Source organism: Hemicordylus capensis, chromosome 2 (assembly GCF_027244095.1).
Source record: "Hemicordylus capensis ecotype Gifberg chromosome 2, rHemCap1.1.pri, whole genome shotgun sequence".
Lineage (NCBI taxonomy): Eukaryota > Metazoa > Chordata > Lepidosauria > Squamata > Cordylidae > Hemicordylus > Hemicordylus capensis.
Genome location: NC_069658.1, coordinates 262387001 through 262440921, shown reverse-complemented (window position 1 = coordinate 262440921; position 53921 = coordinate 262387001). Strand labels below are relative to the sequence as shown.

The following is a 53921-nucleotide window of genomic DNA, read 5'->3' as shown; positions in this document are numbered from 1 at the left end:
AGCATACTGAAATTTGTAGTTTCCCAGCATTTTTTGGTCTGGCTATGTCCACTGCTAAATAGTTTTTGAAATATTAAAAGATTAACAAGCTTGACTTGTATTTTTCAGCTGATATTATGGTAAAGTTATCTGAAAGATGGGTGTCAGATGTTTAGACAGGGGGCGCAATTTCAGTGCTTGCCCTAGGTGCTATTTTCCCTAGATACGCCTCTTCAGATAGACCTGTCCTCCGAGGCAGGCTGGTGTACTAATTCCAGAGTGGAGGGCTGGTTTACCTCCCAGTCTCAATTGGTAGACCAGCTTTCCCTGGGTGAAAAGCACCATTTTGAGGTCCAGTTTCCAAGAAAAATGGGTCTCAAAATGGCACATGAATCAACCGAATCGATTCGGGTCGTATCAGGGTTATTCTCCTCGACCTCGAATCAGGCCCTCTAGTTTGAGGGCAATTTGAGTTCAGGGTTGAATTTGTGAATCACCCCCAATTCAAATCAAATTGATTCGATGACTAATCAGATAGCGCATCCCTAACCATTACATCATTTTACTTTATCTTTCTCTCTCATCATCTTTCTCTTTCTCTCTCATCTCTGTTATTTATTTATTTATTTGTTTATTTATTTATTAAACCATTTTTATACCACCCAAAACTTACATCTCTGGGCAGTTTACAACAACATAAAAACAAAATAAAACATTCATTAAGACAAAAATGGGGCGGGGGGACACACACACATTACAACAATTTAAATATTTTAAAATAAAATTTTAAAACAGCATTAAAACCAATTAAAACAACATTAATTAAAAGCCTGGCTGAAGCCTAGTCAATTACATGTCTTTTTATTTTATTTTATTTTATGCCTAGACCATTGCCTAGAATTTAATGAGTTGTTTTTAGTTTGTTTTCTTGATGAAACTGATCTCATATCCTTTATATGCCAAATAAAGCTACTTGATTTATTAAAATTAGCAACTCATGCACCCCCTCAGACTAAGTTAACTATTTGTCAAAAGGTCCCTGCGTGTGCAGGAAAATGTGCTCTGTAACAATACACAGTATATTATGATAGCAAAAAATCCAAAACATTTCATAAGAGCATAAGAAATGTCCTGCTGGATTGGACAAAGGGTCCAGCTAGTCCAGCATCCAGCCTCACACAGGTACACATCTCAGAGTATCCAGCCCAGAATATGAGAAAACACATCTTGAATTATATTTGTATACTATTTCCATACTTTCTCATCTTTGTCCGTGTGTGTGTGTGTGTGTGATTTTTAAATTTGAGTCTAGCATTTAATAAATAATCTCCATTGCTGCAGCATTTTAGATGGCTTATTTGACCTAGACTTTGAGGATAATAGTTCTAATTACATTTTCTCCCTCCATATCCATGAGGACAGGATAACCTCAGTCCACAACTATTCTACTTTGGAAGAGTGTCCAGCTTCTGCATTATCAAACCATGGGCCAAATGTAATTAAGATCATAACACTGCAATCATTATTCATATTAGGCACAGCAAGACTTCCTTCCCCTATTGTATGCATTCACCCTTAACACAAGGTATCACCCTTAACACAAGGTTAATGAACTTATGTAAACATAGTTGAATTGTACTGATCTTTTATTTTATTTTGTAAGATGCATAATGTAAAGTCAAGAATAAAAAATAAATTTGGGAAGTATTTTCCCTGTAACTTGTTTATCCATTAAAATGTGTAACCATTAAAAGTGGTGTGGGCAGAGGGGAATGGAGGATGACCCAGTGTCAACCTTCAAAGTGACCATGTGGCATCCCCCAAAGATGTTTGGTAAGTGTATTGATTTATTTACTCCCCAAAGCACTTAAAACAGTTTGGAAAGCTAATGTGGTGTAGTGGTCAACCACTACACCACAGCAGCTTTCCAAACAACTGTTTGGATTTGGAAAGACCTGGGTTTAGCTCCCTTCCTCGGCCATAAGTTTGATGTTTGGCCAGTTGCCAACAGGACTGTTGCAGCATTATGGAGCTACAACACTGTGCCCTGGGGCAGCTGCAGACCCAGAAGGCAGCCCTGGCATGGCGAAGAACTGTTGGGTGGGAGAGCAGCACTACTGCCGGTTTCCCCCTCTGGACTGCTCTGCACAACTGCTGCTTTTTAGCAGTGTCAGGGCTGCTTTCTGAATCCTCAGAAACGGCTTCCCCAGGGCACAACAGTTGTGGCTGTGTAACACTATGCGTCGTGTAGGCCAGTGGCTTCCTCCGTCAGTGGGGTGTGTAGGGCGTGGCAGCAGGCTCCATCCCTGACTTGGACATGTTCATCAATTCTTATGTGCAACTCTTCTATGCAATTTATTTTATGTAAGAGTTAGATTTCTATCCCACCCTTCTGAGATGCTCAGAGTGGCACAAGGCCCCTGTCCTATTTTATCCTAAAACAACTCTGTTCTATGCACATAGACATGCCTGCATGCCAGGATTTCTGCGCAGTCCCATCTGGAAGACTACAACTATGAATGTTTATAGTTGTCTTCTCAACAGAAGTTACCACAGTGGCTTACACAGTAAAACAAACAATGAATAAAGTGGCTTCTCTGCCCCCCAAGGGGATCACAATCGGAAATACAAAGGGGAAGAGATTATTGGTGCTGGCTTCTGGGGCTTCCCAGAACATAGCATAAGTTTAGAAGATGGGGTTCCCTGCCTCTCAGTTATTCCTGTTTCCTCTTCCATAGAGCCCATTCCTTCTCTTTTAGTGGCTGGCCACAGGCTCCTGAAGTCAAGCATTCCATTACTAATGTGGGAGCCAAAATTAACATCACTTGATCTCCAGCCCTTCTGTGAAGGTCCAGGTATCTCTGGCCAAAAAGGAAGCAATAACCAGCCATGGAATGAATCCCAGCTACTTGGCAACAAGCCTAACTCAATGGATTATTGTGATGATGATGTAAAAGGAATGGCAGTATTAAAACACACTCTACCCTAAAAACTGTCATCGAAGTGCTTAATTCTGAGTTGCTAATTCTGTGAGTGAATTTGGAAGTCATTGGACTAAGCTGTTGAGTTCCTGTTGATCAGTCTTCTTAGAGCTCTGTGTACTTCTTTGTTCCTTAGGGTATAGATGAGGGGATTAAGCATGGTAGTGACAGACGTATAGAACAGGGACATCATCTTGCCTCGATCACGGGTGCTGGAATTGGATGGGGGCTGAATATAACTGCAGATGGCTGGACCATAGAAGAGCAATACTACAACCAAGTGAGAGGCACAGGTGTTGAAGGCCTTGCGCCTGCCCTCCGCTGACCGAATCCTCAGCACAGCAGCCACAATGTAGCCGTAAGAGATTATGATGAGGCCCAGAGGTACTAGAAGGAACAACACAGTGGCAACAAAGAGCCCAGCCTCGTTAAGTGTGGTATCAACACAGGCCAATTTGATTAAGATGGGCACCTCACAAAAAAAATGATCCACTCGGTTACGTCCACACCGTGGCAGCCTAAGAGTCATAATGGTCTGGGCTACTGAATTGCCGAAGCCACTCACCCAGGAGATGGCAGCCATTTTGAAACATAAAGAGGGACTCATAATAGAAGTGTAGCGTAATGGGTGACAGACTGCAGCATAGCGGTCACAGGCCATGGCAGCCAATAGAATACACTCTACAGAACCCAGAGCAAGTGATATGAACAGTTCGGCAGCACAGCCAGCATAGGAGATGGCCTTGCTTTTGCTCCAGAAGTTCACCAGCATCTGAGGATCAAGACTGGTGGTGTAACAGAGGTCCAGGAAAGAGAGATTGCTGAGGAAAAAATACATGGGGGTGTGGAGGTGGGGGTCCAGCCGTGAGACCACAATGATGGTTGTGTTTCCTAGTAAAGTCATTGTGTAGCAGATCAGGATGATGGAAAAGAGCAACATCTCCAAATTTGGACGGTCAGCCACACCCAATAAGATGAATTCTCCTTGGTAGCTTTGGTTGCCTCCTTCCCATGATGCTTCACTGTACATAATCTATAAAAAACAGGAAGAAAATGAATAGATGACAAGCAATATGAAGTGGAAACCGGTGTGAACAGCTTCCACAAAAGAAATATGGCTATGATTTGTCCAAGACTACCTCATGAATCCCATTCCTGAGTCCTGGTCTCCAAAATCTAGGTCTAAGCTCTATAGTGAGCAGTGCTCTCTATTAATAGGGAACCAGGAACGCTTTGTATGAGAGGAGAATATGTTGCCTGGTATAGAACCCTACATCTTGCAACAAAAACTGTGGGGCAGAACACCCCACAATCTTATTTTTATTTATTTAATTCATTTATATACAGACATGACATCACAATGATGGTTGTGTTTCCGGGTAGAATAATGTGTTTTTATCTATAATGATTTAATCTTTTTATGAATTTTAAATGCATTATGTTTTATGTTGTAATTCTGTACACCATCTAGAGATTTTTATACTAGGCAGTATATAAGTTCAATAAATAAATACACAAACATAAATAGCAGATCAGGATGATGGCAAAGAGCAACATCTTCCAATTTGTATGGTCAGCCACACCCAGAAAAATGAATTCTCCTTGGTAGCTTTGGTTGCCTTCCTCCCATGATGCTTCACTGTACGTAATTTATAAAAACCAGGAGAGAAAACAAATAGCAGACAAGCAATAGGAAATAGAATCTGATGTGAACAGCTGACATAGAAGAAGTACTGGCTTGTCTGAGAGCCTGTGATTTGTCAAAGTCTACTTAATTCCTCAGGTCTAAAAAAAATATAGGTCTAAGCCCTAGTTAGTGGGTCGTGCTTGCTATCAAAAGTGCTGGTGGATCTGTGTAACTGTGAACCAGGAATATTCTGTATGAGAGTATGCTGTCTAGGGTTGCGCATTTTGTATTTTTTCTGTTTTAATTTGTACCAATCTGAATCAACCCCATTTTGTATTTTGTCCAAAATTAAGCCTGCCGAATCACCCCAGTTTTGTTTTGTATATGAATTAATTCAGATTTAAAAATGGGTCACATGGTCAAAAGAGTGGGTGTGGGTTATAGTGCCCAATGAGTGGAAGCTACCACAAGAGGTTCAAAGGAATTGGGCAAACTGCTGATTTTTGGTGAATTTTTGAAGCTTGCTTATCTTTCAAATTTTCCCCATAGGGTATGATGGAGGTTTCAGGAAAAGTATAGCTTCATGCGGGGGGGGGGGGGGCATGGCCCAGAGTGGAGTGTGGTTGGTGGTAGTGCCCAGTTGGTACAAGGAAGCTACTACTATTTTCTCAGAGGAATTTGGCAAAGGGCTGATTTTTTAAGAATTAATGAAGTTATGCGACTTTCAGATTTTCCTCGTAGGGTATAATGGAGGTTCCTGCAGTCCCATAACTCCACTTGAGGGGCACTGGGGTGGCCCAGAACAAGTGGCGGTGTAATGCACATAGGGTGCCAACCACCCACATGGGTTGCCAACCCATGAAGTATGGGGTGTTGTTGTTCTAGAGGTGTTCTGAGAGTAGATTCTCTAGTAGCATATGAGAGTGGATTCATGGTTTTTCATTAAAAATCTCATTTGCTACCAGAGAATCTAAACAACACCTCAGAAACAACAAAGCCCAGTACCCCAATAGGTTAGCAATCTAGGGGGGTGGTTGGAACCCTCTGTGCACTACACCACCACTCACTTTGGGCCATCCCAGTGCCCCCAAAGTGGAGTTATGGGGCTGCTGAAACCTCCATTATTCCCTATGGGGGAAAATCTTAAAGATGCATAAACCTCAAAAATTTCTAAGAAATCAGCCCTTTGCCCTATTTGGAATCTGGGTGCACCACCCTTGGGGCACTGCCACCCAACCCACTGTTTTGTCCCTGAAGCCCCACATAAACAAGTTGAAAGAGTGAAGAGAATGATGAACAACAACGACACTTAATTTGTTGGCACAATTATTTGAGAATTTTGCAGTGGGTGTGAGCCTGCCCCTGTAGCACTAGCACAGCAGCACAACCCATTTGGAGATTCAAGCAATCTTTCAATAAAAACACTCCCTCCCCATGGAACAGTGACCAAATGTCATTTGAAAGAGTAAGATAGACCAATGAACTGCCTTGGTACTTTGGAGCAGCTTCAAATGTTCATTTAACAGAAGTGGAGTGAGCCGTAGCCCAAACAAATCAGCCTACTGTTCAGAATTATTGAGATTTATCATCACTGCATTTAAGGAAGTGCAAAACCATGGATCATTGTTACAGGAAAGAGACACGCAATTAAGATTCCTGGGGATGTCAATAGATTGACAGGAGTATTCCTCACCCCCCTCCTTTTGTCTCCTGTAGTCCCATGTGGATGACCTGTCCCTGCAATGGCAAAAGTTGTGAAACACTGGTTTAGACATCATGTCTCACCAAATAACATTGTGGCCTAAATTACATTAGACTGCTCAACTTGGGCAACAAAACTTATCTACAACTATAACTCATAAAAATCAGAAGAAAAACAAAATAACTCTTCAAAAGACCCCTGAACAAGTCAAGAGATTCTTTCTTAACCTTTGTAAAGAAAAACCTGTGTAATTTCATAACTTTCCTAACCATGGCTTTTAGCAAGAGCTTTGGAATTGCATTGAGCTCCCAAAGATATTTGGGTATTTCTGTCTCAAAATGCTGTCTTCCAAATCCCTTTGCAAGGCCAGTTTGCATTTCAATCACACTGAATGCAACACATACTTAACTAAATCATTCAATCTCAAAAGCTTTTTGCATGTCTTATCTTCTGCTAATCACTCAGTGCCTCAGCTGGAGTGGAGAGAGTCAGAGAAGTCAATTTCAATTTCAATGATTTTCCGAAGCATTCTGTCCGAAACACAGTCATTTCGATTTGGAAACAAATATCTCTGTTTTTTAATTCTTGATTTTATTTTGGTTACAAAACCTCCAAAATTGCCATTTCCGGGCACAAAATGTTTTGTACCTGAATCAAAATGCACAAGCCTAATGCTGTCTGGCATAAAACCCTACAAGGACTGTGAATGGAAAAATCCTATGGGTCATGGCTGACGTGTATGCACAGTCCTGAGGAGATTCTTATTCTTTTCTGACAGGGTGTTTACTCCATCTGTAACTAGGGGGTTAAGCGGAGTTAAGGCAGCGATAATTCTCATTTATTGGTGGTCAAGTTGTTCCACAAGAATAGCACAAGTCAAGTCCATAGTATTTGATATTGCACACTTTAACTCATATGACAGAATTACTACTAGTCTGTTACACCATTAGAAAATTGAAAATTAGAAAATAAAGAAGCCCGGTTTCTCCCTATTGTGAGAACCTGCGGGCGAGCTCAGTGGTTCTCTGGTGGCTAGCCCGCCAAAGTAGCCCTCCCCTTAGCCTAGGTTAGTGGAGTGAGTGCTCCGCTAACCCGGGTTTTCCAATCATGTGCTGCCACGGTGTGGCTCCATGCCATGAAGACACATGAGGAGACCCCTGCCGGGAGGCTGCATGCAACCATTCGGGGGTCTCTCCAGGATCCCATGCATGCTTGCGTGGGGCATCCTGGATCTTCCGGGGGCCACACAGCCCCTGATCCCCGCAGCCCCCGCTGGCTCCATGATGGAGCTGGCAGTCGTTTGGGCAACTTAGGACCCAGGGCTGCCTGTTGATCATCTGCGGAGAGAGCGGGCTAAGTCCACTCTCTCCACCTAACCCCACCTGGTGCTTCACACCAATTGTGTGAAGCGCCTCACTGAAAACTAACAGTGCATAGGATGATACCTTTCTCAGGACCAACCAAACCATCATTTAAAAGGCAAGACATTTTCAGGTTCATCAATACTCTTCACCGGGTTGGATATTAAGTCTCCCTGTCTGGAAAAAGCATTTGATAAACCCCCAAACTTCCTAATTTATCTAAGACCATTTTGTTGGTCCTAGTTATTACCATACGGTTATGTTTCCCTTGTGGAACAACATAACTCCTAAAATGTTTGACTATGTACTATAGTTGACCCTTATAAAGGGCCCACATATATTGTCCAAGTCCTTCTGTTTCTTTTAATATACTTTTAATTCTTTTAATATACTCTTCTCCTCTCTAGCATAGGGAAACCTTGATTCTGTGTGAATTTCCATCTAACATCTCCCCACTCCATGTGCTTGTATTGGAAGGCAGGAGGGATGGAGCTGAACACCTTCTCTTCATCTCCTCTTCCACCATCTGTGCCTCTCCCTTCCCTTCCTATCTCCATGCAAAGAGGAAGGCAAGGTGGTTGCTCTGGTAGCTGGCTCTTCTTGTGCTTGGGGCACTCGGCTTCATGCCCAGCAGCACTGCCCACCTCAGTGAAGGGGGTGGGTGGGCTATAAGTGGCCCAAATGCTCAACAGCAAACCAGCTGGCAGGCTGAGTGGAGGGGGCAATGGGTGATCCTCAAGACCGGTAGCAATCCAGCTGACAGGCTCACTGGAGAGGACAGTGGTAACAACCCAGGAGAACGAGATGGCTAACATTCGCCCACCACAAAAAAGGGTTAGCGCCCCCCCCCAGGGCGTAACAAGATTGGAGTGGGCCTAGAGACAAGGTTTTAAAATGGGCCCCTCCCTCACTGAAACTCTGCTCATGAAGTAAAGAAATCTTAAATGAGGCTGAATAGTGGCAACAAAAAGCATAGTTATATGCACACACACACACACACACACACACACACACACACACACACACACCCCTATGTGCCACAATAGAATATCATCCTAAATTAAAGGTTTTGTAAATTGTGGACAATGCAAGTCATTTAATGGTACTAGAGAAAGACATGCTGTTCTGGTAGCTCCAGGTCTTAACACTCACATCAATTTTGGAGGATGAATGCAACTGAAGGAAGCCCGAGAGGGTGCACGGCTGGGGGAGTCAGTCATGTGACTTGCCTCTGGGAGGCCCCTAAGGCAGTGGGCCCCCAGTCAACTGTCTCCCCTTGCCCTATTATAGTTATGCTCCTGCCCCCCCTCAAAGGAGGCAGGTTAACCTCCCCCACACAACTTTAAAAAAAAATGCATGGCAGCAAACAACAACAACAAATATTTATAGACCACTTTTCCACAAAAGTTTCCAAAGCGGTTTACACAGAAAATTATAAATAAATAAGATGGCTCCCTGTCCCCAAAGCGCTCACAATCTAAAAAGAAATGTAAGACAGACACCAGCAACAGTCACTAGAAGTACTGTGCTGGGGGTGGATAGAACCAGTTACTCTCCCCCTGCTGAATAAAGAGAGAATCACCACATTAAAAAGGTGCCTCTTTGCCCAGTTAGCAGGGGTCAGTTGATGCAAAGAAAAGAAAAGTTGAGAGGTGAAGTACTAATGCACAGTTAAACCCCACCTTCCAAATTTCACAGGGTGGCAAAGATGCCACAAGAAGTAATTACAAAGTGAAGGAATTTTGAAAATAAAGCAAGTGATGTGGGCCAAAGATCCAGTCCTAACTGGAAGTGGAACCTAGCAACGACCTGGGCAAAGCACACCAGATATAATAAAGGTGTACTTTTGATTAATATGCCACCTAATGGCACAGTGGGGAAGCAATTTGCCTAGGGAGCAAGAGGCTGTCAGTTCGAATCCCCACTGATATGTTTCCCAGACTATGGGAAACACCTATAGCGGACAGCAGCGATATAGGAAGGTACTGAAAGGCATCATCTCATAATGCGCGGGAGGAGGCAATGGTAAACTCCTCCTGTATTCTACTAAGAAAACCACATGGCTTTGTGGTTGCTAGGAGGCTTTACAGACAGGGCTTCTACTCTAAATCTCCTTCAGAAGAGAGTGTGTAAAAATTTTTTAAGTATGTTAATTAGTTTTAAATGGCTTTTAATTGTCTTTGAATTGTTTTTCTATTGTTTTTAGCACTGTGTTTAAAATAATGTGTGTTTTAAGTCTTTTAAAATTTGTTGTACACCACCCCAGAGCCTTTGGATGGGTCGGTTCATAAGTGTAATAAATAAATAAATAATATAAAAATAATAAAATGTGTCAATAACTCCCAGGAGTCAACACTGACTCAACGGTACAATCTTTCCTTTTTCCTTTTATGATTAATGACTTCCAAAATGGGAAGAGAGTGTTGGATTCCTTTAGACAGCATGAAAAGATTTAATTATTAAAATGAGGGAAGGTTATGGGTGTGAGTCAGGACCTGTAAGCTTGTGCCCCAGATCTTTTAAGTACCTAGTAATGCCTCTGGCCACAGTCTGTAGCTATTTTAAAGTCCACAGTGCCCCAGACCAACACAACGTCCAGGGCCTGTAAGGGGCGAAATAGCTGTCCCTGGATCTGGCTGATAAAAGGAGGTCTGCCACTGTTTTTTAACTTTAAAAATGGTAAATGTTATAAAAGATTTAAAAAGCCACCACTATACAATGCTGCAAGGAAAGCCTCCCCCATCTCCAGTTCTAAAAATATGAGACCCCTGTATGCACTTGATTAAGTATGTACTGGTTTGGATAATATTTTTCCAGATCATGTAATCAGAAGGTAGATGCACCCTAAACACGCTAGGTGTGGCATCTTTTGTGGACATCCTGATGCCCTCCTGGCATATCCTTTTATTGCCAGGGGTCAGGATGGGGGCTATTCGTCCAAAGAAGCAGCTCTATACATGACCTTGAGAGCTTTTCTACACAGTGGTTTATCCCATATATTTTCAAGCTCCCACCTTACTTAACTACAGGCATTCTCACAGGCTGTGTAAAGCCTGGGCTGGACTCTGAATAAACTCATTGTCCCTCCTTACGAATCTCCTTATTTCGTATGTCTTGGTTGTGCAGTTTGTAGCCCCTAGACCTTCTCAAGACACTCACTTCTCAAACTTACCTCTGGCTTGGTAAAAGGTAGGCAGCTCCACTTCCTCCAGATCTGTCACATGTGCTGGCTAAGAGCATCTCTGAAGCATCTATCCCAGGGAGAGGTCCATCTTTACATTTCATTTGCTATGTAAACCTCTTTGAGAATTCTTGTTTTTAAAGCAATATATAAATAGTCATTGTCATTGCTGTACCTCTTGTTGGATTAGGTCTGGAGAGACCTCTCTCATCCCGAAAATCTGGTGTGTGGGATACTGGCTTGGGTTGAAGAGTGGCTGGAGTGACAGAAGGTGGCCAGCAGAGAGAGGAAAAGTGAGAGACCCAGAGACACACAAAGAGTAACAGCCAAGGAAAGGAAAACAGAAGAGACAGATAGAAATAGAAAGAATGGAAGGAGACAGGCAGGTAGAGGGATAAAGAGGAATGTAACAGGGATAAAGGGAAGGCTGTCCAGATTACACCATGATGGGAGAGAAAATCATCAGATTGATGATTCTTGCTGAACTTCACAAAGGATGTGAATGAAGAAAAACCTTGGCTCTACATATATAGACTGTATTTTAAAAAAGAAAGATAAAGCAGACACACAAAGAAACCGAATGCAGCCTTTGCAAGTTTGACAAAGAACATGAATGAATGAAACATTTTGCCTCTGCATTTATATATGGTAAAACAAGAAAACGATAGAGGTATACACAAAGAAGTCTAATGCAGCCTTATGGTTAGAAGAAGGGTTAAGAAAGGAGAGCAACTGGAATGTGTGATTGGGAGAGAGTAATAATAAGTGAAAAAGGGATGGCAGAGAATGGCAGAACTGGAGAGAGCCACATAGTGGTCAACATTAAAGATGAAGGAAAAGGACTAGGCACTCCTCACCCCCTGACTTCTACCCTATCTACTTCAGTCTAGTATCTTGGCTATTTCAGTTCAGCAGTGTGTCCCATAGTAGTTGCAAGCTTCTACTGAGATCTTTCCACAGCATAGCCAATGCCAAATGGCTTTGTCAGGTGCGGATGGGAGCTGTTTTTATTATCAATATACTGGAAAAGAAGAGCCTTAACCCCTTAGTGTCTCCAGCAGCTGTTGAAAGTTGCAAAGAAGTTGCCTGGAGAACTGTCACACAGCCCCAGGGAATCAGATCCTAAACTTTGTAATTAGGGATAAACTGCACATCACATTGCAGCCAGTGTAATGAAGACGCAAAGGCCCCTTTGCTTTTGCAAAGAATCCTTGGGAGGGAGCAGAGAAAGATGGGACAAGAGGGGAGGGAATACTCAATCCTTCAAGAACAAAAAGTGGAAGGCAGCATCCATTTTCATCTTAACAAATAACTTTAAAAAGTAATAGGGAAAATTGGTTATGTTATGTTATGTTATGTTATGTTATGTTATGTTATTTGCAGAAGTGCTAACAGACAGCACTTGTGGATCAGGTCCAAGGCCTATATCTAATCCAGCATCCTGTTCCCCACAGTGGTGCTACTGAAAAGTCCACAGGAAGAGGTGAGGGCATGTCCTCTCTCCTGCTGTTGCTTCTGGGCAACTGGTATGCAGAGGTCCCTGTGGCTGGAAGTCGTGTATAGCCACCAGACTAGTAGCCATTGATAGACCTGTCCTCCATGAATTTGTCTAAGCCCCTTTTAAAGCCATCCAAGCTAGTGGCCATCACCACATCCCATGGCAGAGAATTCCATAGCTTCATTATATGCTATATGAAAAAGTACTTCTTGTGTTGGTCCTAAATTTCCTGGCAATCAGTTTCATGGGATGACCCTTGGTTCTAGTGATGTGAGAGAGGGAGAAAAATTTCTCTCTGTCCACTCTCTCTACTCCATGCATAACTTTATAAAACCCTACCATGTCTCCCCATAGTTGCTGCTTTTCCAAACTAAGAAGTCCCAGATGCTACAACTTTAATGAAGAATTTGCCTTTTCCACAGCTGCCACATACTGAATCAACACTTTCAATGAGCTGTGCACCATGACCAGATCTCGCTCCAGGTCTCAAATGGAAATTTCCTTGAGCGATAGTGTTATGCAGTGCTGAAAAAACTGGAATTAGATCCAATCTGAATTGATTGCATGAATGGGCAGATGCACTGTGGGATGCCCACTTTTAACTGGGACTTTTCTGGATGGTGACTGATTTATAGCAGCTTGGCAGTTGCAGGGTGTTCCGATAGGAAACTGCCCTTCCCAGATTTTGCTCATGATGAGTAGCCACCAGGCGAGCCAATGGCAGTAGACAAACCTCTCCAGATTATCTTAATGGGCAAGGGGAATCATAGTGAAGAAGACATTCTCTTAAACACGCAGGGCCTAAGTCATTTAGGGCTTTATAGGTTACTAGTGGTTTTGTAGCCCATTGGTTAACGGGCGCTAGTGGAGCTCTGCGCTCCAGACGTTCGCCGCCATTCCCTCTCCCGCCACCCCCCGGCGCCCGGGGCTCCGGCCGGGCCCGCCACTCACCGCTGCCCGCGGCTCCGGCTGGGCCCGCCACCTACCGCCGCCCGCGGCTCCGGCTGGGCCCGCCACCCACAGCGGCTCCGGCCTGGCCCACCGCTACCCGGGCCCACCGCCGCATTGTTTTGTTTGCCGCCTCGTCCGGCGGCCATCCTGGGCGGCCAGAAGCGGCCGCCTCAAAGAAGCCTGGTAAGCGGCGGCACGGCCAGGCCTCGGCCATGGCTCTGCCGCCTCCTCGGCTGCGCCGCCGCCTCGGCCAGTGTCCCCCGCCGCCGCTTACCCGGCTTCTTCGGGGCGGCCGCTTCTGGCCGCCCAAGATGGCCGCCGGGTGCTGGCGGTCCTGCCTCCCTGGCTCCTTCTGGCCATGCGCTTCACGCATGCCCAGAAGAGGCCAGGGAGGCACGGACACACGCTTGGTGTCCGTCCACGGACGGACACCAAGCCTTTTATTAGATAGGATAACAAGCACCTTGTGTTTTCCCTGGAAACCTTTTGGTAGCCAGTGTAGTTCTTTCAGTACAGGGGTAATATGGTCTCTCCGAAATGATCCAGAGACCAACCTGGCTGCTGCATTCTGTACCAACTGCAGTTTCTGGACTATGTACAAAGGCAGCCCCACACAGAGTGCATTGCAGTAGTCAAGTCTGGAGGCTACCAGCATATTTACCACTGTTTTGAGGTAATTTATCTCAAGAAATGGATGCAGCCGGCATATCCGCTAAAGCTGATAGAAGGCACCTCTGGCTGCCACCTCAACCTTGGGCACCAGAGAGAGGCTGGGATCCAGAAGCACCCCCAGACTGTGTACTTGTTCCTTCTGGGGAAGTCTGACCCCATCTAGAACAGGCAGATCAAAGTCGCCTCTGGAGTTCTGACCCCGCACAATAAGTAAAGGTAAAGTGTGCTGTCAAGTCGGTGTCAACTCCTGGCGACCACAAAGCCCTGTAGTTGTCTTTGGTAGAATTCAGGAGTGTCATGCCCCCACTCGAGGACACTGGAGAGGAGTGGGGGGCAGGCGACTTACTAGAAAGTGGGGAGGCACCTGAGGAGGAGCAGGCTGGTGATGTGAATGGGGAGGTAACTGAGACAGGCCAGGGCGAGTGTTTGGCGCAGGAGGGGCCAGCAGGGCCGGGTGACCCTTGGAGAGGAGGGTCAGGATCTGAGCCAGAGTTTGAACGGCCACTATCTCCTAGAGGACGCAGACGGGGGAAACGTCAGCAACTGATGAAAAGAAAGCTGAAAGGGAAAACCAGGAGAGTCACTTCGCTCCAGAGTGCATGGAGTTTACTCAAAACCACAATACTAGAAGCCCAGTTAGATTGTATACCCAAAAGGAGGAAAGATACCACTAAGTCCAGGAGGGAAGAAGACTTCCTTCCGAAATTGGAAGGCCTGTCCAAATGAAGAGAACAGAAAGGAACACAAACTCTGGCAAAAGAAATGCAAGGTGACAATAAGGGAGGAAAAAGAGAGTTTGAGGAACATTTAGCCAAAAGTATCAAGGGGAATAACAAAAACTTTTTTAAGTACATCAGAAGCAGGAAACCTGCCAGGGAGGCAGTTGGACCATTAGACAATGAGGGAGTGAAAGGGATTATTAGGGAGGATATGGAGGTTGCAGAGAAGCTGAATGAGTTCTTTGCATCTGTCTTCACAGCAGAGGATACTGAGCATATACCTGTTCCTGAACCAGGCTTTTTAGGGATGGAGGCTAGAGAGCTGAGTCAGATAGAAGTGACAAGAGATGATGTACTAAACTGTCTGGAAAAACTGAAAGGTAACAAATCACCAGGGCCAGATGGCATCCATCCAAGAGTCCTCAAAGAACTCAAACGTGAAACTGCTGACCTCCTTGCTAAATTATTTAACTTATCCCTGAAATCGGGCTTTGTACGAGGACTGGAGAGTAGCAAATGTAACACCAATTTTCAAGTAGGGATCCAGGGGCGATCTGGGAAATCACAGGCCGGTTAGCCTAATGTCCGTTCCAGGCAAATTGATGGAAAGCATCTTCAAGGATAAAATTGTAAAGTACCTAGAAGAACAGGCCCTGCTGGGAGTGAGCCAGCATGGCTTACGCAAAGGTAAATGTTGCCTCACCAACCTTTTGGACTTCTTTGAGGGTGTCAACGAGTATATGGATCAAGGTGATCCAGTTGACATAAGTCAACTGGACTTCCAAAAGCTTTTGACAAAGTTCCTCATCAAAGACTCCTGAGGAAACTTAGCAGTCATGGGATAAGGGGACAAGTACATGTGTGAATTGCTAACGTTGAATGACAGGAAACAGAGGGTAGGTATAAATTGAGAGTTTTCACAATGGAGGGAAGTAAGAAGTGGGGTCCCCCAGGGATCTGTACTGGGACCGGTGCTTTTTAATTTATTCATCAATGATCTAGAATCAGGGGTAAGTAGCGAGGTGGCCAAGTTTGCAGATGATACCAAACTCTTCCGGGTAGTGAAATCCAAAATGGATTGTGAGCAGTTCCAAAAGGATCTCTCTAAACTGGGGGAGTGGGTGACAAAATGGCAAATGCCGTTCAATGTTAGCAAGTGTAAAGTGATGCCTGTTGGGACAAAAAACCCCAACTTCAAGTATAGACTGATGGGATCTGAGCTGTCGGTGACTGACCAGGAATTGGATCTTCGGGTCGTGGTGGACAGCTCGTTGAAAGTTTCGACTCAATGTGCGGCAGCTGTGAAAAAGGCAAATTCAATGCTAGAGATCATTAGGGATTGAAAATATAACGGCTAATATTATAATGCCCTTATACAAAACTATGGTGCGACCACACTTGGAGTACTGCATACAATTCTGGTCACCACATCTTAAAAAGGACATTGTTGAACTGGAAAAGGTGCAGAAGAGGGCAACTAAGATGATCAGGGGCCTAGAGCACCTTTCTTATGAGGCAAGACTACAACACCTGGGGCTTTTTAGTTTAGAAAAAAGACGACCGCGGGGAGACATGATAGAGGTCTATAAAATAATGCATGGTTTGGAGAAAGTGGAGAGAGAGAAAATCTTTTCCCTCTCACACAACACTAGAACCAGTGGTCACTCCATGAAATTGATTGCCAGGAGGTCTAGGACCAACAAACGGAAGTACTTTTTTACACAACGCGTGATCCACTTGTGGAACTCTCTGCCACAGGACGTGGTGACAGCCAACAACCTGGATGGCTTTAAGAGGGGTTTGGATAACTTCATGGAGGAGAGTAATGGCAGGAGAGAGGGCATGCCCTCAACTCCTGCCTGTGGCTTCCAGCAGCATCTGGTGTGCCACTGTGGGAAACAGGATGCTGGACCTGATGGCCAGCATCCTTGGGCCTGATCCAGCAGGGCTGTTCTTATGTTCTTAATTATGGAGGAGTCATCGGCTCGCGAGGAGGCAGCAGGAACCGGATTGAATCTATGGCAGCTGTCGGGAGTGGAGTGCTGATTAAGTGCACATGGTTGCTGACTATAAATCAGGCAGCCTGTGCCTTGAACAACTGCTGGAAATAACACATCAAATTGGCTTGAGCCTCTGTCAGACAGATTGGGACTTTGGAATCTGGGCTTCTCACTCCTCACTTCTGTATCCCTGGTGAGACTGTCAAACCTGCCTATTTAGCAATAAAACTGAAACCTGAGCTACTGGCTATTGTATCATATATCTCTGGCCAGCATCTTCTTCCGTCAAGTGAACTCATGACAAGGAGGGGTTTACCATTGCCATCTCCTGCACAGTATGAGATTATGCTTTTCAGCATCTTCCTTTATTGCTGCTGCCTGATATAGTCATTTCCTATATTCTAGGAATACCAGCGGGGATTCAAACCGGCAACCTCGGGCTTGCTAGTCAAGTCATTTCCTCACTGTGCCATTAGGTGGCATGCATAATAAGCACCTCTGTCTTATATGTGAGTTCTTGGGCCAGGAAGTCTGGCCCTCACTTTCCCTTGAAGTGGCTCCCCCTAAAGGGGTGAAACCCATCAGTGGTGGGCCCGCCATCACTGGCAACAACCCTAAAAATCCCAGAGCAGATGGCATTCAGGAAACTGCTGAATCAACCCCCTGGGCCCCAGTCCTGTAAAGACTCCCCACAGCTCAGCAGCCGGTCCTAGGGGCAGACAGAAAACAGTGGGGGGCAGAAGCAGACAGGCAGGCACCCAGTCTCCCGCCCTGGAGTCTGCCTGGGAAACCGGTGTTGTTCTTCCTCTCTTGCAGGCTTCGGGGGGGCTGAGCCACTGGCAGAGACCCTAAAGACACATCTCTTCAGCCAAGCTTTTTAGCTATTTGGTAGTATTTTAATTTGATATTTGTATGTTTTAATTGTTAAAATTTATTTGTTTTATTTCTGTAAACCGCCTAGAGACTTTGGTAGTGGGTAGTATACAGACATGTTAAATAAATAAATAACCTTCCAGAACCTTTTAAACCCAACTGAAGCCACTTCTAAGTATATGAAATTGATTAAGAAATAAGGGTTGCACACAGAATAAGGTATTGGGGAAAATTGGGGAAATTGGGAGTTTAAAAGGGCACACAGGAATTCAAAAGAAAACACAAATACATTAACTAACTAGCACTGAGTTTGAGTTTAGTCTAGCAGTAAGCAGGTCCTTGGCTGGGAGAGCATTAATCTCTACAGCATCTTCCTTGGAACACCCACTAGCCAGGGGTGTAGCCACCACTGGGTGACTGGGTTCAAAGACACCCGGGCTGTCACCCCCTCAAGGGCCACACCTTGTGGCCCCCACATACACCCCATGTCTGACATCAGATGCGGGGGTGTGGTTTAGCTCCTGAACAGGGCTGAATAGGACCCCGATCTAACTCCTGAATGGGGCTGCACAGCCCCGTTCAGGAGCTAGATCATGCCCCTGAGTCTGACGTCAGGGGCGGGGGGCATGGCTAACCACCTGCGTCTGATGTCAGACATAGGGGGCGGGGCGAGGGTGGCCACCACAGTGTCCGGACATGGACCACCGCTGGCCTCCCTCTGCTAGTGCCATAAGCAGTTGGAAAATGGTGGCATGATGCCTAGTTACTGGCAACTCATGACTGTCCTGGTGACAAAATGGTGGGGTTCTTGGCCCTTATTTTATGGTTATTAAAGATTGGGAAGGCTTTCATACTCTTCCAGAGACAGACAGCTCTGGGATCCAATGGAATGAGTCAGTGTATCTCTGATGCAGTGCTGGTTTTAGGCCAATCCAAGTTTGAGATTTTCCCTCCAGACTGGAGGTTCCTCCTCCTTAATGTGCATAAACTTGCACGTCTAGAAGGGTCTGGTTTGAGACTAAATCTTGATGGCTTTATCCCTTCAGTGACAAAAGGCAAGGATTGTCCTCATTCAGTCTATCTCTGTGACAGGTCTCCCTTCTTGTAGTAATACTGCTCCTACAGCAGGTTGTTGTGATGCATTCACAAGTTCTTATGAGTTCTTTGACCTCTTGGAAGGTTTTGTTATAGGATTCACTCCAAATCCATACCATGTACTTTCTGAGTAGTTCCCTCAGTTCAGTGGTGCAGTTGTGTCTGCTAATCCTGGAGATAATCTAACTAAGTATTTAAACATTAATACTTAAACAGTAAATATTAAACATTAAATGGCCCAAGGTCATTGACACGGTTGACTCCAATTTGCATCTTTTTTAAAATTTTGAATTTTCTTTCTTCACCTTTCCACAAGTGCTTTCAGATTGCTGTCATGTTCCTCTTAGGTGGAGCCATACATTAATAGATCATCAATAAATATCACCTCCACATCCTTTAACCCTTCTGATATTTCATGGGCTTTTTTCTGCCAATGCTGATTTGGAACGGTGCAGCCTTTCGTTCTTCAGACCACTGGCCTGCTTCTGGGTCTGCTAGAAATAGTTCCATGCACTCCCTCCACTGGGCCCAGTTTTCAGTAGTGTTTCCTTTGTCAAAGTCCATAGCAGGTCCTTACCAGCCGGTGCTGGAGGCCATCTCTGTCCTGCAGTGTGTTGGTTTCAGCAGTGCTGTCCTTAGAGAACCCTGGCAGGGTGTGGGGCCTGGGGCAAATCAGCCAGTGCGGGGGCCTCCTTCCGGTTAATTCTAATGGGGGCCTGGGGCAGTCGCCCAGCTTGCCATAAGGACAGCCCTGGGTTTCAGCTTTTATTTTTGCTTTCCTTCTGACACCATGTTAGGTCTCTGGTCTCTCACAAATAAGCAGATACCATCTTTCCTTGTGTAACAACAACCATCTGTTTATTCAGCCCTCCATCACACATGTAGGGTGCACTCTATTTCCCCCTCTGGTAGCCTGAGAGAATGCATTCCTGGTTTGTTCTGTCTGTAGGTTACAAAAGGCTTTAAAACTGCTGCAGTACAACAAGCTGCCATAAGGGGCAGCAATATGCAGAGCCTCAGCAGGCAGACCATGACATGTGAAAGGAACCTTATGACATTGCATTGTTTTCACAGTGAGTTGCGGGGGGGGGGGGGCTGGGGGGGGATAGACAACACTCTGTACCTACAGGGAGGCAGCCACTTCCCTTGTCCCCCATATATATGCCCAGGGAGGGATGCAACATCATGACATTGTTTTCTTCACCAGAGCATTATGGGATGACTTCTGGGTAAGAAAACAGACTGCAATATTGGACATATTCAATGCAATGCCATTCTCCTCAGTGCATAGACCAAGTGATGCACTCTATTCAGACTGGATTCGATCTGAAATTTTTCGGCACACACAGAGCTATTATCTCCTGCACAAGAAACAACTTTTCCTTTTAATAAACACCAGAGGCGTAACTAGGGAAAATGGCGCCCAGGGCAAGCACTGAAATTGCGCCCCCCCCCCCGCCGTGCGCATCCCCCCCACCGCCCCCTTAGCTAAGCAGGGTCCACCCTGGTTTGCATTTGAATGGGAGACTAGAAGTGTGAGCACTGGAAGATATTCCCCTCAGGAGATGGAGCCACTCTGGGAAGAGCATCTAGGTCCCAAGTTCCCTCCATGGCAGCATCTCCAAGATAGGGCTGCAAGAGACTCCTGCCTGCAACCTTGGAGAAGCCGCTGCCAGACTGGGTAGACAATACTGAGCTAGATAGACCAATGGTCTGACTCAGTATATGGCAGCTTCCTATGTTCCTAAATACTACTGCAGCACACACACAAGACACCTGTCCCATCCTGACACTCAGCCAACTTCCATAATCAAGATCCTACACACACACACACACACCACAACTGCCTACTCCTAGATTTACAAGGAATACAAGCCACACCTAATGGCACAGCAGGGAAGTAACTTGCCTAGGGAGCAAAAGGTTGCGGGTTCAAATGGAAACACCTATATAGGACTGCCAACTCTGACTGAAGCGATATGTGGGGGGAACCCCCCCCTCCAGTATTTCACAATATCAAGCCATTCACATCTCTAGGATAGTTTTCAATAGTATCCTGGAGATTCATGCCATTTCCTGGAGATTCATGCCAACTACATCCATGACGGTATTTGCTGCAAAAAGTGGAGTCATAATCACAGAAATGGTCACTGCATGTCCCTCATGAAACAATCTTTCTTCACAAGGGCAAACATGTGTGTTAAGAAATTGAATAGTACAAACAAACCATAATTTTATCTTTATGTATACACACACATACACACGCAAAAGTGTGGCAAATAAGGATAAACACACACAGAGAGAAACAGTGTTCTCTCTCTCTCTCTGCCAGAACCTACATTTTCAGTTATAGCTTTTGCATTCAAATACATTCAGTTAGAGAGAGAAAGAGGGAGAGATTTAAAATAAGATCATTAAAAGTAAGCAAATCTGTATGTATTATCTGTGCACAAAATCCTCAACATTTTCAAATAACATATTAATAGAAAAATACAATTATTGAGATTGTCTGGGAAAACATCTTGCCCTAGAAAATATGAAAGCACTGTGTTCAAAGGACATGGAAAATAAACCCCCTTTCTTTATAGACCTGTCCCCATGGGATTTGGCATAAGACAGACTAGAGAATTTCTAAGAAATGTCAGGTTTTCTTTACTTTGTTCTGAACAGAAACAACTTTGGCTCAAAAGGTAAATTTGATTGACTGTAGATTTTACTAAATGCGAATTTAGTTGTGCAAGCAAAGGGAAACCGAGAGTGTACTAAATATGACTACGTTTTACAACCCCTTTCTTCCCCCTTCATTTTTTTGATAAGCACTTAAGAGAAGCCTATTCACTGGAAGCTGCCAATTCTTTTATTTACAATGAGAACATCACCGGAGGCTCCACCCCAACAGCCCAACAGCGCGGGCTCCAAGCCAGCCCCTGCCTGGGAGACTCTTCTTCCGTCCAGCAAGAAAGGGCCACCGGGACCAAGTCTCAGTTAAGAGAGTTCCTCCCCGCTGCCCCATTACTCTTAAATGATTCACAGGCTAATTTAATTCCCACTTTCTACCCAGTTTACCTTGAAGTCTTTTGAGAGAGACCGATATCTACTTTTCTTTCAATTGATGGCTCTCAGACTCTCTCTCGGTATCAGGTGGTGTTCTTCCTGTTCGAGGGAGGGAGCGGCCGGCAATGCGGCGGTGCGGCTTGCAATGCAACCATTTACTGAAACTAATAGCAAGGGAGTTAGGGGATCCGGCAGCGCCGCGGCTTGCATACATTACCAGCAAGCCACCATTATTGGGGAGGAAAGGACAGGCACGGACGCCGATGGCAGCTACACACAGCAGGGAGGGGTTCAACACCATCCTCTGCTTTACAGTTCAGTCTTGCACAGGGGTGGGGAAGCAGCTTTTGGTAACACTTTGGTTTTGGCTTGGAGGAAATCCAGCTTTTTGGTTGTGGCATGCGCGACTGGGGGGGCGGTGCCGCGGGGCGGGGAGTGAGCGTCCATCAGCGGAGTGATATGAATGATGAAGAAAGGTCCGTTGACGAAGCAGCAAGCAGGCAGGTACTGCAACTTTAGGCGCCCGCGCCTGCGCCCGCACCGTGGCACCCAGGAGCAATGGGGGGGCGCCGGGACCCGGGGAGGGGGAGGGGGACTGCTCAATGCGTCCCACACTGCTGTGCACAAAAATTTTTTTTTGAAAAAAAAAAATTTTCGCAAAAGGCAGGGGCAAGGTGGGGGCACTTTTTGGCACCCCCCCACGTGATCCAATAAGGTGGCGCCTGGGGCATGTGCCCCCCCTGCCCCCCCATCGTTACGCCTATGATAAACACATACCGTAATGAGAATCTGATGTGCTTGAAGTGTATTAGGCATACTAATAATTTGGAGTGCATCCTCAAATACATTAAAAAAACATTTTTTCTTATCACTTTTTGAAGTTGGTTGTTGAGATGAAGATGGATGCTGCCTTCTTCCCCCTCTGAATTGTTGAGTATTACCTTCCCTCTTGTCCCTTCTTTTTTTTAATATACTTTTTATTCAATTTTCACAACACAGAAGGACAAACACAAATGATACAGACACTCACAAACATACAGAATAAAGACTTCCATCTCATCATTGGAACAAGTGTTGTTAACAATAACCGGATCTTGCCTATAGATTAAACATTCTCTCCCCAGTAGTTCATATAGAAAACAACTTTGGGGTGTTTTTGAAACATTTGTTGTTAGCCCTCAAAGGCCTGACAAAAATCCATTTTGTGATGTATTTTTAAATAGACAAGAAGAGGATCCCATTCTTTTTTAAATTCTTCAAATTTATTTCTTAGTAGTGATGTTAATTTCGCCATTTCTGCCAATTCTAGTACTTTAAGAATCCAATCCTCTTTAGACGGGCATTGACTGTCTTTCCATTTGCACGCAAATGTCAGTCTTGCTGCCACTGTTAAGTACATTAAGAGGGTCCAATATTTCCTCGGGAGAGCATTGTTATCAATACCTAATAGTATTGATTATGGACTCTTGGGAAAAGTCATTTTGAATATTTTTTTAAGCTCGTTATATATTGAGTCTCAATAACCTCTCGATTTATTGCATGTCCACCATAAATTTATACCTCTTGTCCCTTCTTTGATGAAAGTTGCTTCCTCCTGAGGATATTTTGAAAGAGAAAAAGTCGAGGCTTTGTTACACCTGGATGCAATGTAATGTGTAGTATGCCCCTAATTACTCCATCTAGGGGCTGGTTGGTTCCCTGGGGCATTCTGACAGTTTTTCAGGCAACTTCTTTACAACTCTCATATATATATTTCATTCATTCATGTTCTTTGTGAAACTTACCAAGGCTGTATTAGGTTTCTTTGTGTCCATTTTATCTTTCTTTTTGTTATACAGTCTATATATGTAGAGCCAGGGTGTTTCTTCATTCATATCCTTTGTGAAACTCAGCTAGACTCATGCATTTCTTTTCTCTGTCTACACATCAACCTGATCATTTCCTCTCCATAGGGTAATCTATCTAGCCAGCCTCCCCTTTCCCTCCTCATTTACCCCTTTACCTGCCTGTCTCCTTCGGTGAATGATATCTCTGGTATCATTTCAGATCTTTCTGCTTCTCTTTGCTTGGCGGTTGCTCTCTGTATGTCTCCCACTCCTCCTCTTTCTAGAGACTGCCTGCCTTCCTGTCTCTCTCGCCTCATCACGCCTCAGCCCAAGCCTTTTGCTTTCGGTATTTCCTCACCAGATTCTCAGGAGCAGAGTTCCATCCAGGGCAAATCCACAAAACAACCACCTCAACCATAAGCCACCTGCTCCTTGAACAAAGACTTTAGTCTCCTGCAAGCAGCAGAATAAGAGGTAGAGAGCTACTGTATGATGATTTAGAATGTTTATATATTGTGTTACAAACAAAAGTTCTCAGAGAGGTTTACAAAGCAAAAGTAATGTAAAGATGGGATGAGATAAATGCCTCAAAGATACTCTGAAGCAGAACATCTGGAGGCAACAAAGAGATCTGGAGCCTGCTTCTCATCAAGTCAGTCATGTGAAATGAGGATGATAATATATACTTTAGAATCTATGAGAAGTAGCACCTTTCCTTCATAAAGAGGTGAGTCATTTGCTTTCTTTCTTTCTGAAGTTTCAAGTCCTCATCTTTTTGAAACATTGGAGCATTTGTGAAATGCAGCATGGAATATAGAAGAAGCAGAGAGAGTTTATGCCCCCTTAAGGATTTAGTGCTCCTTCTACACTGCATATAGCCCCCTCCTGATGCTGCTTGCCCTTTACCCAGCTGTTGGTGCTCAGTCCTATATTAGTTTGTATATAACATATAGATAAGCTCCACAGACATTTTCCTAATGTCTAAACACACACACACACACACACACACACACACACACACACTCACACTCTTTCAGTCATTTTATTTTAGCTTTTTTTTTTTTTGCTTCCAGCTCTCTATATTATATTATTATTATTTCTTGTTTACACAGTCAGACAGGTGTAATTGACTGGTTTGTTTTATCCAGACATCAAGTCCTTCATTATTTATTTATTTATTTATTTATTTTTCAGTTTGGCAACCAGAATGGAACACAGCATTCAAAATGTGTCGGGGTTTCCTACTCTCCTCCATGAGACAGGGCTGTTTACCCAGTCAAAAGGCAGGATGCCAGGAGAAACTGAGGGTTCCAGATGTCAGGATAACCCCAGTAATAACCTTTCAGGAGTCAGGAAGGGCTCAGAGGGATGTGCAACAGCTGCTGGGAGATGGGCGGGTGCAACCCAAGAGGCAGCAGAATGGTGAAGAGGGAATAGCAAGGCTATCAGCTCCACAGCTGAAAACGGGTACAGAAAGGCTCATGAAGCGGGTGGAGTTGGAGAACAACTCCCCTTTGGAAACCTGGGATTGGGTGCCAATTCACTTGCCTGGCCATGGAAGAAGGAGCAAGCGGGGGGGGGGGGTGTCCTAAATGTAGGGCTTTATTTAAGGCAGGGGCTGCCGAAGATGAGAGGATCAGCAGGGATGAGGTTTGTCTCCGGACTCCCGGAGAGGAGCACAGGCTTTTTGCTCCCACTGATAGAGGAAGGAGTGGACTCAGGCATGGTCTGTGAACGTCCCCCCCCCCCGGGGGGGCTTCTTTAAGTGTAAACGGAGCCGGTGCTCCATGCCGCCCAGCAGCCCCCGCGGTGGGGAATCGCCTCCGCCACTCACCTGGCTCCCACAGAGGTGAGCCCCCGCCAGCGGCCAGGTGAGTGGGAGAGGCGATTCTCCGCCGCGGGGGCTGCTGGGCGGCACGGAGCACTGGCTCCGTTTACACTTAAAGAAGCTCCCCCCCCCCGGGGCACATTCATGGACCGCACCTGAGTGGACTGAATATATGTCCCTCCTCCCCCAACTCTGAGGCAAATGCCCGTGCCTATAATTCGAGGGCGAGAGAGTGGAAAGTTAGCTAGAGAATTCTTCCTCCCTAAACACGGACAGTGAGTAACCATGGATGAATATAACAGCATATCACACACTCTCTCTTCTTTTCAGTCTCTATCCTAGCAATGTCTAACACTGACTTTTCCTGTTTTTAAAAATTATTATTAACCGGCCAAACTCCTGACTAATGCTGCAGGGGTGCAGCAAAGTAAGTGTGCATGCAGCTGGCTGCCTTCAAAACTAAAGCTGCAGCAGTGCTTGTGTGTGTGTGTGTGTGTGTGTGTGTGTGTGTGTGTGTGTGTGTATGGGGGGAAATATATCCCTGAGTATTCCACAACTCTCAGGGACATATTTCTGGGTGTCACAGAGTAATTCAGAGGGAAAAGAAGATCAGTGGAAATCGTTGCTCTGCATTTGAGGACTGCCACACAGGGGCATAGCAAGCTGGCTGGGCAACAAAGTGAAGCCAGGGGACCTCCATCGCACGTGCCCAGGTGCCCCAAGCCATGCCCCCTGCATCTGGAATCAGACGCAAGGAGGCGGACAACCTAACCCACCCAAGTCTTCTCTCTCTGCTTCCCCATTGACCAGCAGTGCTGGCTCAACGACGTGGAGCAGAACCGGGTGTGGGGCCAATGGGGGTCGCTGTCCGTCGGGGGCAGTGGATCGGAGCTGGGCAGCCCTCCTCCAGCAGCTCCTGCATGGCTGTGGCAGCCTCTCTCCATCTCTCTTCCCTGCTTGGCTCAGCTGTCCGCCCCGTCCCTCTTGGAAGTAGCTGCTTGGCAGGCAGAAGGAAGTGCTGCCGCAGGCTGCTTAGCACGCAGCTCGCCTGAGCAAGCAGGAGAAGTGTTGGGAATTCTCTCTGGTAAGAGAATCCCTTTTCATTATAGCAGAGTGCACAGAGGCACAACACAGCGGAATTTAGTAGGCATGCATGTATGCTGAGAGTAAAGTAACTTGGAGCCAGTTCATAGTTTCAAATCAATATAAATGGTATTTATTAGAGAACATTCTGGATAGGAAAGTGAGGAGTTAGGGTCTCTAATCTATCTAGCTAGCTGGATGCAGATGGATTCTGCATCTCTCTGCACACATGGTGCAGGGGAGAGGAGCTTGCATGTTGCAAGGTAGAAGGAACAGGAAGAGAAGAGAGGAAGGAAGTGGCTGGAAGGAAGGAAGTCCCCTGAGAGTAGCAATCTACATTCCAAAGGGATAGTGTCAGAGCAGTAGAGAAAGGATGACCAATGTCTTGACCCTCTAGCCCTCTGACTCACTAGTCTGTCCTCTACTGTCTTTGAGACAAGAGACAGCACATAGTCCTTCACTTCCAACAAGAAGAGGGTGACTTGTGAAGGCAAGTGGGGACTGGCCTTGGAGGGCCCTTAGACCCTGTGGACCAAGGGACATTGGTTCCACCTTGTCCAATGGGAGGAATAAATGGACAGTTTTCACAATGGAGGGAAGGAAGAAGTGGGGCCCCCTAGAGATCTGTAGTGGGACCAGTCAGTGTTCTTTAACTTATTCATAAATGATCTAGAGGTTGGGGTGAGCAGAAATGTGGCCAAATCTGCATATGACACTAAACTATTTAGGGTAGTGAAATCCAAAACAGATTGTGAGGAGCTCCGAAAGGATCTCTCTAAACTGGGTGAGTGGGTGACAAAATTGCAAATGTGGCTCAGTGTTAGCAAGTATGAAGTGATGCATATTGGGGGCAATGGCCCCCCTTTCACATATATTGCAGCAAAAATATCCAGCTTTACATATACATTGATGTGGTCTGAGCTGTCAGGGACTGACCAGGAGAGAGATCTTGGGGTCATGGTAGACAGCTCATTGAAAGTGTCAACTCCGTGCACGGCTGTTGTGAAAAAGGCCAATTCCATGCTGGAGATTATTATGAAGGGGACTGAAAATAAAACTGCTAATATTATAATGCCCTTATACAAATCTATGGTGTGGCCGCATTTGGAATACTGTGTACAGTTCTGGTCACCATATCTTAAGAAGGACATTGCAGAACTGGAAAAGGTGCAAAAGAGGGCAACCAAGATGATCAGGGACCTGGGGCACCTTCCTTATGCAAGACTACAGCATCTGGGAATTTTTAGTTTGGAAAAGAGGCAACTATGGGGAGACATAATAGAGTATGCATGGAATACAAAGATAAATTGTTCTCCCTCTCTCACAACACTAGAACCACAGGTCATCCCATGAAACTAAAGGCTGGGAAATTTAAGACCAACAAGGTACTCTTTCACACAGTGCATAATTAATCTCTGGAATTCTGTGCCATGGAATATGGTAATGGCCACTAGCTTGGATGGCTTTAAAAGGGGCTTGGACAAATTAATGGAGGACAGATCTATCAGTGGCTACTAATCTGGTGACTATAGCCTTCCTCCAGCCTTAGAGGCAAGTTGCCTCTAAATACCAGTTGCAAGGGAGCAACAGTAAAAGAGGGGGAATGCCCTCACCTCTTGCCTGTGGGCTTCTCAGGGGCATCTGGTTAGCCACTGTGTGAGAGGATGCTGGACTGGATGGGCCTTCGGCCTGATCCAGCAGGACTGTTCTTACGTTCTCATTGTTTAAGTAGTTAATCAAGTTGGGACCCTTCTTATCCCAAAGCTTGTAGTCTTATTCAGACATTACATTCTATGTGCGTACAAGTGTCTATCTGTATACACATACTGTTGAGGACGGTCCACATCAACATATCAGAACCAGAGGTACCAACTCAGAAGTATGTGAAATATAGGCCTGTGTCTGATTTCATTTTATATTAAGAAATGAAATAATACCTGAACTCGGGGTGAACTGGCATACTAGATCTCAAACTGCTCTGTGAAGCAGGAGACAATCCAGCATTGTGTTGTGAAATGACTGCTCAAAGGAATACAAAAGCCAGGCTTGAATGCTGATTGCTATATCCAAATGCTAAAATGTGACTCATAATGTCTGTGGAGAGGCCAGAGGCTGCTCTCTCCTGTTGCAAGAAATCCATGCTAATTCTTACCAAAGATTAACTCAATCGCTCTCTATAGAGATTCAACATAGGTAGATGCATACAGAGATCCGCCTGTAGACTTTAATTCTTACCTCACTGATGCTTCTGCCCTAGCCATGTTACTTTAAATATTCTCTTGTTATAATTACACACTAGATAGAGGTACACAAGAAATAATGTAATTGCTGTCTCACACAAATAGAACTAATTCTCTCACTAACTCCTAACTTTTAACACCTTTTGGGGTCAAACTGGCAATTGGGGGAAGATGCAATTTGTAGCTCTGAGATGCAGATTTGCTTTGGGCATTGTTCCCCCCTTCCTTCCTAAGCGCACAGTTTACAGAAGATGAGATTGAGATCTCTCTGGGCTGGCCAATATCCTGAATAATTAAAAAGACATTGTCCAGAAGGTAGCAGCAAGTTGTCACCTTTTGAGGACCCAGGAAAAGATGAGATTTGAATAGACTCTATGAGAGAAAGAGATCAAAGAAAAATTACACTATAAAGAAGCAGGCTACTGGACAGAGAGTTAGCAGTCTTGTGCCTACGGGCAACCTTTTGCCTAGAGCTGCTCAACAAGGATCCCAGAGTTTGCTTGCCGCGGGGCTTGTGTCTCATCTCTTACCCAGACTATCTGAAATCTGATAGATTGTTGGAATAATAGATGTAATATCTATGTTCTATTTGTTTTTACTTTCTCCCTTTTTCTTTTTTCTTTAATTTTGAACTAATCAGTCGTCATTTAATGCAATGTATATAAATGGCATGTTTTATATGTGAAAACTTATACCTTATGGTATATTGTGCCATTTATAATGCAGCTGATTACCCTCAACTCCCTACATCTGTTGAGTTTTTGCCCAAAGAGTTTGGTTGGCTAGTTGCCATGTCTGACCTCTCTTCTCTGTTTAATATAGCTGTGGCTAAAGGCACAGCCAGCAGTGAAGCTGGTGGCATCCTGCCGGCAGGCAGACTGCCTGCAGGCAGCTGCCTAAGAAGTTTGGGCCCTTAGTACCCAGACCTTTGATGGTGGGACTGAGTGCTGGGGCAGTTAACATTTGTTTTAGTACTATATGTGGCTGGTATTGATTGATTGATTGATTACATTTATTTATGTATTACATTTATAAACCGCCCCATCCAGAGGCTCTGGGCAGTGTACAACAACTTTTTAAAAGACATAAAAATGTATTGACTGAGGGATGTGTCTAGGCTTATTTGAGGATGGAGAGAGAGAGGAGAGGTTGGAGAGGAGAGCTGGTCTTGTGGTAGCAAGCATGACTTGTCCCCATAGCTAAACAGGGTCTGCCCTGGTTGCATATGAATGGGAGACTTGATGTGTGAGCACTGCAAGATATTCCCCTCAGGGGATGAAGCCGCTCTGGGAAGAGCATCTAAGCTACAAGTTCCTTCCCTGGCTTCTCCAAGACAGGGCTGAGAGAGATTCCTGCCTGCAACCTTGGAGAAGCCACTGCCAGTCTGTGAAGACAATACTGAGCTAGACAGACCAATGGTCTGACTCAGTATACGGCAGCTTCCTATGTTCCTATGTTCCCTAGATGGGGATGTGGGTCCTCAGCTGGGGGCATCTATTCCAGTGGTGGTGGGGAACAGAAGAAGAAAAGGCATTGGCAGGTCAGCAGGCCATTACAGGGAAGACCAGAAACTTAATAGCTGTTTCCCATCCCATCTGCCCTGTCAGCTCTTTGAACTTGAGGAACAGTGCCAGCCACCCACAGAACCTCACCTTGCTCCTCTGTAGTGCCAGGTCAGTCCAAAATAAATCAGAAATTATCCATGATTTGATTGTGGATGAGGGTGCGATTGGGTATGCAATACAGAGACCTGGCTGGACAAGGCTAGTAGTGACCCGGTCTGGTCCCAGCTTCCAGAGTACCCTCCAGGGTACTCTGTTGTGCAGCAGGTGAGAGGACATGGACTGTAGTCTGTAAGAACAATATATCCCTTACCAGGATTCCTTGGAGCACTTGCCTATATCAAGTATGTGTACTTAAGTCTTGGGCCTCGGAATACATTGGGACTTCTGTTGGTGTACTGATCACTGCGCTGCCAAACAGACTCCCTAACCAAACTGATGGATTTGGTTGCAGAGTTGGCATTGGAGTCACTCAGACCAATGGTGGTGGGCAACAGGCAACTTCAAAGTTAACTTCAAGACTGAGTTATCAGGGGCAGCTTGGGAGTTCATAGTATCCATGACAATGGTGGATTTTTCCCAAGTGGTCTCGGAGCCATGCATGTTGCTGGTCATGTTCTTGATTTAGTTTTTTGCTCTGATCAGGGAGGTGTTCCATGGGTGAGGATTCCTATCACTTCCCCTTTGTCATGGACAGACCACCATTAAAGTTCAATTCACAGCCACTAACCATCTCTGCAGGGGTGAAAGGCCTATTAGGATGGTCTACCCAAGAAAGCTATTGGATCCATTAGGATTCCCAGAAACCTTGGAAGGTTTTAAGGGTGGCTCTGCCAGCGATTCTGTTGATACCCTAGAGGAGATTTGGAATCACAAACTCACTAGGGCAGTAAAGTAAAGTTGTGCCATCAAGTTTGTGTCGACTCCTGGCAATCACAGTAGAGGCTCATGAATGTCACTAGGACTCCTAAGTGTCCCATCAGACCTTCTTCTAAATTAGCTCCATGGTACACAGAAGAACTACGGGACTGAAGCAACAAGGTATATTCTGCCAAAGTGAAGAAGGACTCAACTCTAATCCAACAGATTACAACATAGAGCACAATGGAAGACCTATGCTTTGGCAATACATGCAGCAAAGAAACATTTTTTTGCTGCATGTATTACATCTGTAAGCTCACAGCCAGCAGAACTGTCTAAGGTGGTGAGAGGGCTAATACATACAGGCTTCTCCTTCCTCAAATTTGTATCTGGAGCCTTCAGCTAGCTGTTGTGATGCTCTTAATGATCTTTTCATGAACATAATCTGTTGTATTCGAGCCAACCTGAATACCATGATTGGTGCAGAGAATTTTGTAATGGTGTCCAGTAACTCCTCTTGTACAGTTAAAGTGGATCCGTTTCAGTTTGTGACTCCTGAGGACATGAACAAACTGCTTGGAGCAGTGCATTCTATCACCTGTTCTCTTGACTCTTGCCTAATTTGGCATATACTGAGGTTGTTCTCACAACCAGCTGCAGCAGGGCAGGAATGGGAAAACCTGAGTAATTAGGCTTGTGTGGAGCCTTGGTACCTGCTCCCACCCTGTTGTCCAGAGCAGGGCTACCCTGAAATAAAGTCTAACCTTAAACCTAGGTTTACAGGGCAAAGCCCCATCTCACCATGGCAGCCCCAATTGTGTGTGCAATCGGGGCTGTATGCTGCAGCTCTTGGCAGCCCAGCTTCCTGGAAATCAGAGTGCCACTTAAAGAGCAGCCAGGAAGCTGGGAGCTACAGCATTGCCACAGGCAGCTACTCCGCTGCCCACCCAATGCATTGTGGGACAATAGAGGATTTCCTCCTTGAGATCCCCAATGCTGTAAGCTCTGCCACACCAGTCGTGTGGGCGTGTGACACGACAGAATGCTACAGACTGAATGCTCATGTGGGGGAAGCCAGGTATACTCCTGCCTTCCGCGCCCCCCCCCCCCCAGATTTGGGTCATGTACATGACCCCACTATCTACAGTAGCAGGGAGACTTTGGGAGAGAGTGGTTGAGAATATAAATGCTTATCTGAGGGAAGGCAAGATTCCTCCTTGTCTCAAGCAAGCAATTATTAAACTTCTTTGTAAGAAGCCTATGTTGGATCTCTCAGAGCTAGGCAATTATAGGCCCGTCTCTAACCTCTTGTGGTTGGCCAAAGTGATTGAGGGAGTGATGGCCTCTCAGCTCCAGACAGTCTTGGATGGAACAGATTACGTAGCCTAGACCCATTTCAAATTGGCTTTTGGGTGGGCTATGGAGTGGAGTCTGCCTTGGTGGTTGGCCTGATGGATGATCAGGCCAACCAAGGACCCTAAGTCCATTAGGTATGTCCATTACATATGGACAGAGGGAGTGTGACTCTGTTAATCCTTTTGGATCTCTCTGTGGCTTTCGATACCATCAACCATGGTTTCCTTCTGGATCACCTGAGGGATTTGGGTGCAGGAGGCAGTTTTACAGTGGTTCCACATATACCTCTTGGTAGAGAGGAGAGGAGAGCTGGTCTTGTGGTAGCAGGCATGACTTGTCCCCTTAGCATGGTCCACCCTGGTTGCATATGAATGGGAGACTAGAAGTGTGAGCACTGTAAGGTATTCCCCTCAGGGGATGGAGCCGCTCTGGGAAGAGTAGAAGGTTTCAAGTTCCCTCCCTGGCTTCTCCAAGATAGGGCTGAGAGAGATTCCTGCCTGCAACCTTGGAGAAGCCGCTGCCAGTCTGTGAAGACAATACTGAGCTAGATAGACCAATGGTCTGACTCAGTATATGGCAGCTTCTGATGTAGATCTACCTCTCGGGTAGATTTCAGATGGTGTCACTTGGAGACTTTGTTCTTCAAGGTGAGAGCTTTTATATGGTGACCCTCAGGGCTCCATTATGTCTCCAATACTTTTTAATATCTACATGAAACTGCTGAGAGACATCAGGGGATTTGGTGCAGGGTGCTATCAAGTACTCTGACACCAAAATCTATTTCTCCATGACAACTTCATCAGAAAATGACATAACTTCCCGAAATGCCTGCCTATAGGCAGTAATGGGCTGGATGAGAGATAACAAACTGAAGTTGAATCCAAATAAGATGGAGGTGCTCATTGTAGGGAACCATAATTCAGGAGATGTGGGATAGACCTGCCTGTTCTCCCTACCCCAGAAGGATCAGGTATACAGTCTGGGAGTACTTCTGGATCCAAACCTCTCTCTGATGCCTCAGGTGGAGGCAGTGGACAGGAGTGCTTTTTATCAGCTTTGGCTGATACACCAAATGTGCCTCTTCCTAGAATAAAGTGACCTTAAAACAGTTGTGCACATGCTGGTTACCTCCAGGCTTGACTATCGCAATGCACTCTACACTAGGCTCCCTTGGTATGTAGTCTGAAAACTGCAATTGGTGCAGAATGCTGCTGCTAGGTTGGTCTCTGGAACTTGATAAAGAGACTCCTGTCCTCAAAGAAATACACTGGCTGCCAATAGGTGTCCTGGCAAAATACAAAGTGCTGGTTTTTACCTATAAAAAAAGGCTTGGGTCCAGGGTATTTAAGAGAATAGCTTCTTATTATAAAACCAGTCACCTATTAAGATAATCAAAGGAGGTTCGTCTGAGGGTGCTGCCAGTTCACCTGGTGACAATTCAAAGATAAGCCTTCTCAGAAGAAGTTCCACAGAAGGAGGGTGTTGTGGAATGCTCTCCCTGTTGAGATTAAAACTGCTCCATCCCTGATGGCTTTTGGAAACAACTGAAGACACATCTCTTTAGCCAGGCTTTTGGTTGAATTACTGATTTGTTGTTTTAATTTCTATGTTATATGTGTGTGTTTGGTTTGTGTGTATGTGTGTGTGTGTGTGTGTATATATATATATATATATACACACACACACACACACACACATACACACACACACACACACACACATTTTTTGTAATAGGCTGTATATAAATGAATTAAATAAATAAAAATAAGATTGTGGGGTTTTCTGCCCCACAGTTCTTGTTGCAAGATGTAGGGTTCTATACCAGGCAACATATTCTCCTCTCATACAAAGTGTTCCTGGTTCCCTATTAATAGAGAGCACTGCTCACTAACTAGAGCTTAGACCTAGATTTTGGAGACCAGGACTCAGGAATAGGATTCATGAGGTAGTCTTGGACAAATCATAGCCATATTTCTTTTGTGGAAGCTGTTCACATCGGTTTCCACTTCATATTGCTTGTCGTCTATTCATTTTCTTCCTGTTTTTTTAATAGATTATGTACAGTGAAGCATCATGGGAAGGAGGCAACCAAAGCTACCAAGGAGAATTCATCTTATTGGGTGTGGCTGACCGTCCAAATTTGGAGATGTTGCTCTTTGCCATCATCCTGATCTGCTACACAATGACTTTACTAGGAAACACAACCATCATTGTGGTCTCATGGCTGGACCCCCACCTCCACACCCCCATGTATTTTTTCCTCAGCAATCTCTCTTTCCTGGACCTCTGTTACACCACCAGTCTTGGTCCTCAGATGCTGGTGAACTTCTGGAGCAAAAGCAAGGCCATCTCCTATGCTGCTTGTGCAGCTGAGCTGTATATCTCCCTAGCACTGGGCTCTACAGAGTGTATTCTACTGGCTGCCATGGCCTATGACCGCTATGCTGCAGTTTACCAGCCACTGCACTACACTACCATTATGAGCCAATTCTTATGTTTCAAAATGGCTGCCATCTCCTGGATGAGTGGCTTCGGCAACTCAGTAGTGCAAACCACAATGACTCTTAAGCTCCCAAGGTGTGGACATAACCGGGTGGACCACTTTTTCTGTGAAGTGCCAGCCTTAATCAAATTGGCCTGTGTTGATACCTCACTCAATGAGGCTGAGCTTTTTGCTTCCAGTGTAGTGTTCCTCCTAGTACCTCTGGGTCTCATAACAGTCTCTTACAGCTACATTGTGGCTGCTGTGCTGAGGATCCGCTCAGCGGAGGGCAGGCAGAAGGCCTTCAACACCTGTGCCTCTCATCTGATTGTGGTGTCGTTATTCTATGGCACAGCCATTTTCAGTTATCTCCAGCCCCCATCCAATTATTCCCGTGACCGTGGCAAGATGATCTCCCTGTTCTATACATTTGTCACCACCATGCTTAATCCCCTCATCTATACACTGAGGAACAAAGAGGTGCACAGAGCTCTAAGGAGAGTGATGAACAGAAACTCAATGTCTTAGTCCAATGGCTCCCAAATTCATTCACAGAATTAGCAGGATCTTTTAACAGAAATGCATAATGAGTACTTTTGTGGCAATTTCTAGTGTACAGAGTATTTTCATACCTTTTTTCAGCATCCTCACCATAATCTAGTGATTTAGCCTTGTTTCCAGGCAGCTGGGATTCACTGCATGCCTCTGGAAAGGATACATTGGGCCCGTTCCAATGCAGTCAGGACTGATGTTCAGGTGATATTAACTTCAGCTCCCCGCTCATAGGCGTAACTGGGGGGGGGCAGGGGGGCACGTGCCCCGGGTGCCATTGAGGTGGGGGCACCATACCAGTCCCTGCCACCCCCACCCCATTGCCCACCTGCCCAGCCCCAGGGCCCCTCAGCCACATGCCTCCAGCTCCGGCTGATCGGCAAAGAGGCCTAGGATCGGAGCAGCCTGCAAACTGCAGAGCTCTTCTCTCCCCGCCTCTCAGCTGATCGGTGGGTGGGCGGGGCTTCCAGAGAGGCCTCCGAGTAGGCCTCCCTGAAGCCTGAACTCGAGTAGGCCCCAAGCAAGGAAGGAAGGAAGGAGGAAGCAGGCAGCAGACCCTCTGCCCAGACCAGACCATCCAGAACAGCTATTGCTAGGTAGGCTGTGAATTCCTTTTTGTGGTTACCCCCATATATAGGGATCTGCTTGCCATAGGGCTGTGATATGGGGGGGTGGGGCGAGACTGAGAAGTCTCTGAATATTTAATTTAAAACAGACTGGAAAATGTGCTGGCTTTAAAAACAAAAACTATCTAAAAAGGCCTATAAGTGGCTTGTTTCATGTCAGAAAATTACAAACACTTCTGGAACAAGTATATTTTATTTATTTTCATTCATTCATTCATTCATAAATGCACTTATGTTCAAGTTGTTTTGCAATCCAGAAGGTCTGAGTGAGAACTGTGAAGCATGTGTTGTGATTTTATTTTATTTTATTTTTCTTGTGTGTGAACTGCTCCCCAATAACTTGCAGGGACTTCAGGGTAAATCTGGCCAACATGTGAATGCAGCACCTCTATTCCAGAGGAGATGTGTGTTAAAGGTCTTTAAAAGCCTGGTGTGAAAAGACTCCTGGAATCAAACTTTACTGAATTTGTTCAGAATTCTGAGAAAACAAACATAGGCTCACCCTGCATGGTTGAAAGTATCATTTGCTAATCTGCAGCAAGGGGTCCATTTTAATAATTAGCATTGCTAGTGTGTTCTAGGCATTAAAAGTAGCACAAATATATAGTACTCAATGTATATCACTATATACTGTGAAGTGTGCATGCGTGTATTCAGTGAAATGTATTTCCAGGTAGCATACTTATTTTGAAATATCAGACTTAAATCCTTGGGGGCCTGGGGTGTGTGGAGGCCCTGGACTTTGAGGGTCTGGGGGCCCATTTTGAAATCCTGTCTCTGGACCCATTCCAACCTTGCTATGCCCCTGGCGGAATAGTTATATATGTATTGATCACTACACATGGGTTTCTGCACAGCACCTGCACAGAAGAAACTTCCATGTAGAAAATGTGTCTCTTGTAAATTGACCCTGAATTTTCCATCCATGACTGCGATATCTGAGAATTAGAGTCAATAATAAAAGAACAGCACACTGCTTGTGACAGGAAGGGGCAAATTACAGTGATTTCTTAGTTTGGCAGGGGCTGGTTTTGGCCCTGGCAGAACTTGGCTATCTGCTCCTGTTGCAAATTCCTCTGTCTAGTGTGGCAAACTAATGTATCCTCCTCCCTCTTGGTGTCAAAGTAAGCACTAGTGTGGTGAATGCACATATACCCCATCATGAGCCAACAGTCATCATAAGACAAAGGCTGGCAGGAATCATTCACTGGTTTATAGACACCACCACCACCACCACCTTCTTCTTCCCCTATTTTGCTAGTGGCTATTTGGGCAGGTGATCCTCTAGGACAAAGTCATGTTTTTTAAAGAATGAGAGGAGACAGAGAAAATGACAGTTGGAATCCTTGCATAACTCCTGACTGTTGTTCTAAGTCTTTTACAGAGATGGCTCATGTTTTCAGGTTTTGATCAGCAACCATGTCTAGATGGTACAGTGTTCCTTTTAACAGGGCTTTCCAGATATTGCTGACTACAAGTCCCATCATTCCTGCTTGGACAGTGGCGCAATTTCAGTGCTTGCCCTAGGCGCCATTTTCCCTAGTTACGCCTCTGACCCCGCTTAGTAATCAGATGTCTGACCCCAAGAATCTGAGGCCACTAAAAGAGAAGGGATGGGCTATGTTGGAAGAGGAAACATAAATAATTGAAAGGAAGGCAACCCCATCTTCTCTTCAGTCTGGGCTAGCAGTTTGAAGGCTGTAAGGTACCTCAGTCTAGGAAGTAGCTGGCCTTTCTTCAAGAGCCTCCAGAGAGAACATTTTTCTCCCTTTCTCCTGCCCTCTGTTAGGGTTTGTTAAAGGAGATGGGATTTCACTGCCATTCGCACCTTGTCTCACCTGAGAGTGAGGTGCAGGTGGTAGAGGGTGGGGCTGGAGGTTCTTGGATTCTGATACCCTCTTTCAGCTCCCATCTCCTTGCTTGGGTACCACCTGCTTGCCACTTCTGCCTTTGAAATTGCTGGGATTGGTGACCACTGCCCAGAAAGAGCTTGGCACTTGCCCTTCTTCTGCTCTCCTGGCAGAGCTCTCAGTGGCACAAAGCAAAGAAAGTCTCCGTTATTTGTGGAGGGAGCCTCACCACTTCCTTCTTCCGATCCTACCCAAACTCAGCATCAGGGGCTAGGAGTGTTGTGACCCCTAGCTCAGGTTGGTGGTGGACCAGAAAGTTTTCTGCTATGTGGCCCATAAATAATTCTAGATGCTCCACATATCTCCAACTTGCTCCCTTTCTTAATGTCAATACACAGCTACTTCCTGTACCACAGCACAGACAAAATATTAATAAAGTACATGTCTGTTTCAATCACTTTTACACCAAACCAAACATTGATTTATAATACTGTCCATATTACAATTATATCATCATATTCTGTACTTTCGTTTTAAATTGTTTTCCAGCATAATAATGAAATGTCACAAACAAGAAATGGCTAATAGATGTTATGAGGGGGATCTTGGTCTGGAGAGGGTCAGCTGGACATTATCCACTTCCTGCCACATTAGATTCCTCTTTTCTTTGGGTCCTTGCTGGCTGCCACCATCTCCTAAAGGAAGGCCTAGGAAAATGGCTTGAAAGAACATAAGAACAGCCCTGCTATCCATTCTCCCAACTCCATGCCTAATTTTATAAACCTCTACCATCGTGTCTCCCCAGAGTCGCCTCTTTTCCAAACTAAAAAGCCCCAGCTGCTGTTCCAAACTAAAAAGCCTTCTGTTCCTCCTGAAAATATGTTCCTGAGGGCTGAATTTTAAATTTGGATTCCCCCTTGCCCTGCCATATTTCTAGACTGCCGCCCCAAGAAGATTTTTAACAGGACCAGCACCGGAAAGGGAAGAGCGGCGGGGGGGGGGAGTACTACCACCCCCCTGCTTAAAGAAACAGTCCCCCGCCCATCCGGACCGCCGGACCTCCAGACCGGTCCGGCGGTCTTTTCTATTGTGCTGGACCGAACCGTGCACACTCGTGTGTGTGTGTGTGTGTGTGTGTGTATAACTATGCTTTTTGTTGCCACTATTCAGCCTCATTTAAGATTTCTTTACTTCATGAGCTGAGTTTTAGTGAGGGAGGGGCCCATTTTAAAATCTTGTCTCTAGGCCCACTCCAATCTTGCTATGCCCGGGGGGGGGGGGGGGGCGCTAACCCTTTTTTGTGGTGGGCGAATGTTAGCCATCTCGTTCTCCTGGGTTGTTACCACTGTCCTCTCCAGTGAGCCTGTCAGCTGGATTGCTACCGGTCTTGAGGATCACCCATTGCCCCCTCCACTCAGCCTGCCAGCTGGTTTGCTGTTGAGCATTTGGGCCACTTATAGCCCACCTACCCCCTTCACTGAGGTGGGCAGTGCTGCTGGGCATGAAGCCAAGTGCCCCAAGCACAAGAAGAGCCAGCTACCAGAGCAAACACCTTGCCTTCCTCTTTGCATGGAGATAGGAAGGGAAGGGAGAGCCACAGATGGTGGAAGAGGAGATGAAGAGAAGGTGTTCAGCTCCATCCCTCCCGCCTTCCAATACAAGCACATGGAGTGGGGAGATGTTAGATGGAAATTCACACAGAATCAAGGTTTCCCTATGCTAGAGAGGAGAAGAGTATATTAAAAGAATTAAAAGTATATTAAAAGAAACAGAAGGACTTGGACAATATATGTGGGCCCTTTATAAGGGTCAACTATAGTACATAGTCAAACATTTTAGGAGTTATGTTGTTCCACAAGGGAAACATAACCGTATGGTAATAACTAGGACCAACAAAATGGTCTTAGATAAATTAGGAAGTTTGGGGGTTTATCAAATGCTTTTTCCAGACAGGGAGACTTAATATCCAACCCGGTGAAGAGTATTGATGAACCTGAAAATGTCTTGCCTTTCAAATGATGGTTTGGTTGGTCCTGAGAAAGGTATTATCCTGTGCACTGTTAGTTTTCAGTGAGGCGCTTCACACAATTGGTGTGAAGCACCAGGTGGGGTTAGGTGGAGAGAGCGGGCTTAGCCCGCTCTCTCCGCAGATGATCAACAGGCAGCCCTGGGTCCTAAGTTGCCCACACGACTGCCGGCTCAATCATGGAGCCAGCGGGGGCTGCGGGGATCGGGGGCTGTGTGGCCCCCGGAAGATCCAGGATGCCCCACGCAAGCATGCATGGGATCCTGGAGAGTCCCCCGAGTGGCTGCTTGCAGCCTCCAGGCAGGGGTCTCCTCATGTGTCTTCATGGCACGGAGCCACACTGTGGCAGCACATGATTGGAAAACCCGGGTTAGTGGAGCGCTCACTCCGCTAACCTAGGCTAAGGGGAGGGCTACTTTAGCGGGCTAGCCGCCAGAGAACCACCAAGCTTGCCCGCGAGCCCGCAGGTTCTCACAATAGGGAGAAACCGGGCTTCTTTATTTTCTAATTTTCAATTTTCTAATGGTGTAACAGACTAGTAGTAATTCTGTCATATGAGTTAAAGTGTGCAATATCAAATACTATGGACTTGACTTGTGCTATTCTTGTGGAACAACTTGACCACCAATAAATGAGAATTATCGCTGCCTTAACTCCGCTTAACCCCCTAGTTACAGATGGAGTAAACACCCCTGTCAGAAAAGAATAAGAATCTCCTCAGGACTGTGCATACACGTCAGCCATGACCCATAGGATTTTTCCATTCACAGTCCTTGTAGGGTTTTATGCCAGACAGCATTAGGCTTGTGCATTTCGATTCGGGTACAAAACGTTTTGTGCCCAGAAATGGCAATTTTGGAGGTTTTGTAACCAAAACAAAATCAAGAATTAAAAAACAGAGATATTTGTTTCCAAATCGAAATGACTGTGTTTCGGACAGAATGCTTTGGAAAATCATTGAAATTGAAATTGACTTCTCTGACTCTCTCCACTCCAGCTGAGGCACTGAGTGATTAGCAGAAGATAAGATATGCAAAAAGCTTTTGAGCTTGAATGATTTAGTTACATACATACATACTTATGTGCTGCATTCAGTGTGATTGAAATGCAAACTGACCTTGCAAAGGGATTTGGAAGACAACATTTTGAGACAGAAATACCCAAATATCTTTGGGAGCTCAATGCAATTCCAAAGCTCTTGCTAAAAGCCATGGTATAAATTGTGTGGAGTTTTTTGAGAAGCTGGTTAGGAAAGTTCTGAAATTACACAGGTTTTTCTTTCCAAAGGTTAAGAAAGAATCTCTTGACTTGTTCAGGGGTCTTTTGAAGAGTTATTTTGTTTTTCTTCTGATTTTTATGAGTTATAGTGGTATCTATGTTTTGTTGCCCAAGTTGAGCAGTCTAATGTAATTTAGGCCACAATGTTATTTGGTGGGACATGATGTCTAAACCAGTGTTTTCCCTTGCCTAGGAGATCCTCAGATCGGGTGATGCACTGCTCATGCCCGAGACAGAACTGGAATCATGTGTTTTGATAGTAGGCGTGGTTACCTCCTCACTCCAGTTCCAGTTCTGTCTCGCCCGAGATAGGATCTTTAGGAGAGAGCTCTGGTCAGTCTTAGCCTTTGGCTTCTTTTCTGCCTGTTCTTTCTTCCCTCCGTGGCTATCCTTGTGTGCAAGGGTGGGAGGAAAGCAGTCCTCTATTCGGCCATTACAAATTTATCTCCAAATTATCTTTTTAATTTCCAATTCCGATTGGCCCTTAAATTGTCCTTTGGTTATTTTAGCGTTATGGAATCTGCTCACGCAGAGGAGCTCATGCTGGCATTGCTTTCAGAGTTGGTATTGCTGCCGCAGCCCCTGGGCAGCAAATCCACCGCAGCGTCGGCTCCTTCCCGCACGCGGGTCATTGTCTCTGAAGCGGAGGGCTCTCTGAGCCAGGTTGATCGTGGCCGAGTGCCGCCATTTTCGGCGGCCGTTTTACCGCTCCCTGAGTGCTTGAGCGGTATCGGCATGGAGCAATGCCCTGCTAAAGCTCCATAAAAGAACCGCCAACCGATTGACTGCCCTTCCTCTCCTAAACGGAAGAAGAAGCTGAAAGATTCCGCGCTGCTGGCAAAAGGGCGCAGGCGGCTTAGCGAGCGCCTTATTGTGCAAGCGGTCTGCCGCCGATCGAAAGTGAAGACGGGTAAAAATGGCACGAAAATAAAACCGCGCAAGAAAGAGAGCACCAAAAAGTTAAGAATGGAGGCTGTAGTCCGGAGCCCGCTGGGCAACCTGCCGGCTTCAGCTCTCCCTCCTGAGGGGAGTGTAGCGGTAGAGGGGGAACCGGCTGGCCCACGCTGTCCCCCCCCCCTGCTACTGGAGGACCCGAAGGATAGAGAATGTCCCGCTCCGACCGTTTCACCAGCGCAGCCTGTAAGTACTGATCCCTTCCTCCCTCAGGCTCCTGAATGGCTTAAAGCCTTCTTTCAACGGGGCTTTCATTTAGAGCCACCTGCGGCTTCGAGTACTACCCAGGGGGACCTCATTCCTAAGTCAGTGGGGTCTACTCAGGCTCCCCTATTGCCTGCAGTACCAGTAATGGAAGGGATCCCTAACCCTGCTCCTGCTGTTGCCAGGGGGAGAAAACGTTGCAGGGCGCTGAAGGGCGATCGTCTGTCCTCATCCTCTCCCGACTCCAGCCCTAGGCGCAGGGCTATTCCAATGGGGGAACGTGGCAGGTTCCTTCCGAGACCTCCTACTCATAGAGTCCGCTCCAGATATAGGGACCACTCTTCTTCGTCCTCAGACTCCCCCATTAGAAAACGCAAGCCCCCACCTCCTAGGGTGCCTGCCACTCCCACCCCCGTTAATCCAGCGCTATCTACTATCCCAGCGCTACCTAACCCTGCTGCACCTCCCCCTACTGTTCCATCCAGACCTTCATGTCCCAGGGAATCCTCTCCATCTTCGGAGGACGGCTCCTCTAGTCCCATGCCAGTGTTACCAAGGGACCCTAGGGATTCAGACAAGGAGGAGGGGGAACTTTCTGAAGAAGAGATTACCCCACCTATTTCCAATTCTACTAGGTTGTTCTCCTCCTCTGATTTCAATGTATTGCTGACTAAGACTAAACGTGTTATAAATGACATTTCCTCCTCAGCCACCACCCCAGCAGAGGCCACCTTTGATCAGCAGGTGTTCCCTCCCTCAGAACCTACGGTTCCTATGGTTCCTCCCCCCCCCCTTTTTCATCGGGTTATGACTGCGGAGTGGCAGCACCCCACTTCATCTAAACCTATAGGCAGTCTTCCAAAAAAGCACTACAACCTGCCTGCAGATGTGTCCAAGCTGCTGGCCATTCCCAAGGTGGACCCTCCGGTGGTACAAATGGTTTCCGGGGCTTTGGTCCATTCTGAACATCAAGAGCAGTTACGGGATCAGGAAGACAGGCGCTGTGATGTCTTAATGAAGAAGGCACATGACGCGTCCACCACAACCATCAAGATGGCCACAACCAATTCTATTTTTGCTAGGGCCACGGTACTGTGGGCAAAAGAGTTGGTCAAGCTCGTTCCACCCGAGCTCCCTAAGTTGCGTCAGGGTATACATAAAATGGCCAAGGCCGCTGCACTCACCGCCGATTCTAGTCTGGACATCATACAACACTCCTCCAGAGCCCTAGTGGCAGGAGTGGCGGCACGCAGAACGCTCTGGCTTAAACCCTGGAACGCTGACTCTAAGTCAAAGTCGGCCTTGACTTCCGCACCTTTCACAGGGGCTTCTCTATTCGGCCCGGCGCTGGAGCCCATCCTTATCGACACTAATGATAAGAAAAAAGTCATGCCTTCCGCTAGGAGGGACTTCAGGACTTCCACCAAAGGGGGACATAGCTCCTTTCGTTCCTTTCGTCAACACCCCGGCAACTACTCACAGTCCTACCAGAATAGAGACTTCCGCCCACCATTTCACAGGGGCTCCAGCAGATTCCAATGGAGACAGTGAGCTAGAGGTCAGACTAGACCTCCACGATCCTCCAACACTTATTACAGGCAACGCAAGCAGTGACGCCATCCAGGTTGGAGGCCGCCTGGCACACTTCGCTCTCACATGGGCCTCCACAACCACAGACAATTGGGTTCTACAAACAGTTACCGACGGTTACACTATAGATCTGATTTCCTTCCCCTCTTCCCGTTTCATCCCAACACCAAGATCTTCCATGCCACAGAAACACCTTCGAATGTGTCGGGCTCTGGATCATCTTCTTCAGATCAACGCAATAGAGCTGGTTCCTCCCGACCAGAGATTCCAAGGGACCTATTCCATCCTGTTCCTGGTCCCCAAAAAGGACGGCTCATGGAGGGCCGTCCTGGATCTCAAGGCGTTCAACCAATTCGTGAGGAAGAGGAGGTTCAGAATGGAATCGCTACGCACCATCAAGGAAGCGGTGCGAAAAGGAGACTTCTTGGCCTCGGTCGATTTATTGGAAGCTTACCTACACGTTCCTATACGTCCCGAGGATCGCAGATTTCTCCGCTTCGCATATAACGGCCAACACTTTCAATACCGAGCCCTTCCGTTCGGATTGTCATCAGCCCCACGCGTATTCACAAAATTGATGGCTTCTATTGTGGCATTCCTTTGCCTCCAGGGGGTGGGGCTCCACCCGTACCTGGATGACATTCTTCTGAGGGCACCATCCAGACGCCTAGCTATTCAGAACATAGACTTTACTCTCAGGACCCTGAGGGACCACGGATTTGTGGTGAACGAGTCCAAGAGCCACCTGGTCCCCACACAGCAGCTAGTCCACCTGGGGGTCCTCTTCGACACCAAGCGGAACCAAATAGCGCTGTCCACAGAACGCAGAGAAAAGATTATCAAGCAACTCCGACCTCTCCTCTCCAAACATCGGGAGGACGTCATGATTTTGGCCCAGGCGCTGGGCTCAATGATCGCCTGTCTGGATTGCACCCCATGGGCGAGATGGCATTCCCGGCCGCTCCAGTGGCTCCTACTCCCCTGGCAGGATCAGATCATGGCGGCTTGGAGCCTCCAAATCCACGTAACATGAGAGGTCAGGAAATCAATTCGATGGTGGCTGTCCCTGGCACTTCAACGGGGTATCCAGCTAACGGAGCCCCAAAGGATCGTTCTTACAACTGATGCCAGCCTCTCGGGCTGGGGTGCTCACTGTCAGAATCAGATAATCCAGGGCGTATGGTCAACGTCGGAGGCCTCTGCGCCCATAAATTGGCTAGAACTCCGCGCAGCCCGTCTGGCAATCATGCACTTCCAACACATCCTTCAGGATCACCACGTCCTTCTTCGGACGGACAACGTCACGGTCAAGGCACATGTCAATCGACAGGGAGGCACCAGATCGTCAATTCTGATGCAAGAGGCCGACCTTCTGTTCCAATGGGTGGAACACAATCTTCGGTCCATTCTAGCGGAACACCTCAAGGGAGACAGCAACCAGGTAGCGGATTGGCTGAGCAGGGAGGTCATAGACCTAGGCGAGTGGTCACTAAACAAGGAGGTATTCCATCAACTCACGGGAGTCCTGGGCATGCCTCTAGTGGATCTCTTCGCTTCACGAAACAACACTCAACTCCCGCAGTACTTCTCAAGGTTCCACGGCCCTCGAGCAGAGGCCACAGATGCTCTCCACTCCCGATGGCCAAGGGTACTCCTATATGCCTTTCCTCCAGTGCCCATTCTGATGAAGGTCATCCAGAAGCTACGTCTCGAAGGCGCAGAGCTCATCCTGATAGCGCCCTTCTGGCCCAGGCGATCCTGGTTTCCCGATCTGGTCAATCTGGCGACGATTCCCGCGTGGCGCCTACCCATCCGGCCAGATCTGCTTCTACAGGGGCCCCTGGTCCATCCAGACCTCCAGTGGCTACAATTAGCCACCTGGAGGCTGAACGCTCGATCTTAGCTAACAGGGGTTACTCTGTCAGTGTGCAAAACACCATCCTAGCCTCCCGCCACCCATCCACCATGCGCATATACCAGTCTACATGGGCCGCATTTGGGAGATGGGCACGCACGCACGGCAAGGACCAAATGACATCTGGCATAGCAGAAGTCTTGGCCTTCCTACAGAAGGGCCTGGACATGGGCCTGCAGCCCGCTATTCTCAAGCGCCAGGCGTCAGCACTCGCCTCAGTCCTCCAGCTCTCCTCTACAGTGGCTGGCCAGTCTTCCCTACATCCTCATCTCTCTAGGTTCCTGCAAGGAGCGTCAAACCTAGCTCCTCCCCCGGTCAGACGCTTTCCGTCGTGGAATCTAAATCGGGTGCTCAACGCCCTAACTAAGGAACCTTTTGAACCGTTAGGCTCCATCCCACTTCGCATCCTATCATTCAAGTTGTGCTTTTTGATAGCCGTTACTTCAGCCCGCAAGGTTTCAGAATTGGCAGCCCTGTCAGTACGCAAGGAGCTATGTATTTTCCATTCCGACTCTGCATTTCTGCCCCTGGACCCTACCTTCCTCCCTAAAGTCAATGCGTCTTTTCACAGGGTGCAGGTCATTGTGCTACCCTCTTTCTGCCCCTCTCCCGTCCACCCTAAAGAACGGCTGTGGCATAAGTTGGATGTGCGCAGAGCTCTGCGCACCTATATCCGCCGCACCAGAGAACTCCGCCGATCGGATTCCCTCTTTGTGTCTTTTCATCAGTCCAGTCTAGGTAACAGGGTATCTAAGTTAACCCTAGCAGGCTGGATTAAATCCTGTATTCGCCTAGCCTACTCGGCACTCGGCCTTCCTCCCCCGGGGGGTCTCTCAGCCCACTCTACTAGGAGCGCAGCAGCTTCCTCAGCCTTCTCCGCACATGTCCCGCTCTCAGAGATATGCAGAGCTGCTACATGGTCTTCTTCGACCCCCTTTATCAAACACTATAAGATCCCTGATTTCTCTCAGGAACAAGCAGCCTTTGGACGCACGGTTCTACAACAGGTAGTCTGAGCTCATCCTGCCCATCCCGGGGTACTTCTTGTAGCTTGGGCAAGTCCCTATCTGAGGATCTCCTAGGCAAGGGAAAAAGGAACATTGGTCTTACCGTGAAGGGTTCTTTTTCCTTGCACTAGGAGATCCTCAGCCCCGCCCAGATGTTTCTCTGCAATCTGGACTACCTGTTGAGTACTTTTCATACCTTTGGGTGGGACCTTCTAGGCGGTGGTTTGAGGTTTACTGCTTTCAGGGCACTAGTTTGTTTCTTTCTGCCTTACTGACTGCCTGTCCTGTGTTCTCGAGTTCTTCTTGTTTCTTAGTGAGCTCTCTCCACTATCATACCTAATCCTCACTCGTCATCACTGGAACTGGAGTGAGGAGGTAACCACGCCTACTATCAAAACACGTGATTCCAGTTCTGTCTCAGGCATGAGCAGTGCATCACCCGATCTGAGGATCTCCTAGTGCAAGGAAAAGAACCCTTCACGGTAAGACCAATGTTCCTTTTCACAGCTTTTGCCATTGCAGGGACAGGTCATCCACATGGGACTACAGGAGACAAAAGGAGGGGGGTGGGGAATACTCCTGTCAATCTATTGACATCCCCAGGAATCTTAATTGCTTCTCTCTTTCCTGTAACAATGATCCATGGTTTTGCACTTCCTTAAATGCAGTGATGATAAATCTCAACAATTCTGAACAGTAGGCTGATTTGTTTGGGCTACGGCTCACTCCACTTCAGTTAAATGAACATTTGAAGCTGTTCCATAGTACCAAGGCAGTTCGATGGTCTATCTTACTCTTTCAAATGACATTTGGTCACTGTTCCATGGGGAGGGAGTGTTTTTATTGAAAGATTGCTTGAATCTCCAAATGGGTTGTGCTGCTGTGCTAGTGCTACAGGGGCAGGCTCACACCCGCTGCAAAATTCTCAAATAACTGTGCCAAAAAATTAAGTGTCGTTGTTGTTCATCATTCTCTTCACTCTTTCAACTTGTTTATGTGGGGCTTCAGGGACAAAACAGTGGGTTGGGTGGCAGTGCCCCAAGGGTGGTGCACCCAGATTCCAAATAGGGCAAAGGGCTGATTTCTTAGAAATTTTTGAGGTTTATGCATCTTTAAGATTTTCCCCCATAGGGAATAATGGAGGTTTCAGCAGCCCCATAACTCCACTTTGGGGGCACTGGGATGGCCCAAAGTGAGTGGTGGTGTAGTGCACAGAGGGTGCCAACCACCCTCCTGGATTGCTAACCTATTGGGGTACTGGGCTTTGTTGTTTCTGAGGTGTTGAGTTTAGATTCTCTGGTAGCAAATGAGATTTTTAATGAAAAACCATGAATCCACTCTCATATGCTACTAGAGAATCTACTCTCAGAACACTACTAGAACAACAACACCCTGTACTTCATGGGTTGGCAACCCATGTGAGTGGTTGGCACCCTATGTGCATTACACCGCCACTTGTTCTGGGCCACCCCAGTGCCCCTCAAGTGGAGTTATGGGACTGCAGGAACCTCCATTATACCCTACGAGGAAAATCTGAAAGTCGCATAACTTCATTAATTCTTTAAAAATCAGCCCTTTGCCAAATTCCTCTGAGAAAATAGTAGTAGCTTCCTTGTACCAACTGGGCACTACCACCAACCACACTCCACTCTGGGCCATGCCCCCCCCCCCCACCGCATGAAGCTATACTTTTCCTGAAACCTCCATCATACCCTATGGGGAAAATCTGAAAGATGCGCAAACTTCAAAAATTCACCAAAAATCAGCAGTTTGCCCAATTCCTTTGAACTTCTTGTGGTAGCTTCCACTCATTGGGCACTATAACCCACACCCAATCTTTGGACCATGTGACCCATTTTTAAATCTGAATTAATTCATATACAAAACAAAACTGGGGTGATTCGGCAGGCTTAATTTTAGACAAAATACAAAATGGGGTTGATTCAGATTGGTACAAATTAAAACAGAAAAAATACAAAACGTGCAACCCTAGACAGCATACTCTCATACAGAATATTCCTGGTTCACAGTTACACATATCCACCAGCACTTTTGATAGCAAGCATGAACCACTAACTAGGGCTTAGACCTATTTTTTTTCAGACCTGAGGAATTAAGTAGACTTGGACAAATCACAGGCTCTCAGTCAAGCCAGTACTTCTTCTATGTCAGCTGTTCACATCAGCTTCTATTTCCTATTGCTTGCCTGCTATTTGTTTTCTCTCCTGGTTTTTATAAATTACGTACAGTGAAGCATCATGGGAGGAAGGCGACCAAAGCTACCAAGGAGAATTCATTTTTCTGGGTGTGGCTGACCATACAAATTTGAAGATGTTGCTCTTTGCCATCATCCTGATCTGCTATTTATGTTTGTGTATTTATTTATTGAACTTATATACTGCCTAGTATAAAAATCTCTAGACGGTGTACAGAATTACAACATAAAACATAATGCATTTAAAATTCATAAAAAGATAAAATCATTATAGATAAAAACACATTATTCTACCTGGAAACACAACCATCATTGTGATGTCATGTCTGTATATAAATGAATTAAATAAATAAAAATAAGATTGTGGGGTGTTCTGCCCCACAGTTTTTGTTGCAAGATGTAGGGTTCTATACCAGGCAACATATTCTCCTCTCATACAAAGTGTTCCTGGTTCCCTATTAATAGAGAGCACTGCTCACTATAGAGCTTAGACCTAGATTTTGGAGACCAGGACTCAGGAATGGGATTCATGAGGTAGTCTTGGACAAATCATAGCCATATTTCTTTTGTGGAAGCTGTTCACACCGGTTTCCACTTCATATTGCTTGTCATCTATTCATTTTCTTCCTGTTTTTTATAGATTATGTACAGTGAAGCATCATGGGAAGGAGGCAACCAAAGCTACCAAGGAGAATTCATCTTATTGGGTGTGGCTGACCGTCCAAATTTGGAGATGTTGCTCTTTGCCATCATCCTGATCTGCTACACAATGACTACTAGGAAACACAACCATCATTGTGGTCTCACGGCTGGACCCCCACCTCCACACTCCCATGTATTTTTTTCCTCAGCAATCTCTCTTTCCTGGACCTCTGTTACACCACCAGTCTTGATCCTCAGATGCTGGTGAACTTCTGGAGCAAAAGCAAAGCCATCTCCTATGCTGGCTGTGCTGCTGAACTGTTCATATCACTTGCTCTGGGTTCTGTAGAGTGTATTCTATTGGCTGCCATGGCCTGTGACCGCTATGCTGCAGTCTGTCACCCATTACACTACACTTCCATTATGAGCCAATTCTTATGTTTCAAAATGGCTGCCATCTCCTGGGTGAGTGGCTTCGGCAATTCAGTAGCCCAGACCTTGATGACTCTTAGGCTGCCACGGTGTGGACGTAACCGAGTGGATCTTTTTTTTGTGAGGTGCCCATCTTAATCAAATTGGCCTGTGTTGATGCCACACTTAACGAGGCTGGGCTCTTTGTTGCCACTGTGTTGTTCCTTCTAGTACCTCTGGGCCTCATCATAATCTCTTACGGCTACATTGTGGCTGCTGTGCTGAGGATTCGGTCAGCGGAGGGCAGGCGCAAGGCCTTCAACACCTGTGCCTCTCACTTGGTTGTAATATTGCTCTTCTATGGTCCAGCCATCTGCAGTTATATTCAGCCCCCATCCAGTTCCAGCACCTGTGATCGAGGCAAGATGATGTCCCTGTTCTATACGTCTGTCACTACCATGCTTAATCCCCTCATCTATACCCTAAGGAACAAAGAAGTACACAGAGCTCTAAGAAGACTGATCAACAGGAACTCAACAGCTTCGTTCAATGACATCCAAATTCACTCACAGAATTAGCCACTCAGAATTAAGCACTTCGATGACAGTTTTTAGGGTAGAGTGTGTTTTAATACTGCCATTCCTTTTACATCATCATCACAATAATCCATTGAGTTAGGCTTGTTGCCAAGTAGCTGGGATTCATTCCATGGCTGGTTATTGCTTCCTTTTTGGCCAGAGATACCTGGACCTTCACAGAAGGGCTGGAGATCAAGTGATGTTAATTTTGGCTCCCGCATTAGTAATGGAATGCTTGACTTCAGGAGCCTGCGGCCAGCCACTAAAAGAGAAGGAATGGGCTCTATGGAAGAGGAAACAGGAATAATTGAGAGGCAGGGAACCCCATCTTCTAAACTTATGCTATGTTCTGGGAAGCCCCAGAAGCCAGCACCAATAATCTCTTCCCCTTTGTATTTCCGATTGTGATCCCCTTGGGGGGCAGAGAAGCCACTTTATTCATTGTTTGTTTTACTGTGTAAGCCACTGTGGTAACTTCTGTTGAGAAGACAACTATAAACATTCATAGTTGTAGTCTTCCAGATGGGACTGCGCAGAAATCCTGGCATGCAGGCATGTCTATGTGCATAGAACAGAGTTGTTTTAGGATAAAATAGGACAGGAGCCTTGTGCCACTCTGAGCATCTCAGAAGGGTGGGATAGAAATCTAACTCTTACATAAAATAAATTGCATAGAAGAGTTGCACATAAGAATTGATGAACATGTCCAAGTCAGGGATGGAGCCTGCTGCCATGCCCTACACACCCCACTGACGGAGGAAGCCACTGGCCTACACGACGCATAGTGTTACACAGCCACAACTGTTGTGCCCTGGGGAAGCCGTTTCTGAGGACTCAGAAAGCAGCCCTGACACTGCTAAAAAGCAGCAGTTGTGCAGAGCAGTCCAGAGGGGGAAACCGGCAGTAGTGCTGCTCTCCCACCCAACAGTTCTTCGCCATGCCAGGGCTGCCTTCTGGGTCTGCAGCTGCCCCAGGACACAGTGTTGTAGCTCCATAATGCTGCAACAGTCCTGTTGGCAACTGGCCAAACATCAAACTTATGGCCGAGGAAGGGAGCTAAACCCAGGTCTTTCCAAATCCAAACAGTTGTTTGGAAAGCTGCTGTGGTGTAGTGGTTAGAGTGTTGACCACTACACCACATTAGCTTTCCAAACTGTTTTAAGTGCTTTGGGGAGTAAATAAATCAATACACTTACCAAACATCTTTGGGGGATTGCCACATGGTCACTTTGAAGGTTGACACTGGGTCATCCTCCATTCCCTTCTGCCCACACCACTTTTAATGGTTACACATTTTAATGGATAAACAGGTTACAGGGAAAATACTTCCCAAATTTATTTTTTATTCTTGACTTTACATTATGCATCTTTCAAAATAAAATAAAAGATCAGCACAATTCAACTATGTTTACATAAGTTCATTAACAATTACAAGATACCTTGTGTTAAGGGTGAATGCATACAATAGGGGAAGGAAGTCTTGCTGTGCCTAATATGAATAATGATTGCAGTGTTATGATCTTAATTACATTTGGCCCATGGTTTGATAATGCAGAAGCTGGACACTCTTCCAAAGTAGAATAGTTGTGGACTGAGGTTATCCTGTCCTCATGGATATGGAGGGAGAAAATGTAATTAGAACTGTTATCCTGAAAGTCTAGGTCAAATAAGCCATCTAAAATGCTGCAACAATGGAGATTATTTATTAAATGCTAGCCTCAAATTTAAAAATCACACACACACACACACACTGACAAAGATGAGAAAGTATGGAAATAGTATACAAATATAATTCAAGATGTGTTTTCTCATATTCTGGGCTGGATACTCTGAGATGTGTACCTGTGTGAGGCTGGATGCTGGACTAGCTGGACCCTTTGTCCAATCCAGCAGGACATTTCTTATGCTCTTATGAAATGTTTTGGATTTTTTGCTATCATAATATACTGTGTATTGTTACAGAGCACATTTTTCTGCACACGCAGGGACCTTTTGACAAATAGTTAACTTAGTCTGAGGAGGTGCATGAGTTGCTAATTTTCATAAATCAAGTAGCTTTATTTGGCATATAAAGGATATGAGATCAGTTTCATCAAGAAAACAAACTAAAAACAACTCATTAAATTCTAGGCAATGGTCTAGGCATAAAATAAAATAAAATAAAAAGACATGTAATTGACTAGGCTTCACCCAGGCTTTTAATTAATGTTGTTTTAATTGGTTTTAATGCTGTTTTAAAATGTTATTTTAAAATATTTAAATTGTAATGTGTGTGTGTCCCCTCCCATTTTTGTTTTAATGAATGTTTTATTTTGTTTTTATGTTGTTGTAAACTGCCCAGAGACGTGAGTTTTGTGTAGTACAAAAATGGTTAAATAAATAAATAAATAAAGCAAGCAGGAAGTTTAGGCTCTAAAACAGATAAAGTGACTAAAAAGTTATTCCTGAGTTTAACAGAGATGAGAGAGAAAGATAAAGTAAAATTATGTAATGGTTAGGGATGTGCTATTTGATTAGTCATCGAATCAATTTGGGTTGAATTGGGGGTGATTCACAAATTCAACCCTGAACTCAAATTGCCCTCAAACTAGAGGGCCTGATTCGAGGTCGAGGAGAATAACCCTGATACGACCCGAATCGATTCGGTTGATTCACGTGCCATTTTGAGACCCATTTTTCTGGGAAACCGGACCTCAAAATGGTGCTTTCCCCCCAGGGAAAGCTGGTCTACCAATTGAGATTGGGAGGTAAACCAGCCCTCAACTCTGGAATTAGTACACCAGCCTGCCTCGGAGGACAGGTCTATCTGAAGGGGCGTATCTAGGGAAAATAGCACCTAGGGCAAGCACTGAAATTGCGTCCCCTGTCTAAACATCTGACACCCATCTTTCAGATAACTTTACCATAATAGCAGCTGAAAAATACAAGTCAAGCTTGTTAATCTTTTAATATTTCAAAAACTATTTAGCAGTGGACATAGCCAGACCAAAAAATGCTGGGAAACTACAAATTTCAGTATGCTGGGGCTCATGAAATACCCAAAGACTATGTGGAGGTGTACTTGGAAAACTAAACAGAAGTGCCTGTCTAATTCTCTACTATGCATTGTAGCATCACTATTACTTAAGTTTTAAAAATAAAT

General features: G+C 45.9%; 2 protein-coding genes and 1 pseudogene across 2 annotated transcripts; 2 read left to right on the top strand and 1 right to left on the bottom strand.

The window, feature by feature from the left end:
• Positions 1-3033: 3033 nt before the first annotated feature.
• LOC128343964 (olfactory receptor 2G3-like) lies at positions 3034-35635 on the bottom strand. The gene is made up of 2 exons (XM_053293403.1): positions 35564-35635; positions 3034-3993 (listed from the first exon to the last, which is right to left on the bottom strand). Exon 2 carries the CDS (start codon positions 3988-3990, stop codon positions 3034-3036), a length of 957 nt encoding a protein of 318 aa, XP_053149378.1. The 5' UTR covers positions 3991-3993; positions 35564-35635.
• On the top strand, positions 27238-35459 carry LOC128347256 (putative olfactory receptor 2B3). Its single transcript, XM_053301630.1, has 2 exons — positions 27238-27247; positions 34534-35459. Exons 1-2 carry the CDS (start codon positions 27238-27240, stop codon positions 35457-35459), a joined length of 936 nt encoding a protein of 311 aa, XP_053157605.1.
• Positions 35636-35892: 257 nt separating the features above from the next.
• On the top strand, positions 35893-53239 carry LOC128346784 (olfactory receptor 2G3-like; annotated as a pseudogene).
• Positions 53240-53921: the final 682 nt, after the last annotated feature.

Coding starts and splice junctions, on each gene's coding strand:
- LOC128343964 (XM_053293403.1), bottom strand. CDS start 3,990: ATGTACAGTGAAGCATCATGGGAAGGAGGCAACCAAAGCTACCAAGGA.